The sequence below is a fragment of the Dermacentor andersoni genome, chromosome 5, assembly GCF_023375885.2.
Source record: "Dermacentor andersoni chromosome 5, qqDerAnde1_hic_scaffold, whole genome shotgun sequence".
NCBI classification, from domain to species: Eukaryota; Metazoa; Arthropoda; class Arachnida; order Ixodida; family Ixodidae; genus Dermacentor; species Dermacentor andersoni.
The window spans coordinates 164621552-164682499 of record NC_092818.1 but is presented as its reverse complement, the minus strand read 5'-3'; the positions used below and the strand labels follow the sequence as shown (position 1 = coordinate 164682499).

Sequence of the window (60948 nt, the reverse complement as noted above, 5' to 3'; positions counted from 1 at the left end):
CGGTTGTCGCTGTGTGCAGAAACTTCTGCCACAAGTGTCTGTCGAACATCGTTGCATTTTCCTTCTTGGCCTCCAGTGCTAAGTGCTGCGTGCTGCACCTGAGAAACGAGGCGTCGAAAAGACGTATTTAGCCACGTTTACCCTTTTGCATTGCGAATGGCAGGATTTATCCATATTTCGACCGTGTACTTCTCTCGTGCATTCGGAAGGCCACAAAAGCGCTGCCACGATTCCTGAAGACAAGCGGACCGAGTGACCATCTGCGGCACCGCGCTCGGCGATACTATTGCACACGAACTCCCGACTTTCTCTCCTTCTCTTAATCTTTTCGTCCCCTTCCCCCAGTGCAGGGTGGCCAGCCGGGCTCAGCCCTGGCTGAGCTCCCGCAGTTCCTTTCCTCTCTCTGTACTTTTTCTGTGCATTTCATGCGATTCATGTACAGTGCTCAGCGATTAAAACGCGGTACTCGGAGCCGATACTCGAAGGAGGACACCCAGCCGATGCACTGTAGTATACGACCAAAGCGAGAGCCTTTGTCAGGCATTGTGACTGCATTCTAACTCTCAGCAACCTTCAAGCGGCCCTGCGCAGAAAACGCAGGGCCGCCATGCGGTCGGATGCTCGCGTCTCAATCGCTGAACACTTTACATTACGCGAACTATCCCGTAGCGCACCCTGCGGTAAATGTTGATAAATAATGAAGAAAACAAAAAAAACCCAAAACGTAATGACGAAAAGAGCAGCTTTAGCGAAAATGATGCAGTGTTCATCTTTTGGCAGAAAGGAAGAATATATGGCAAATTGCTCCGCACAAGTAGATTGGCAAAAATATCTCCCGACTTTTTTTTTATTGAAGTTTATAGTGCGCGTGTGTCACGCGACGCTATACGTCACGGTTTCTTCCGTCGCCTTTCTCGGAAAACGAAGGTGGGGACATCGTCCTCTCGCTAGGCAGAGTCCCAAGATTAAAAAAAAAAAAAGCATTTCGCCGTCAAAACAGCGCGGCTCGTGCAGCCCTCAGCGCGTCCGTACTGACTCAAGGGGTGCGCGGCGGCCTTGTTCATCTGTGTTCTCAGTCATTGTGTTCGTAATGGATGACCAGCGAGCCACCGTGACCGGCCCTAGTCGTCGGGCGCGCTCGGAGATCCCACGTACGCGGATTGCGACCTTGCACGAGGATCTGTAGCTGCACGATGTCGGTACGCGCTCCCTGTGTGCCGCGCCGTGTATTGCGTTGCGGAGGTTACTGCACGCTGCGGTGTGATGTGGCTGGTGAAAACAACTCCGAAAAGGGCCCGCAGCGTTCGAGAAAGTGGGAGTAGCATAGGCTGCAAGTCTGCGACGTTATGTATCACTGACACGAACGCGTTGCAGTCACATAGAGAAACATCCCGGTGGTTGCAACGGTTCCTTATACAGAAGCTTGTTATGACTGAGTTAAGACGTTAACCCGTGATGAGCAAAGCGCGGTCTAAAGGCGGCCAAACATTTCTATTTGAATTCGCAGAAGGCTGAGGCCCCCTAGGGACATTGCGCAAGACTTTCCTGTGCACAACGGAAAGTCATTCAACGTTGAGAAACAGCTTCACCGTAAGCGTGCAGGGTGACGTTCTAGACGCGACAGAAACAGTTTGCCACGTTATGTATCGCTAGCACGAACATCTCTAGCGTCGTATAATGAGAAGCTTGCGGGCTGTCGCAAGATATATGTTTAGCTTGTCTCGTGTTACGGCAGGAATTTGCGGTACTTCGTCGCGATACTCCAAACGTGACTCGAGGTTGTCATTTCCGATTGTCGAGTGCCGTATAGGTAAGATGTGATTTACCTTAAGCAAAACTTCTTAAAGCAACTTTTTCTGGGCAGATAAAGCACCGTTCCAGTTTGTGAGCCGTACAGGTTGGTGGGTGACGTTTCTGTGCTATGGAATGCAAAACCGTTGCATTTAATTACCAGTCGCAGTCCTGGACGCACCGTAATGTTACATACAAAGCTTGCACCGCGCAGAAAAGCCGTAATTTTTCAGCGAAGGAGCTGACTGGCAGCGTTTTCGCAAGGTTCTAACGTGACACTGCAGTAACCCGGAATTAACCTGAAACTTTGAGTAGAAAAGGGATAGAGTCCCCGCCCCCCATTGCCCCCCCCCAAAAAAAGAATAAAGAACAAAGAAAGAAAGAAAAAGAGAAGAAACGGTGTGAAAAAGAAGAAAGCTTACCGCGCGCAGACTGACACACTATATTCTAAAGTTCGAGGGTTCGAGTGTCAGTTAAGTGTCAGTTCGAGCGTCGAGTAATTTCTGCTTCCGTTATCTTTACACTACGGTGTGCATAACTGATTGATCTGCAATGAAAATAAAATGTACGCTTCATGTTATTTGTTGCATCAGTATGGTAGTATGTGAACGCAGTGAGTGACCTCCATATTATCGCATATGGAGCTCTATTTCTGCATTAGAAGTATCGCATTTTTTATATGATTTTACAGTCCCGAATGGAAACCAGCACTACTGCAAATAAATAAATAAATAAATAAATAAATAAATAAATAAATAAATAAATAAATAAATAAATAAATAAGTAAATAAATAAATGGAGACGATAATGCACGCGCTAACGTTTACGCTGTATTTCTTTTCATAAGGCTTTAAGGGACACCAACGGATGGATGTGCTGGTGAATCGTTTTTTTATTTCCACACGTCCTGATGGTACAGGCAGTGGAGCCTCGGAGCTTACATATAATGCTGTTTGGCAGCGGCTAATCTTGCTGCGAATATAGAGTTTTGACCACGTCCATGAAGTATGTGTTAAAGTTCTAGCGTGCGGAACTTTTTTTTCTCGCATGTTACACTTGTGATAACGTGGCTGCTATGACAGGGGATGGGCGGGCAGCAGTGCAGCTTCTCGGGCTTTTATCTTCCCCCAGTGTACGCTATAGTGACAAGGACACTTTTCTGCTTGACACCCCTGCCTTCTCTCCTTTTCTCTCTCTGGTGATAGATGCAAAAATAAATTTACAGCAGTGGGCAACCACTAGAAGCCTCAGCATCGAGCCAACGTCTCGACAAGGGACTTGCCTTGGCCGCGACATAAAGACACGTCCTCTTGTCAAAACGTGGCTCCGGGCAGACACATTTCGCCCACTGTTCCGTACTTCAAGCTTCCATCTTCCACGCAGCCACATGTCATGCCGAAATAAACGAACCATCGTTGCCTCTGAATCCGACGTTTCAACAGGTTGTCTTTCTTTCTTTTATTGCCTTCGACCTTGTTTCGCCGCCCTACCTTGCGTACAAGCTCGTCTGTATATTTTGCGCTCGCATATTGTATGCAATTAGGCTGACCTTTCCCTCGTCATTGATTAACTTACACATCAACTAATGGCGCGCGGGAGAAAGCGCACCATCACGAACTCGCCCGAGCGCGCGCTTCGACTGCGGCCTCCCCGACTACGTGCTCACGGGCGGCAAGTTCGGTAGCGGGCAGCGGTCGCCTCTTCTCGCCTGGCCTCCGGCTCCGCTGGCTACCAGCGGCAGGCCCGCCGTCGCCGCCGAGTCGATCTTGGGAAACGCGTGCGGGACGAGATTTATGGAGACGCGCTTGAAACCCGACTGACCCACGACCCGCGTCTCCCAGCGCCGAGGCCGGTTCACAGGGGGCAGCGGCGGTAGCGGAGTGGGAACGGCTACGGCCACTGTAGCCGAGGATCGCTTGCTGCTTTGCCGACGCTGCTGCTGCTGCTGCGTTTTCTTCGTACGTCGCGGCCGTATCATGGAAGAGGCGGTTGCTTTCGGCGTGTTGTCGGCGGGCCACCGTTGGTCCTGGCTGACGCATCTGCGTGACTTGTCTTTTGCAAGAGGGACAGGTAACGAGAAGAATACGGAGCGATTATTTTGACAGCGTATTTTGCAAGAGGAAGTGCGAGAGAGCGAAACAATAAAAGGATATGAAAACTGAGTTTAGATTTTGAGCGATTGACTTTCGCTTAGCAGGTGTTATTTACGGACCTGACTGAGTTTGAAGTGACCGTAACTTACATACACGACGGTGCAAAACAAACGCTTTGCAAAAAACGCTTACGGCATAGCGTGATGAAGGTTCTTTTGAATATTTTGACTCCATTCGGTGCATAACGACTACATGTCGTGTGCTGGGCATTGAAGCAACGCAAATCGTTTATTTTCTTGTGCGAAAGTTAAGCTTTCTGCTGTGGGAATAAAGTATTGCGCTTATCTAGTACCTTCGGCACCTCGGCAGCCGTATTTTTGACGGTGCATTGAGACAAACCTACCTCCGCTAGGGCACCGTAACAGCAAGACACGATAAAAGAAAGTGGATAGCCTTTGAAGAAGTTGTGCCTCATAGCGCTTTCTGACAGGCTCAGCGAACCCCGCACAAGCCACGTAAGCGCGGCAGTTGAGAAAATGCCGTCTGCAGACCAGCTACAGTGTGTTTCGAAAACAAGTCTCGCCGTGTGTCATGCTGCAGTTTTTACCTCTCGCGACACTAATGCCACGCCGGTGAGTTACGGTCGCTTTCACCTTCCTTCCGCAATAGAGGACGAAACAATGCTGGGGCAACGAACATGGCGGCCTCGATGCTCACGCGAAACATTTCTGCGTAACCTCTATGTGGACGGAAAACGAGGGGCGAACGTATTTTTGGCGAGTTTTTTTTTTTTTATTTTAGCATTGCCGCTCCGATGAAGAGCAGGCACTCAAAGCACCATCATCTGGATAAGAAAAAACTGCGTGCTTTGAGTTGTGATGCCACATGCGAAGGAAGTCAGAGAGCCAATGCATTACTACGCGCAAAAAAGCTAACACTTAAAGCGGTAACGCCCTCTTCCTGTTTCAATGTATAAGGGAGGACTCCTAATAAATTTTGTCCGCTTCAATATTGAATAGGTTAAGTGCGGTCTACTGTTAAACAAAACACTTTAATTGGCAGCGCTCACTTTACTGGTGCTCAGGCTGTATGTGCCATTTGAGGTTATATTCAAGCACTGCACAGGTGGCAGCACCACCATCCACGACTCATGTGTTGCGAAGCTAGGTGATTGTACAGTTGCAAAAGGGAAAATTTTGCAGATGCTTTGAAAATAATGTGTTCCCTTTAATGGGAGAGGTTCTGCACACGGTTGCCATCGTTCTGCGATTTTCGTGGCCAGGGAACGAACCCTCGAACTTGTGCTCAGCAGCAGAAAGAGCAGTAGCCGATGAGACACCGCAGCAGGTGGACTCACTTTGACATTGCAAAACAACCAAACAATATTAGTGCAGCTTTACCAGGACTTCAGCACAGCTCGAGGGATTTCAATTGGTCGAAGTAAATTCGGTGTACACTACTGTGGCTCCCCCCTTAACCATATCGGCATTGCACATGCAACGGTGATAGTTTAAAAAATAAAGGTCAATTGTGGTGCGCAGTCATTCGTTGCCCTAATTTCACTGCCCGAATTTCATTTCATGCTCAGCATAATGCTTGAACATTTCAGCCACCAAGACTTGTATTAACGCCGCTTGTCTGGCCGTAATGTGGGATCTATAGTCAGCATCGGCTGCAACAGTATATGCCCTCGTTGCCTGAAGTCCTCATCTCTTTCGCTGGGAAAGCGGAAACATCCATCGACCCGACGCTCCTCGTCTACTCCTCCGACCGGAGGTCTGCGCCGTGGTTGGCGTGAAATGCGCTCCGCCAGCACACTTCCAACGTCTACGCGAATACACTCGAGTAAAGGAGCGTCTCCCAAGCCACTCCTCATGGACGAATAGCGCTGCTGAGTTACAGCGATTACAGTATTGTCAAAGGGCGTGGCTGCCCTCTTCTCGGCGGAGGGGAGACGTCAAGGGGTGGCGTGGTTGCGAGTATACGGGGAGCAGGGTACAAGTACCGACTTCCCAGAAGTACACGGCTGTGCTGTTGCGAAGATGCTACTCACATCGGAAGCGCGCGTATTCGCTGGCCAAGGCTACGAGCGCCAAGCAGTAGCCGGCGATCAGTATTGTGCCGTGACTGAACACATCCGAGAGCTCGATGGCCTTGAAGTGGTTCTGCTTCATCTTGGGTCGTACGGGCTGATCTTCGCGTTCCCACTTGAGAAAGTGACCAGACTCAACAAGCCGCCTTGAGCTGTATGACAGTACGAAGAAATGTCATGAGTACATGCTAAGATCCAGACCCAGGGCGTCAGTTCAGTTGCATTCAAACGAACCCGCATGCAAATATAAATTTACGTAAATTTTTCATGAAGCAACGTTCGAGCGCGTGAACCAACAGAAAATTGACGTGGTACTCGTACACTCTGCCTTTATTTTAACAGAAGCTGCAAATAGAGCCCTTGGAATGACGAAATAAGAGAGCAAGATTTGGGTAACAAGTAGCAACGTATTTCGCACCTTGAAGTATAGTGCAAAGCATGAAATGCATTCTTATTCCTAGTCGCTTTCTTCGTCTACCGCGGCGGAACAATCGGCCACCACTGTCGCCCTATCTTTGTTCGTGCAGCATATACGGTTATTGCATTAGAAGCCGACGGTGTTTCATTATGAAATACCACTGGATACCACCTCTTGTTAGTACCGCTGCTAATTAAAACTTCATATGCTCTCATAAACGAAGCAACACCACACAGAAAGAACACACTATTATTCCCTCGAAAGATTGTGTCTACACTTCTAGTACAGGCCGAGATAAAACTTCACATCGGCAACTAGCGAAACTTACATTTGAGATGTGATGTATGCCTCTTAAGGCGCTTCTAATTAGGCTTTTGCTACAAAACTGTTTGTTACTTACCCAGTGTAATAAAAAAAAAACGATATGAAAAATGAACGTTTGTGTGCGGGCAGTTGACGCCAACGTGTGGCCATGTGACGGGTTCTCTTACTTCGGGGTTTTTGACAGGTATGGTTCTTATTAGGCGAACTTATGAAACGAATGGTTGTTCCTGAATTATACTGAATATGAAATGGTGCACCCTGCTCCTTGGGCTGAGATAATTTAGGCGCTCAGATGTGGAACTTACATTTGTGGACACATTGTACCTATCGCCAGATAATTACAAATTGTCTTCCATGTTTGTGCTGCCTATTTTTAGTGATGCTAAGTATGCAAAGAATTTGGTAAACTGGATTTTCAAAAAGCACAATTAATTCGTATTTTAAATCAAACTCAGAAAGTATCAATGCACTCTACATCCGGAGTGCTCAAAACGAGTCGTGATGATTCTGGGCTTCTTGCGAAAAGCAAAGAAGTCTGCAGCGCGGAACACATTTAATCTAACCGTGCTAGTGCTACACAATGGAAAGCCAAGGCAGCATTGAAGTGTTCAACCCCTCCTTAATCAAGAAAGGGGCTGACAGATGGACTAGCACACTGTGGTATAAAGTTTGTACACAGGGATAAGGTGCCTCAGAAAGGCTGGCCGGCAGGCCAGCCTTTCCCTGTTTACAAACCTCAACCCCTCCTTGTACGCGTGCAGCAGCTACACATCGCACTCCCACAAACAGTAGGCATGGCTTAGATGGAGGTTACCATTCTCGCATTTCTGCGCGACTCTGCGGTCTGGTACTGCGTGATATGCGTTCCGAAGTGCCTAAGAGAAGCACTCGGTCGAGCAAGGTGGCCTAAATATACTTCCAGCTCGACAATTCCTGTGGCAGGCAGTGTCACACACTTACACAGTAGAGAAGGCGTCCCGGTAGAAACAGGTCTTGTGCATGGCCAGTGACATTATGGTGGTGCCGACGTGACCCGTGGAGACCTCGATACTCGTGGCCTGCCGGTCGTGCAGCGCCGCGCGCAGCCCGCGCTGCGTGTCGATGTAGGCGTAGTTCTCGCGCATGGCCTTGTCCAGGCCCTCCTGCTTGTCCGGTACCAGGCGGTCCGGGTAGCGCACCATGCAGGCACGAACGGTGGCTAGCGGGCCTTCGCTGGACTCCTGCGGAGGGACTCAGGAAAGCGTTGGTTCGGGCTAATTTGTAGCTCACGGTAACATATTAGCAGCGCAAGCAAAAGGCAGGGACAAAGAAAGTGACAGGACGAGCGCGCACTTCCAAATGTTATATATATATATATATATATATATATATATATATATATATATATATATATATTTCAGAATCATGGTACGTATGGCTAAAAAATAAGCACGAAACACCAGACACAGATAGCACATGTAATTATACAAGCAGAACAAACAAGCAGGCAATGAAACAAGCAAACAAACAAAATGAGATCGTTGCCTACGTTACATGACTTTCACGTTCCAGCGTTTCCTCAGTTATATATATATATATATATATATATATATATATATATATATATATAACTGAGGAAACGCTGGAACGTGAAAGTCATGTAACGTAGGCAACGATCTCATTTTGTTTGTTTGCTTGTTTCATTGCCTGCTTGTTTGTTCTGCTTGTATAATTACATGTGCTATCTGTGTCTGGTGTTTCGTGCTTATTTTTTAGCCATACGTACCATGATTCTGAAATATATATATATATATATATATATATATATTTCAGAATCTATTCAGAATATTCAGAAATATATATATTTCAGAATATATATATATATATATATATATATATATATATATATATATATATATATATATATATATACATATATATATATATATATATATATATATATTTCAGAATCATGGTACGTATGGCTAAAAAATAAGCACGAAACACCAGACACAGATAGCACATGTAATTATACAAGCAGAACAAACAAGCAGGCAATGAAACAAGCAAACAAACAAAATGAGATCGTTGCCTACGTTACATGACTTTCACGTTCCAGCGTTTCCTCAGTTTCTTTACCAACAAAGGCATCAGCGCCACTTTTGCTCGAGAAGCGTCTACGGAGTGGCGAGGAGCGCATGTTGGCGCCGTTGCTTGCTCGAGCGGTGTAGGCGGCGCCACGGTCGAGGAGGAGGCGCGAAAGAGAGGAGAAACGAGGAGGAGGGAAGGCGGAGGAGGAGAGCGTCGTTACTTTACGAAGTTTAAGGGGCGTTAGAAACAGCCCCGATCAGATTTTTGACGCTCGCTCTGAAAAAAGTGACCACCAGGTTGATCGCTGCGAAGGCGGCCACTCTGTGCACTTCGATGGGCTTGTTTCAGGCTTTTCAAAAAGGGAATGATTGGCATATATATTAAAAGCGAAGCTTTTCTTTGCGAACCTCAGCGGGTTTCGTGACCGTGCCTGTGGCCTGGCTGTTCCTTTGCCAAATAGGCCAACCAGTCACAGTGGAGCACGCGCGCCGTGCGTGCCGTTAAGTTTCTTGCAGCACCACCAGATGGCATGCGCATCCGCGGCAGCGCCGGCCGCGCGGGGGAAAGAGAAAGGAAGGAACCAGAGAGCTCTCCTTCGTGCTTCCGCGGCTGCACACTAATGAGGGAGCAAACTCTTCTTGCGAATAGAATTTATTCGAATTGCGCTACATACGTATGCACATGCTGCCTATGAAACCAGGATGCGTTCAAGGCGTCCGTCGTACTCGCTAGTAGTCAGCAACTCCGCTTAACGAAAGGCTCGGTATCATTTGTGTGCGCCCGCGCTTGTTTGCGTGTGTGTGCTTACTTGCGTACGTGCGTGCGTGTACTTCTGTTTCGGTGCTTTATGCACCCACAAAGCTTCCCTGTACGTACATTTCAACTCGTTGGATCTACTGCATTTTTTTTTCTTTCTGCCTTTGCTGTAATAAGCTTACAGAGGTTTATCAAATAGCAAGGTAATCGCCCTCCAAGAAATTTTATGCTGATGGATAAAACTTCATTTTATCAATATTATGGCCCTCACGTTTTCGCTTAACGTCTCTGAACTGCGGTCTGCGTTGTCGTGGCATGCAGTCATTTCTTCCGTGTTTAAAACACGAATGACATGCTTGTGTGAGCGAGCACTCAGGTATGGATATTATTCCCAGTAGCGTACCATGATGAGTGTATACTGTGCGGTGCCGTTAGATGTCCCCGCCGTGTACTTCCCGGCCAGGATGGCCTCTTGCAACCGCTCGGACGTGTCGACGCGCGGCGAGAAGGCCGGTACGCTCATAAAGGACAGCAGCAGGCAGCTGTATGAGTTGGACGCCACCACCGACAATATGAGCCATGCCGTGAGCAGGCAGCGGAAGCTCAGCGTCCGGAACTCGCTGCCCCAGTCACCTGTGTGTGTATAGGTTTTCGTTTACCCATTGCTTTAATGACAGAGAAAGCAAGACAGACAGATAGAGAGAAAATACAAATGGCAAGGGAAACGCGAAGAGTTTAACCAGATGGATCCTGGTTGTCTACCATACACTGGCTATCCCACACATTTGCGGCTACCCCACACACGGTACCTCGCAACGCTGCGCCCATTAAACCCGAACTACAAGGAACAGATTTCTGACGAATTCGCATCGTCGTCTAGAACGACTGCAACGTCGGGTCACGTTCGATCGGCGCCGAAGTCTGCCATACCACCTACACCAACGTTGTAAGAGGCTCGCGAAGCAAGGGACAAGCTAATTGCATGGACCATGATCTCCGAGAAGATGCAGTGCGCAGGTACAGCTGTCGCGATTTCAGACGTGGAGTAAGCTGATCTCACTGTACATTCTCTTCGTATTCGTGGCCCAGAGAAGCCCCGTCCTACCGGCTCGCAATTTCTTAGACGCTCCCGCCGACCGGAGAATGCCCGCTATGGGCTAAGGTCAGCACCCAGCTTGCGGAAAAGGAAGTGCGCAAACGCAGCAGCGTACTAAGGTATAACAAATGTGGAGATGATCTTTGCTGTTTCTGTGAATGCCGGCCGCGATTAAATATGTCGAGCTTGAAGCCGATGAGCAAAGCGTCCCGCACCGACAGAAAACCGTCGGCGATATGGCCGAGTGCTTATACGAGGTTGCTTACCCTTTCGCATTACCCTTTGCCGCCAAGCCAAAAGAGACAGAGAGAGAGAATGTGCGTGTGTGCGTGCGTATGCCTGCGTGTGCTCTTGTGTGGATGGGACTATGAGACAAGCTTCCGAAGGGTGTGGCGACGTTCTGAGATAGGGTCTGAGAGGAAAAGAAGGGCCACTTGATCGGATGATGCTTAGACGGTGTGTTCCTTAAGTTAGGATTCCAGGGGGTGCTCGGAAAGCCTTAACCACACAACTTTTTCTACATAAATCGAAAGCCAGGATTAAAAATAAAACTTGTTTCTGAATCAACATGTCTTATTTAGCTTATTCAACTATTTAAAGTGCAGGAAATGGTTAATTTTATCTTATGGCATGTATCTTTTGTCATAAAATGTGGTAAAAGTGCTAGTCGCGCCAGCAGTGATGAGTAATTAAAAAATTGCTCAATTGAGTAAGGCTTTGCCATTTATGTAGCTAAGTTGGTAAATGTGCAGTGAACTCGGGTAAATAAAATATGATAAATATCAAGAAAGTAATGTCTTAAAAACTAAGCAAAGTGAAAAAATTACCACTTTAAACAAATTTATTTGCAGAATGAACTGTAAATGCAAAGATATTGCATCAATTTCCTCTGTTCTTGTTCGTTGCACACATCGCTATGTGAGGAACGAGTGTGCAAAATTTCATATCAAAATATTCATTTAAAAAGTTATCAAACTTTGCGTGACGTCATGGGGAGCAAGATCTTTTGAGAAAAACGTAAACAAATCTTCAAACTATGTGAAAGGTGTCAGAAACTACACAGAGGCGTAAATGCACCAGAGTCTCAGCTGGAGCCCCCATGAGATGCACTAGAGTCTCCTTTTGTTCCTGTGGCTGCTCGGCAGCAAACTAAAATGAAAAAGGTAGTTTGGATAAGATTTATATGAAAGAAGTAGTACTGATTGTCTGCTTCTCAATACGAGGGTATGGGTTGGAAAACTCACTTTAACTCGCGAACTAATAATGATAGAAAGATAATTTTTCGCAACGTGCTGCTGAATGTTTGGGCATAGATAAAATGTAAAAAACAAAAAAAAATCAATTTTGTGAAAAATAGTTGACTTTTGAATGTGGCCTACCACCTTAACAATGCGATCCGGGATCCGCTATAAAGCTATGATTCCTTCTTGTCTAACTTGCTTCCATGCACTTATACAGATAAACAAACCTATACCCTTTGCATGCATATTTCACCCCTGGCTCTTTCCCGATCTGCATGGTTCTACGGTGCATCGAGGACCGGCCTCGCGAACCAATGATTTCGATCATAACACTGCGCGTGATCTCAGACGCCAATTCAGATGAAGGCCGAACATCTTACTGCACTCAGAACTTTTAAAAATAAAAGTGGATTTTATGCGATGCTGCTTTAGTTTCATGCGGCGGCATTACATCAACGGTTCAATAAGTCGCGCTTGTTTGAAGTATGGCGCCCGGTGACCAGAAAGACGAGCGTTCCCAAGACGCAAGAAAAGAGAGGTTGCTCACTTTGGCGAATGAGCGTGGCCAGCAGGAGCCAAATATCAGGTGCGTCGCCGACGAGCTTTTCCCGCGGTGTCCAGCGGCGCAGTACGACCACGCCTGCCCAAGCCACGAGCAATGAGGCGAAGAGCGCCATCCATACCTGCGCATTTGTGCAGACCGCAGTAGTTCAACGGTTCAGCCGCATATTTGTTGTCGTCCTTTTTAAGACTGCCAGCATATGAAATTGCTATTTAGAATGATAAAGCTTCCACTGCTTGCAGTTCTCACTGTACAATGTTAACGGGCGCTTCTGTGGGAGGCAGCTTTTTCCTAGATGGGCTAAGGCTGGGGGGGCTAGCTGGTTGTGCATATTGAAGGAGAAACTCGCTAGTGAGCCACAAGAACGAACAGAGAAAGGACACACACGACACCTAGACAAGAGCAAAGTTACAACTGTTTCTTCAACTCCCATCAGCAGGTACATAAATGCAATACTATCAGCATGTCAAAACAAAACACGTGAGATAACACACGTACGCTACACAAAAATGAAATGACTAAAACCTGATGAACCGAAATGACTAGTACCCAAGTGCCAAGTCAAGAAAGGATTTATTTATCCTACCCACTGAACCTGCTGGTAAAACCCCCATATTACCCATAACTTCCATATCCGATAATATATAACACGGGATTTTTTTTATTGGATCCTGTATATTAGATATCGGGTTGTCGGATGCCAGAGCTATGGGGCACACGCTTTTTTTTTCAATAGAGCTACGTTCCACGAAGCCCCATATCGTGTTCATCCCCAAGGTTAAACGCTACCTCATCTTCAGAGAAGCAATCGATATTGCACTGGCGCATCGTAAAACAGCACCAATATGCTGCCTGACAATGGCTTCAATGATTTCTCTTCCCTTGATCCTTCGTGGGTGAAGAAAAACCATACAGCCCGCTAAATCAGGCGGAAGCCTGACTCCGCCGATTACACTGCTCGCGCACCGTCAGCGTGCTGGGCCACTTTTGTGACCCGACCATTGTGGCGCGTAGTAGTGCGCTACAGGGCCCTCCTTCTAGCGAGGAAGCCGTGAGCTGGACGAATGGCGAAGCGTGGACGGCGGTGGTACGAAACACACGCGGTGAATAGGACCGACCTGGTCGGGAGGGAATGTGACAGCAGAAGTGGCTAAAGCGTCCGAGTCCAATATGATGAGCAATAGAAAGTTTTTAGGTGCACGTTTGAGTACCTTGAAAGGACCATCATAAGGGGGGCCGTAAGGGAAAACGCACAGCGTCGTGGCGCACAAAGACGTGCGTGCAGTTCTGAATGCCAGGGTTGACGTATACACACCGGGAAGGATGTCGTTGTCGGGGGGTGGGGAGGCCAGGGGGGAGGCGACGACGACAATACGCATAGCGCTGCGTACACGGTAGGCGTAGTCGGAAGAGTCAGCAGGTATGGTGGGCGAGTCATCGAAGAATTTGCCAGGGACTCGTAGAGTGGTGCCAAACGCAAGCTCGGCGGCGCTGGTAGAAGATTCGCTGCGGAGAGTGCGCGGATACCAAGCCTAACGAAAGGAGGGCGCTCGATCCATGATGGAAGAAAAGTCAAAGCCATGAGTGAAGCCTTCAGTTGGCAGTGAAAACGTTCGACGATCCCATTGGATATCGGGTGGTAAGAGGTAGTCTTGACGTGATTGACGCCGAGTAGCCGAGATAGATTGGCGAACAATGTTGAATTCAATTGACGACTACGGTCAGTCGTAATGGTGGAAGGGACACCATAGTGGCTAATCCAGAGTGTGATGAGTGCTCGAGCTATCGACTCTGCCGTTATGTCCAGGAGGGACATCGCCTCAGCCCATCTGGTGAACCTCTCAATGCAGGTTAACAGGTAGCGGTGATTCCTGCAGGGAGGAAGGGGGCCAACAATATCGACGTGCAGACGGCTGAAGCGGGTGTCCGGGGACAGGAATGTGCCAAGAGGAGTCGCAGTGTGTCGGTGCACTTTAAACTGTTGGCAGCTGAGGCACGCGCGTGACCAGCGACGAACGTCTACGTTGATACTGGACCACGCATAACGAGAAGTGATGAGTCGCTGTGTTGCGCGAATGCCAGGATGAGCCAAAGAATAGCAGGCATCAGGCGGTATGGGTGAGACACGTAAGGACGAAGATGTCCGGTCGATGTATCACAAACGAGGGGCAGGTCGCAATGAGGAAGCACTTCAATGACGTCGTCGAACATGGTCAACTGCGAATTGAAATGGTGGAGACGGAACAAGGATTCCGTGCTATTGAACCAAAGTTACGAGTCCGACGACCAGCACTCTGGGAGCTTGAGAGCGGAGACCTCGGGATCGCGGGGTAGTGGCGCTGACGGCAGTACTTGATCGAGAGAATCCGAGGCCATGGCCGACTGGTTACAAGGCAGACTGCGAAGACAGCGAGGCTCGAGCACCTTGTGGCGGTAGGCCCAGCGAAGCGGCTGAGGCACCCGGAGCTGAGAGCGATGACGCGAAGTCCGTAGTCACGAATTTGTGGGTGAAGAAAAACCAGGCAGACGCTGGTGCCTGGTGCCCACAAATTATATTTAAGCCCAGCCCGATCAATCAGGCGGAAGCCTGATTCCGTCGACTTGTCTTGTCTCCCAAACACTGGTGCATACCCACTATGTGGGATTGGCCAAGAAGCAGGCGGTTTCCCGTATGTTTAGAATTAAAGCAAAACTAGATTTTAATAGTATAGCGTGCGACTAAAGAAATGTAATTTGGAAGTTTAATGAAACTGTTGTTAAAAAGTTTGATAAAGCAAGTTAACATAAAAAAATGAAATAATAGAAACAATTGATGATTCTAAAGATTTAGCAAGTTACGCTTTTTGTCTCTTTAATAAAATTGTAAACTGCAAGAATAGCATTCTTGTGGCTGAATCCCGGCGAAGTCGCCACAAAAGAAACAATGGTTGGCGAGGATAGCGATAGCCCAAGTTTGCTAAATGAGTTTTCTAAGCGTTTTCTTTGTCTAGAAAATCTGCGGCACGAGAGAAAGTAATGATCGATAGATTAAAGTGCATTGGAAGAAGAACGTAGAGGGGACATAGCGAGACCAGACCTGTGTGAGTAACAATTTAGAGGTGGTATATGACATTTCAATTTCGTGAAGGAAACTTCCAATTGCCTTGAAAGACACCAATTATTATTCCATGGGAAGCCAGGATGGTGGAATTCAGAAGACGGTATTAGCATGGATATTGCAGAATTTTGCGATGTAGAGAAATTTCTGTACCTAGCCGCGGTGACATAAGCTGATGTTGGTAAAACAGATATGATAGGGCCTCGTGCGAGTGAATCAGTCATTTCGTTCAAGTGCAACCCACGATGCCTCGGTACCCAAAGCAAACATACTTTCCGTAAGCACGGAGGTACCATCGAACAAAATGTTGGTTGAATTCTTGAATTTGAAGATGCAGTAAGTGCTGTGCGTACAAATGGCGAGTCGGTCACGATAACAGCTAATGGGTCATTTTGGGGAAGCTTTCGTAATGCTAATATAATCGTTAATAACTCTGCCTGAAATATGAATTTGAAGTCGGCAATGGGAAGGGATTAAAGACCATTGAAAAGATTCAGCGAAGATCCCCACTCCAGCCTTCTCATTGCACACAGAAGGGTCAGTAGCTATTTCATTGTCAGTGGCTAGCTGGTGTAGGTGGTCGTGTAAGACATTAATTAAATGTCTGCTTGGTAATAGTATAGCATGATTAGGAAATATGTCCCCGAACTGAATTTTGAGGACTGGTAAGGCATCATTTGAATGACAAACTTGGTGTATAGACACGTCCAATTTTTGTAACTGTGCTTGCACAGATATTATCTGAGGGCTGTGTAATCTCTACTACGATAATTAAAGAAACTCAGACGGTTCAGTGATAAATGCATATTGGTTACGTCTTTTTAAAAAGCTCTAATTTTTTTTAATGTCTGAACTGTAAGCATGCGGAATCTACAATCTAGGGTCGGTATACCAGCTTCCTGATACAAAACAGTGTTGGCAACAAATCTAACAGCAACAAGCCAAGCAACATCAAGCCCGAGCTTCCCTTTCTAAAAGTATGAGAAGTTTAATTTTGTAGGCGGTACCACCCGAAAATATTACGCGGCCGAATTCTAATATTGGCCGAACATACATCTTACATATATCATCAGCAAGGTATCCCTGCGTAGTGCAGAGTGACGTGGCTACACCGACTCCACTGCTCGCGCACCGTCAGCGTGCTGGGCGTGCCGTCGCCGTCTTTTGTGACCGGACCATTGTGGCTCGTAGTAGTGCGCTACACCCTTTTCGTTCGTTCTTGTGGCTCACGTTTCGCTTCAACACGTATATTCCGCCCGTTGTGCTAGCCCTGAACGCGAATAATTTATTAGAACTTATAACACCGAAGGATCAAACGATTGCAAAAAGAAGCAGTAGACGTGGCATAACAATGATCCGTGACGCCGCCTTTTATCTGGTTATTGTAGCTGGCGCGATCTTATTAGGCGAGAAGGCAATACTTATAAGAAAAAGTGTTTACTTGTAAATATGTAGTTTGGTTATATGCAATGGATAAAAGTATTAAGTGTTGTCGTAATCAAAAGCTATCTTACTTGCACGGAAGGAATTGCGCGAACAGAGCAGGGTTGTGTACCTTAGTAGCATGATTTGTCTAAAGGCATGCGCTGTCTCTTGCCTGTTGCTGGAAAGGGTAGATGATGGCTTGCGTGAGCGGGATCGGTGTGGGCGCCTTGGAAACGAAAGCAAACACGTCCGTTATGTACGGGTAGACGAAGTCGATGAACAGGAACCGGAAGTAGAAAACGCTGAGTCCGCCCAGTGCGATATCCACGTCCTGTGTGTGGCAGAGACAGATAGGCAGGTTCAGCTGGCAGAAACTATGCTAGACAATTAGACATGTACTGTGCCTCATAGAATAAGCTCTTGGCTCCAATTGACTGCATACTTGCGCAGTCAAAGAAAATGACTTCCTATAACAATACGTGCACTAGAAACATGAGCATGCGTTTGTCTTCTACATATGCGTTGTGTGTGGACACACGCAGCCTATTGCCTAAGTAAGATAAGCACATGAAGACAATACGGACATACCTATGTTTGTTTACTCTACAAAAAGATTAGCTAAGAAATCAACGAGACTGGCAGCCTTGCTATGGGAAGTAACCTCAATTTTTACCAAAAGTAGATGACGCAACTATGGGACGCTGCTGCTGCTGCTGCTTCTATATCTACTTTAGGACTACTCTCATGACGAGTTGCACAGTTTGTAACTTACTGGTAACTGTTACCAACCGAGAGCAATTAACATTCAAGGTGCCATCTCCTAATGAACATCCAACAGCCTTGTGTTAAAAGAACACTTGTCTGGTGGTCCCTTCTTAAAGCATTCATTTCAGGAAACTACTCATGGCTATTGGTATGGCCGCTCGTAGTTTCGTAAATGTTTTTTTCATGCAGTGTCGCAAAATACAAAGCACTTGAGCCCTGCACTGGGAATGAGTGATTTTATGTTATAGCAATATGGCGTCCTATCATGCGATGATTATCCGTTGAATTCTACATGAAATTCCTCCTATGGGTATTCATGTAGTATCGCGACCTTATGCTCTACTGATGTTGCCTGTAAGCCGCTTACTACCTTTGTCTTCTGACGCCGCCTACCTACTGCTCACGACCTTATGATCTACTAATTCTATTTACTTGTGATGCATCATCTATATATGTCAATACCACAGTGGTTATTACGCACCACACTCACAAGCTCACCAGTAACACAACAATGCAACGACTGCAGTTGGACGCATGATTTTCCTGATTGAACGTCAGCTTTATTTTATTTTGCCGTTGTTGGTAATTGTGTCGCCCCGGAATCGTTGCGAGGACAAGTATGACGACCTGATACGATTACACTCCGGGGTCGGCCCGTTGAGAATTTTGTGTTGGTGTCACTAACGAAGGCCCAGTGACTGTCCTGCAGAATGCTGTCGCATTAAATAGCGTACAGAGGAGCCTCGTTTGGTTGCATCATCCGTAGATATAATTCTAGGTCATAGAGATAGAAAAAACAGCTTGCTCAGTATTGCGTGCCGCACACTCTCGTCATGTGCCTGTTCGCATACGTTATGACTTTCCGCGTGAAATACGTGGTCTCCTGCATATTACGCAGTTTTGTGTAAATCAACTTTATTCTCCATGCAGTGCTGGCGGGTACATCACCTGCGTTTGTTTTTGTTGAGTGGAAGAAGAACTTGATCGAATTTCGGCTCTCGTTGCCAGCTCCACATTTTATTCGAATTCCCGAGTGGCAGCAAAGTGGACATTAACATGCATAACATTTCTATCTCATTCAAACTACTCTGCACACTATGCTTGTGTGAACATTGCAGCATGGTGAAGAGTGCTTTCAGCGTACTTCATGAGCCATACGGAACAGGGGTGGTGTGGTGAGAGGATATTTTTATTGAGGGCGTCTTTTCGAGATCGGTCACATTAGTCGCTAGGAGTACTCACGAAATCTTGAGTGGGCATGGGGAAGATCATTGCTGCTAAACTTATGCTAGCGAAATTTCAGGAAATGCCTAACTTCAATCAAGTTAGTCGCAGCGAATTGTAGAGGAAGAAACAGCCGAGGAATCAATTCATGTAAATGCATTCGACGACAACGAATCACTGACTCAAGAATAAGCTACGATGATTAACGCAGTCATGTAAACGATTTGCGAGTTGCGTTTTAGCCAATAAAGTAAGTTTTTTTTGAACTTGCTGTTTTTATCACTCATTCGACTTACGTTCAAAGGAACCCTGCGCCCTCTATTTTTTTGACATTCGGATTTCTTGGTGATGCCTTAGATTTGAGGCCGGCGTTTCAGGCGAGACTGAAATTCTGCCACTTCTTTTTGCAACAATAAGCACTAGAAACTTGTAAAGTTCAGAATAATACGTATGGACATGTTCGTTCTCTGCAAGATGCAGCTCGATCAGCACACGAACCTTCATCTTCAGCACATGTATTAAGTCGCTTACTGAACGGGGTTCTCATTTAATAGGTAAACGTCTTCTTTTTTGAGCCCATTTTTCTTTCGAAACATTGTACAAAGACATTACAACTGCACTCTCTCAAAAAACGCCAGAATATATATATATATATATATATATATATATATATATATATCATAAGAAGCCAACAAACACTGACACCAAGGACAACATAGGGGAAATTACTTGTGCTTGATAAATGAAATAAAGAAATGATACGGACACCCCCTTTCCCTTTCTTCTCGTTTATATATATATATATCCAAGAAGCACGCTGCACCTGCGTGGCTCACCCTTTAAAGCGCCCGGTACAATGATAACAGTTCTAGAGAAGCGACAAAGCTTGAAAAAGATATAGTCTGACCTTGACACATTGGGCACAAGTACCACAGTCGAGCACACGCAGAGGATTGCGATATTACATTAACATGTCGAGAATGCGCGACTAGCGACGTAATTGAGGCGTCACGCAATTGAGGCAGGTTTAGGCCTGATGCTCAGCGGGGTGGCTTGAGTGGTCATTTCTCATGCTTCTGCCCTCGCGCGTGCGCATGAAAGCCAAGTAACCACGTCGGGGGCAGTAAGCCTTCTTTGTGTACATTAATAACCGCACCTGTTGCTACCTGACGGGAGCCGCGAAATTTTGTTGTGGAATTTCTCGATCTCTTTTTACCGCCCTCGCTGTTGAAAAGCCTGTTGAACCGGTCCTTGAGCTTCGAAACATTTCTTGGGTACTGAACGAGACGGCCTACTTGATGTACGATCTTTGATGAAGGCTGCTGTTGCCTTTTTCGTAACGTTCTTTCACGTTGCACAACTTTTTCGCCAGGGTCATAGCTTGACTGTTGATCTCATCTTGATTTACCAACTCAGAGATATGAATGGACATCAGGTGAAAATTTTTCGCTTTAGCGGTTAAATGACACACCCCACAACTCGTCCAGCAAAGTTAACCGTGTGCAGAAATACTGGGCGTGAACACCGATCGCCTAAAGCGAGCTGAAAACAACCGCTGCAACGCGATTTCTTGCGAATGTCTAATCACAGAGGCAACGAACCGGGTTGTACAGCCAACCAAGTAAATTCTACACTTGTGGTTTCGCCTCATACGTTCAGCGGTATTGCCCTTTCATAGATCGACAAAGCGCTGATGCGCTTTTTGAAGGCAACTGGGCTATACTAACGCTAGTGGCTATACAAGAGTGAACTTTCGTCTGCGGGTGCTCGCGCACTAACTCTCCTTGTACCTTCGTATCTCTCTTTCCCCCTTTCCCCTTTCCCATGTGTTGTGCAGCCAACCAGGAACGACCATACTTAAACTCTGCTAATTTCAAATTATTTATTTCTCTCTCTTCCACAATCGCACTTTTGAAAGCATAATCGAAAAACCTAGCGAAGATGTACTAACGTATAGACCATTTTGCACGCCGAGAATCGCCGCCTCCAGAATGCCAGCAATACGTGCAGTTGACATGGTACTCGACTGCCACCTTTCTCACTATGAAGAATGCGCAGGAACGTTGAAATTTTTCGCGCGTGCACAAATGTCAGTAATGGTGTACATTGCCTTGCGATGCACTTGACCGATCATGCCGCTCCATTTGTCACCGTCCAGTCCGCCAAACTTGCTTTCGGCGTCCGGAACGACGTTATACCTGGAATAGTTTTGGTGACATTAACTGTGCTTTCGCTTTCAGCATATATGAGAGCTTGGTACAAAAAACTACGTAAACATGCCATTGATGCTCACATTTTCCCTTGTCATTCTTGTAGTTTCTCGCATCAATATGTGCAATAGTAACAACGTTACTTGTTTTTCAGAATAGTTGACGGGTGGGCCAGTTGGTGGAGTGTGTTTTACTTTTGAGCGATGAAAAAGGACCGGGAGAAACGATGTGGCAATCCAATAAGCCCAGCTGTGCACATACCTGCTGAAATGTTCCGGACGCAATCCAATAAGCCCATATGTGCATATCCCTACTGAAATGTTCCGAACGCAGTCCAATAACCACATATGTGCATATCCCTACTGACATGTTCCGAACGCAGTCCAATAGCCCATATGTGCATATCCCCACTAACATGTTCCGGACGCAATCCAAGAAGCCCAGCTGTCCACATCCCTACTGAAATTTTCTGGACGCAATCCAATAAGCCCATATGCGCATATCCCTACTGAAATGTTCCGAACGCAGACCAATAAGCACATATGTGCATATCCCTAATGAGATGTTCCGAACGCAGTCCAATAGCCCATATGTGCATATCCCCACTAACATGTTCCGGACGCAATCCAGTAAGCCCAGCTGTGCACATCCCTACTGAAATGTTCCGGACGCAATCCAATAAGCCCATATGAGCATATCCCTACTGAAATGTTCCGAACGCAGTCCAATAATCACATATGTGCATATCCCTACTGACATGTTCCGAACGCAGTCCAATTGCCCATATGTACATATCCCTACTAACATGTTCCGAACGCAGTCCAAAAAGTCCATTTGTGCATATCCCTACTGAAATGTTCCGGACGCAGTCCAATAAGCCCATATGTGAATATTCCTACTGAAATGTTCCGGACGCAGTCCAATAAGCCCAGATGTGCACATCCCTACTGAAATGTTCCGGACGCAATCCAATAGCCCATATGTACATATCCCTACTAACATGTACCGGACGCAGTCCAATAGCCCAGATGTGCATATCCCTACTGAAATGTTCCGAACGCAGTCCAAAAAGGCCATATGTGCATATCCCTACTGAAATGTTCCGAACGCAGTCCAATAAGCCCATATGTGTATATCCCTTCTGAAATGTTCCGAACGCAGTCCATTAAGCACATATGTGCATATCCCTACTGAAATGTTCCGAACGCAGTCCAATAAGCCCATATGTGCATATCCGTTCTGAAATGTTCCGAACGCAGTCCAGTAAGCCCATATGTGCATATCCCTACTGAAATGTTCCGAACGCAGTCCAATAAGCCCATATGTGCATATCCCTACTGAAATGTTCCGAACGCAGTCCAATAAGCCCATATGTGTATATCCCTTCTGAAATGTTCCGAACGCAGTCCAGTAAGCCCATATGTGCATATCCCTACTGAAATGTTCCGAACGCAGTCCAATAAGCCCATATGTGCATATCCCTACTGAAATGTTCCGAACGCAGTCCAATAAGCCCATATGTGTATATCCCTTCTGAAATGTTCCGAACGCAGTCCAGTAAGCCCATATGTGCATATCCCTACTGAAATGTTCCGAACGCAGTCCAATAAGCCCATATGTGCATATTCCTTCTGAAATGTTCCGAACGCAGTCCAGTAAGCCCATATGTGCGTATCCCTACTGAAATGTTCCGAACGCAGTCCAATAAGCCCATATGTGCATATCCCTACTGAAATGTTCCGAACGCAGTCCAATAAGCCCATATGTGTATATCCCTTCTGAAATGTTCCGAACGCAGTCCAGTAAGCCCATATGTGCATATCCCTACTGAAATGTTCCGAACGCAGTCCAATAAGCCCATATGTGCATATCCCTTCTGAAATTGTTCCGAACGCAGACCAATAAGCACATATGTGCATATCCCTAATGAGATGTTCCGAACGCAGTCCAATAGCCCATATGTGCATATCCCCACTAACATGTTCCGGACGCAATCCAGTAAGCCCAGCTGTGCACATCCCTACTGAAATGTTCCAAAGGCAGTCCAATAATCCCATATGTGCATATCCCTACTGAAATGTTCCGAACGCAGTCCAATAAGCCCATATGTGTATATCCCTTCTGAAATGTTCCGAACGCAGTCCAGTAAGGCCATATGTGCATATCCCTACTGAAATTTTCTGGACGCAATCCAATAAGCCCATATGCGCATATCCCTACTGAAATGTTCCGAACGCAGACCAATAAGCACATATGTGCATATCCCTAATGAGATGTTCCGAACGCAGTCCAATAGCCCATATGTGCATATCCCCACTAACATGTTCCGGACGCAATCCAGTAAGCCCAGCTGTGCACATCCCTACTGAAATGTTCCGGACGCAATCCAATAAGCCCATATGAGCATATCCCTACTGAAATGTTCCGAACGCAGTCCAGTAAGCCCATATGTGCATATCCCTACTGAAATGTTCCGAACGCACTCCAATAAGCCCATATGTGCATATCCCTACTGAAATGTTCCGAACGCAGTCCAATAAGCCCATATGTGTATATCCCTTCTGAAATGTTCCGAACGCAGTCCAGTAAGCCCACATGTGCATATCCCTACTGAAATGTTCCGAACGCAGTCCAATAAGCCCATATGTGCATATCCCTTCTGAAATGTTCCGAACGCAGTCCAGTAAGCCCATATGTGCATATCCCTACTGAAATGTTCCGAACGCAGTCCAATAAGCCCATATGTGCATATCCCTACTGAAATGTTCCGAACGCAGTCCAATAAGCCCATATGTGTATATCCCTTCTGAAATGTTCCGAACGCAGTCCAGTAAGCCCATATGTGCATATCCCTACTGAAATGTTCCGAACGCAGTCCAATAAGCCCATATGTGCATATCCCTTCTGAAATGTTCCGAACGCAGTCCAGTAAGCCCATATGTGCATATCCCTACTGAAATGTTCCGAACGCAGTCCAATAAGCCCATATGTGCATATCCCTTCTGAAATGTTCCGAACGCAGTCCAGTAAGCCCATATGTGCATATCCCTACTGAAATGTTCCGAACGCAGTCCAATAAGCCCATATGTGCATATCCCTACTGAAATGTTCCGAACGCAGTCCAATAAGCCCATATGTGTATATCCCTTCTGAAATGTTCCGAACGCAGTCCAGTAAGCCCATATGTGCATATCCCTACTGAAATGTTCCGAACGCAGTCCAATAAGCCCATATGTGCATATTCCTTCTGAAATGTTCCGAACGCAGTCCAGTAAGCCCATATGTGCGTATCCCTAGTGAAATGTTCCGAACGCAGTCCAATAAGCCCATATGTGCATATCCCTTCTGAAATGTTCCGAACGCAGTCCAGTAAGCCCATATGTGCATATCCCTACTGAAATGTTCCGAACGCAGTCCAATAAGCCCATATGTGCATATCCCTACTGAAATGTTCCGAACGCAGTCCAATAAGCCCATATGTGTATATCCCTTCTGAAATGTTCCGAACGCAGTCCAGTAAGCCCATATGTGCATATCCCTACTGAAATGTTCCGAACGCAGTCCAATAAGCCCATATGTGCATATCCCTTCTGAAATTGTTCCGAACGCAGTCCAGTAAGCCCATATGTGCATATCCCTACTGAAATTTTCTGGACGCAATCCAATAAGCCCATATGCGCATATCCCTACTGAAATGTTCCGAACGCAGACCAATAAGCACATATGTGCATATCCCTAATGAGATGTTCCGAACGCAGTCCAATAGCCCATATGTGCATATCCCCACTAACATGTTCCGGACGCAATCCAGTAAGCCCAGCTGTGCACATCCCTACTGAAATGTTCCGGACGCAATCCAAGAATCCCATATGAGCATATCCCTACTGAAATGTTCCGAACGCAGTCCAGTAAGCCGATATGTGCATATCCCTACTGAAATGTTCCGAACGCAGTCCAATAAGCCCATATGTGCATATCCCTACTGAAATGTTCCGAACGCAGTCCAATAAGCCCATATGTGTATATCCCTTCTGAAATGTTCCGAACGCAGTCCAGTAAGCCCACATGTGCATATCCCTACTGAAATGTTCCGAACGCAGTCCAATAAGCCCATATGTGCATATCCCTTCTGAAATGTTCCGAACGCAGTCCAGTAAGCCCATATGTGCATATCCCTACTGAAATGTTCCGAACGCAGTCCAATAAGCCCATATGTGCATATCCCTACTGAAATGTTCCGAACGCAGTCCAATAAGCCCATATGTGTATATCCCTTCTGAAATGTTCCGAACGCAGTCCAGTAAGCCCATATGTGCATATCCCTACTGAAATGTTCCGAACGCAGTCCAATAAGCCCATATGTGCATATCCCTTCTGAAATGTTCCGAACGCAGTCCAGTAAGCCCATATGTGCATATCCCTACTGAAATGTTCCGAACGCAGTCCAATAAGCCCATATGTGCATATCCCTTCTGAAATGTTCCGAACGCAGTCCAGTAAGCCCATATGTGCATATCCCTACTGAAATGTTCCGAACGCAGTCCAATAAGCCCATATGTGCATATCCCTACTGAAATGTTCCGAACGCAGTCCAATAAGCCCATATGTGTATATCCCTTCTGAAATGTTCCGAACGCAGTCCAGTAAGCCCACATGTGCATATCCCTACTGAAATGTTCCGAACGCAGTCCAATAAGCCCATATGTGCATATCCCTTCTGAAATGTTCCGAACGCAGTCCAGTAAGCCCATATGTGCATATCCCTACTGAAATGTTCCAAACGCAGTCCAATAAGCCCATATGTGCATATCCCTACTGAAATGTTCCGAACGCAGTCCAATAAGCCCATATGTGTATATCCCTTCTGAAATGTTCCGAACGCAGTCCAGTAAGCCCATATGTGCATATCCCTACTGAAATGTTCCGAACGCAGTCCAATAAGCCCATATGTGCATATCCCTTCTGAAATGTTCCGAACGCAGTCCAGTAAGCCTATATGTGCATATCCCTACTGAAATGTTCCGAACGCAGTCCAATAAGCCCATATGTGCATATCCCTTCTGAAATGTTCCGAACGCAGTCCAGTAAGCCCATATGTGCATATCCCTACTGAAATGTTCCGAACGCAGTCCAATAAGCCCATATGTGCATATCCCTACTGAAATGTTCCGAACGCAGTCCAATAAGCCCATATGTGTATATCCCTTCTGAAATGTTCCGAACGCAGTCCAGTAAGCCCATAAGTACTTTCCATGCTGTCTTTGCGAAAACGAATTCTTACTAGAATACATCGCTTCTAGGCTGTCTAATGAACATTCACGGTGTAAACAAGATGCGGGAAAAAAGCGAAGGAACGTCTCATGTCATTAACAACCACAACGACGATGACGACGACGACGCCAATGAAAACAACCTATATTGCGCTCGTACTGTCCCGTTCTGTGTTCTCCATTTTTGCTCCCCCCCCCTCCCATGCATACCATAGATGTATTGATACAGAAGTCTTGTTATTGCCTCAGATAGAAAACGGAAAATTCATGGAAGTATTGAATTGCAACGGAGGCTTTCAGTGCGAATTTGGCTTCTCAATGGCAACTGCTTACGAGTTCAAGTCGCATCCTCGCTATGACACGTCCGTGTCAATATACTATATTGTAAAAAAATATCACGAAAGGACTCGTGTAACTTACTAACATGAAGGACCTCTTCTCGAGAAAGGGGGAGGAGGGATGCGGGCATTGTGATGATAATTGTGCAACAATATCAAAGTTCTGCGGCGCAAAATCGATTCAACAAAGTGCTTGCAGCTGTTTCCGGTTGGGAGACTTATGTTAGTGTTTTGGACGACTGGAGTTCTTTTTTTTATTTAGTGGCGAGACGTCCCATATCTTCTATATATTCAAGATCTGATACTCGCAAGATTTACTTTTTGTTTTTTTGCTAGCGTTGAATGTGGTCCTCTACAAGAACTGTTCGTCGAATTGGTGTCCGAGTTTTTGTCCAGCGTGTTTTATTTTGCGTGGTCTTCTGACAGCTGGCACGCGCTGCCAAATTCTTAAGCGGTAATGCGGTAGAAATATTTTAAACGGGCGTTTGTAGAAGTTTTGTTGATTAGATCAAGTGTTATTACGTACGTGAAGTTGAAGTAGTGGGACAAGGCGATGACGTAGGCCTGCTCTATCCCACCTAGGCTGTCGTTGCCGTATCGTTTTGGAATATTACGGAGCCTCCAGTGGGGTGTGTTCTGTCGGGGTGAGGCAACGAAGATTAACGGCAGGTGGAACACCACTTCACTTATATAACTGAGCCATCAGAAAAGAAGCAACCGGCAGCGCCGATAGTGCCAATTAACTTCGTCTCGGATATTCACTTAAAGAGAGTAATAAATAATAAACATATCTATGGAACACATTGTATGGTGTATCCGAAGCACGTTCCCTGGTGGCTTGACTTTACAATATAAACGACTTTGTGCCAAAAGGTAGCACGTTTACTGCTTTTTTTTGTTGTTGCGTCGCCTTTTTTATTATAGCACACATGCATGACAAAAGTTCACAGTAAAAGTAATGTAGTCCTGCTACCACTAATTTCGTGATATTGTCGCTTGTGCCGCCAGAGAGCTTGCCTAGGCGTAGTATTTTAATCGGAATGCTTGCAGACAAAAAATACATCATGAGCCATTTCACTCTGTGAAGTTCGATGACCAGCGAAGCTGTTTAGCACACGATACAGAGGTGACAGAATTTTGTACAAAGGTACGAACATATTTATTGTCCTTATCGGTGGCAACGTGACGATAGGTATGTACACGCATTCTCGTATCACTTCAGTTATTAAATGCATCCGTCACGTAAAAGAAGGAATGGCTCATACGCCCTTCAGCGATGGTTCATAGCACCACGAATTAAAAAAATAATAATAATAACGCGCCCTCCCCATTACGACGACAGAAAAGAAATGAAGTTCTACGCTGGAATGATGAGCGTCAACGGAGCCAGATGTGGGGAGCTGACGACTACGACGATCGTGCGCATTCGAGTGGTTGCGCCGATGGGCGCAAGCGAGCCAGCTGTGGAAGAAGACAATGCTCGAGCGATTTCTGATGATGATAGTTGTTGTTGATGATGATGATAGTTTCATCTTACTAATGAATGGCTCATACCATAGAGTTTCATACAATAATGGCTCATACCCTCTTAAGCAATGAGCGGCAGTGGAGCCAGCTGCAGAAGGAGACGACGGCGACGACTAACGCACGAGCAGGCACGAGCGCGTTCGCGCGGTTGCACCGAGGACGCCTACGAGCTAGTTCGCGGGTTGTTCGCGGACGACGGACGACGGAAATGCCCTAGCCATACACAGCTTCGCTGTAAGAAGACGCAGTCTGTGGCTTGACTGCATGAAGCCGATCGAAGTGCTTGTTTTAGCATCGTTGGAGGCCGTAATTTTGGCACACGGTTCTTAGCGACTGCTGTGTTGCTGGGCGTTTCAGCTGTTAAATGCAAAAAAGTACGCTTATAAAGGAATTTAAAGCTAGAAGAAGCTGGCGTCTTGGTGTCTACGAGAAGCGACGCGCTTTGCTGCATTTCACTCTAGCAGTGCGGCAGAGAAAAGCTTATATGTAGTTGGATGCTGCTGTGCCAGTAAGTGGCGCCATCATGCGGTTTCTCTGTCCTCGGCGATGCGCTGGGGGTCATACCGAGAGAAACATTGCGCAGGCGGAGTCTGACAAGGCCAGAGAACGGTGGAGGGAGGAGTGAATGGGAAAAAGCGCTCATTTCAATTCAGGTCAATATTGTCACACGGAAACATTAAATAAGTATAAATAAACGTGACGCTCCCTTTTTGCCCTGAGAACGGACGTAAGCATGCTGTTAGAGTCGTCGCTTTCGCTGCCCTGCGTTTCACGCGACTACAGAACATGACTGAAATACGAGAGCAGAAAAAATTTGGAGGACGCTTAAGCTTCGCCTTTAAGAGTGGAACGCGACAGCGTTCAAAGACCCCTGACTGCTTTTCATGCTTCCCGGCAACTGCAGTTTATGTAACCTTAACCTTTAGCGGGAAACGCTGGCTGCGAAGGCTGTGCGCGAAGGCAAGCTTCCTGGTAGAAACGCGGCCTCTTGCGTGGGTAGATCTCCTTTGAATGTTTCGCACTTTTAATATTTAAATTTGAGAAGCACTAACATAAAAGATATGCGCTGTCGGTGTTTTTTCTTCCATTACATTTGTTTGTGGGCTACCGTTCTCAAAATTCCGAGGAATAACATTGTAAAATATGAAAGGCGAGGTATGAGCAATTTTGGCTGTAGAGCAGTCTTGGATATGCGTGCTTCGGAATTTGATTTCTAAATTTTTTTTTTTTGCCGTAACGACGTCCAACGCCGACGCGGGACGCCGATGCCGATGCCGACGCCGGATTTTCTGCGACACGGGCTCCTTAATGCTATCGCGTGAATACGAATGTGCTGCTTCTGTTTCGCCCCTCTGGCGCCCCTGTGTGTAAGCCCGCAAGGGGGCCCAGTACGCATTTTTTTAAATTTATAGATGCGCGGACAAGGGCTTAGATTGCAAGAGCTGCGTCAGATAAAGCTCTCCAGGCTTGCCAGTACACTTTTTAGACGTCTCAGTGATCGTACTGTAGTCGAACATGATGTGTGCATGCTTGTATAGTTAAGGAATGCGTACTGAACTAGGCATCATACAGCCCTTATTCGGAGCAGCGGAGCGTAGAAAAGCAAAAAATAAAAGATAAAAGAAAAGAAAACCGTGTAGGAGTAGGGGAAAAACTTGTGGTGATTTGTTGGCCGAATTGATCTACTAGCCACTGTAAGTAGTGCCAATCTGATATGTGCGCAAAAGCGAACGTGCCTGGTTCTACCTTTCCGTTTAGTATACTTCACTGCAATGTTATGTGTCCGCTTTACCGCATTACATGTTTGTACTGCAGTGAAGCTTAATAAAGCACAATTTTTGCAGCAAAGCTGTATATGGCTAGCCGATTCGTCCGTCCGTCCGTCGCCTGCACGCCGAAAACTCCTCCGGCACAACCCCATGTGCATGCGCGAAGAAAAGAAAGGGAAAGAGAGGTGTGTGAGTGGCTGCCCCAGTAGTAAAGTCGTTGCTCACCGTCGCAGCCGCGCGCGCGCGCAGCAGTTTCTCTCCGGCTCTGAAATAGGTAGTCCACACGTCATACGTATTCCTGAGGAGCAGGCAGCTTTCGATCAGCAACGCCGCGAGCAGAACCGGGAACGAGCTTGTCTATGTCGTGCCGATGCTGCAGCCGTGACACAAGAACAGGCTCGTTGAGCCGAGTGCAATCAGCTACTGCGGACCGAAAATCCGGCAGCCTACCAAGCCGTCGTTTAATGAACCGTCGGGATTAACCCAATGATAAGCACGTTTCAGCTTTTCTGGTTAACCCTCTGTACATAGTGTTTGAGCGGTGATTTCTCTCTCTCTCTCTTTTTTTGTCATTGCGCGCATATAAGACCCTTGCCACGATCTGCCGCTCATCTCACCGGCTCTTTGACGCCAATGATACTACTGCGGCATCGAGTATGAATCTAAATTACTAAATATTCGGTAAAATATGCGCCCTTTAATTTGTAGATAGCCGGGCTTGTGGTTCCTTCAGGAAATGAAGTAAATACATGATATCAAGCACAGTTCACTTAGGATACGTTTAGCTCCCCATATTTATAAGGTATATGGCGTTTGTCAATATAAAACAGAACCAGTTTGTGCAGCCTCGCGTCCAGAGGCCGCTTGAGGAGCAAGACAACTTTGCAGTAATCGTTATCAGTGCCGAAGAACACCATACAAGCGAGACAGCGTTCATTCTCCTCACATAACTTTGCTGGCCACCAGCAAACTGCCGCTGTGGGTTCGAGCCCGTTAAACTCTTAGTAGTGAAGTTTCAACAGCTGAGTGCCGTTAGCGTAAATACCAATGCAAATTGCTACTACATCGCTTTGCACAACTTGCATAAAAACGTTGTGAATGAGTGACCCGCGTATGCATATACTTCTGTCTAATCTGAGTGCATCGCGCAAAAATGCCTGTCACGTGCTACGGTCGCATCATAGCAGCCTTGTGACCGTCTTGCACTGTGCGCTAGACCACAATGGCTTTAAGTTTTGCGCTACTCAGCTTGTGTTACTGAACGTTACTTGCCACATTTGAAGTCTATATGTTCAATGTCTTGCGAAAGCTTTCAGAGGAATGATTATATTGCGAGGTTAACGTCATTGTTGTAGGGGTAAAATGGTTCAAGAGGTAATCCATTGTGTTTTAAGGCTGGTGCATGTGTGTCCGAAAGCAGTCGATGGCTCCTTACAGAAAAACCATGATCCATCCCACTCTGAAAGTGGATGACCAGCGAAGCTGTTAAGCACACGACAGAGAGGTGACACAGGATTTTGAAATATGTACGGACACATTTATAGTCCTGATCGGTGGTCATCGTGACGATAGGTACGCACACACATTCTCTTACTACCTCTGTTATTACATGCGTAAGCATTTCTAAGCCTACCAAACAAGAAATTTGTCCGTCACGTAAGACAATCAATGGCTCATACCCCCTTAAGCACTGACTCATACTCCTGTAAACAAGAAAAAAAAATCTACCTGAGAGCCTACTGATCTTGAATTTCATGGTGTCTAATCATAACTGATGTACTGAAAATGAATATCCAAGTGATGATACGTATAACTGTTTGCATAGAATGAAGCGATTTCGCATCAAATTCGGGAACTTAGTTTTTTTATACACAGATTTGTTGATGGACACGAAAAATGCGTGGAACCCCAGCCATAAACAGCTTCACTGTAATACACCTGTGCGTTCTGCTTTAGCAATAGGCGGCTTTGTTCAGTTGTGTGAAACTTGCTTGCATACCTGCGCAGTCTTTGATTCCTCCTATAATGAAGACACACTCATAGGTGCAGGCTTGAGACAATCTAGAGCCAGTGTACATGAGGCCATTGAGATACATAAGAACATAAAATATTTGAAAAGTATTCGCAGGATTACCTTATGTGTTTCGAGTGTCCATCATGCCAGCAAGAAACCGCGTACGAAATATAAATGAACCGGGCGTTTAACACTGTCAATTCATTTGACGCAGATAACTTTGCGTGCAACAGTACTGACAAATAACAGCGCGTTGGAACTTACGTGGACGGCTCCGACATTCAGGCGCAACCCAGTCAGCTTTGTGTACCACTCGAGGCCGTGGTGGTTCTGAATTATTCCGCACTGGCTGCAGATGGATGACTGGTTACCCATTGCCCACAGCCGGAAAACGTAGTCGCTTCCTTGTTCCTCGACTGCCTAAACGAGAGAAACTCTCAACAGTACACATTCGCAGTGGATAAACAGTGGCGTAGTCGCGGTGCGCAGAACACACACTCTGTTTAACGCACATCTTCTAAACAATCTGCTGTACTATGCTAACAAGTGGAACCATATTCACAAAGCTGTTCGTAATAGATCACAGTCCACAGAAATCTCTCTCTCCACTGTAATAGCGAACGAGAAGGTGAGTATAATAGTGCCGTGAAATGATCAGCATTTGTTGTTGACAAATCTGTAAGGACACCCGGGAAACTGAACGGAACTGAATGATATTTCTTTTCAGAATGCGAGATACAATTGCATACCACATCGTGGCGGTTCCCGACGGTGTCATCGTTGTCAATTACTAGCACGTTGCATCGGCTGAATTCCACGGGTGAGTAAACCGGGACCTCGATGTAACTAGTGGTCTTGAAACTCAGCTGGCAGGCCATGCTGATCTGAGAACTCAGGAGGCTCTATGTGTGATAGGAACACAAATATATATAAGCAAACGGGTGAGGTATTCATACGTCAGGTTGACAAAGAAGGTGACGACCCTGTACGCTAAGCCGTGAGGACAGCAGTAATATCAGAAACTGCCTATTGGTGTAAGAAAATGCGGAATTTAATACCGAGACCAGGATACCACTGAAATCTATGTAAAAAATTTTAAACTTCTCTTCAGTAAAGTACAGTGAACCATAAAGCGCCTTCACTGTATGCTCATAGATTATGTGATCACAATACCAGCATAGATTGTTCTATGAGTAAATATCGTATTTCCTGCCCAAGACTCTTGTAACCGAGGCCGGTAAAGCAGCAGAATTGAGTATCATGAAGGTTGGCCTAATGGAATAGTCCTTAATCTGCTGTACTGGGAATTTTGGTCGCAGCTGTCGTCACAGCTTGCTCGTTCGGATAGTTGGTGACGATCATCATCATGCACGCTTGTAAGTGCTTTTTCACTGCGCGGACGCGATATCTGAAGAGTAATCACTAACCGTCTGTTGCAGCATTTCCTGTAGTTTTTCGACGCTTTCCCATAGCAACAGGACTTTGTATCTCTTAACGGGATCCGGGAACAAGACCAGGTTCCAGGGCGGCCCTTCGTGCCTTTCTCTCAGGCTCTCTATATTTGCAGATGCTATCAGGCAGCCGCAAGAGTGAAACATCTCGACGAAGGTCGCTGCGAATAACACGTAGGCTAAACGTCACGCAGTTCTACGCGTATGGAGAATAGTTTCACAGCCGCGAGTCAAGCCCCATGCTTCGCAGGAATGTAAGTTATACACAAATTGCTCTATAACTGTATTTATGATCTGGCCAAGGTCCTAACATAACTACTTCAGTAAGCGGCTTGTGACTATCGCATTCCATATTGAAAACCTGATTTTGCACAAGTCATTGTGCCTTGTGTGTGTGCTATCTAGTTTATTGTGCAGTTACAGTTAATGTCATAGTCATCAATTAAATTATTACATTGTGAGTGTACAAAGTCAGTGTAGGAGGGAAAGGTCACAGTAATGGTTCACTTTGTGCGGAACTATGCTACAAGTATTTATTCAGGCGCTGCCGAAACGTTTACGTAGCGGTTAACGGATTTAGTTTGTATCTTGTGCTGTAAACCCAGCTGATTTAAATAAATCCGGGCACGTTGTTTTTAACCGCTGTGTCTGCGTTACTTGCCTGCTAATTTAGCAGTGAAGTATACAGCCTAATCCCGACTAAAATAGAACGCTAGGCTACTATGTGTTTCGGCATGTTCCTTTTTGCTTAGGTTAGTGCTGCAGATTTGCAGAAAGGTTAGCAAAAATGGTTTCTTCGATCTGCCTATAGCTCTGGCATTCATTGCATACAGGGACTCATGTGTGGTTGGATTAGTTGCTGTGGTTTGCGGTATAGCTCGGGACCATATGTGCTTAAATGACAGCAAACCAACATAGCGTCGTAATGTCCTTACCACGCGTCTCCTGCAAGGTGCTGTTGCTCGGTATCAAGGTTACCTCTTGCTTCCGGCAAAAGTCGCAAATGATCTCGCTCATGCTTGAGTAGGTAGCTGGTTGTGTGGCTTCATGTGTAACGTTGCACCTGACCACTGTAACGAGTAGACCAAGAGATGGGAACAGCATGGCGTCAAATAAAGCACGACATCAACAATTCAACTGATGCGTTCACTTAAGAAATAATAGAGCGTATAAGTAACTTCGGGACACACCTATACTGATGTCCGATACATGCGACACGTGTCCAGATGTTAAGAATGCTCGCATAGTTATGTTTATGACCGTCCTTTTGGAAGGTGTACATTTGAGTTTTATAAATGCAAGATTGCTGATCGTAATAAAACAGCACTGTTACTGCACTGTGCGAGAGCAGTTCACTGCCCATGTTCACAAGTACGGTTATTCATGGCCCCGATTGAACTGGGGCTCCATTTGTGTTATAAAATTCAAGGTGACTACTTTAAGTTACGAGAGAGACAAAGAGAGAAAAAAAAAGTTTCATTAAGAAATGCTGTTGTTGCTACTGTACGCCGGGATAAAAGGAAGGGGAGAGAAATAAGGTTACGAGTGATGACGACGGGGACAGACCGATGTGAATCAGTGGTCTGTCAGAATACTTTCACAGCCGCGAGTCAAGCCCCATGCTGCACAGGAATTCTGGTAATACACAAGTTGATCTATAACTGGATTTGTGATCTTGCCAAGGTCCTAGCATTGCTCATTCAATAAGCGGCATATTGCCGCTTTCGGACGGAGAATCAGCCAGCGTATTCCGTTCATGCGCGTACAATATACTCAGGTGAAATATGTATCTTGGAGGTCACTTACGCTCAATGAACATGAGGTAACACAGAGCCTTTTCGAGCAACATACTTTCGGTTACTTTTCAACAGAGCTTCTACGAGGTGACGTAGCCCGTCTAACGCAGAAGTCTGTACTTCCCTCGGTACCACGTTGTATCCTTAGCGCAACCCCAGGGTTGTCGAGCAGTGCAGAGCCGTTCAAGTCGACTGGGGTCGACAAGGCTATTCTACGCGAAAAATGCGACTCCAAAAATAACATTGTCAACGAACTTGGTAGCAAGGCGGGAGACATACTTACTTTCTGAACCAGCTAGGAGATGCAAGAGTCTCTCATTGGCTATCGATTCTGTCAGCATCTTCAGCATGCAATCGGAAATGTCCGCACTCCGGAAAGGACCCTTCCCTCGCGAAGTTGCAGAAAAATGATTGCACAAAATAAGCAGGTGCACTACCGAAGGCGTCGCGTAATGAGAGACGTGCACGTTTCGCATCGGGCTTTTGGGTCCCGAGAAGGCGTGTAAGTTGTTCCCGGCTATACGAAATGTGCGGTGCTGGTGCATAATACGCGTTGTCCCGTAGACGGTGCCCATTTGCGCGCCCATTCGCTTCGAAGCTTTTCTCGGTGTAAGTGCTTTCTGCACGCGAATGCGTCTCGCTTGAATTAAAGTAGTGCCTTGTAAGGCGAAACAAAATTTTTCGAAGCGTGGAAGTGCTTTTGAGTGCTTGGGTGATTGACACATCTGGGAACCATTGTTAGGCCACCAGTTCTTTTTTTTTTTACTTCTCAAAGCTTTGTTGAAAAAAAAGTTCAATATAAGAACAGCTATGGGCAGTCCAACGGGCCCGCGAAGCGCCTGAAAGACTTTGCCTTTTGGTCCCAACGTGGGAGCGGCCCGCTAGGAAACTAGCACGACCTAATGGACCGCAATAAAGTTTTCCATCCATCCAACCATTCATCCATCGGCTAGAGTGCTGTAGTTGGCTTAAAGAGCAACTCCGGCGATTTTACGATGTCCGAATTTTGAATACACGTTGGAATAAACCGCGCAACGGTTTCTGCAATAATAAAGTTCCTCCTCCTCCTCCTCCTCCTCTCTTTTTTCGCTCTGATTATCTGTGCTAAACTATACGACTGCAAGTAATTTAGTTTTCCTGAAAATGAATTTTAAAGATTGGTTGAGTTCTTGACTCATGACTTTCTACTGGCCATCCTGTGTTTGTTACGTCAGAGAATACACCACCAGTCTCGCTGAAATCGTCGCTTAAATAGCCGCTGTCTAGTTCGGAAACTCTGTAAAAGCTCCCTGTGTCGCCAGAAGACATCATCAGCTTCACCTCTTTGGCGCTAGCGCCACGCGTGCTGCATGATTAGCACACACTCTGCATGATTACATTATGGTAGTGTAGGATCTCACGTCATTGACTCATCGTAACGTCACACGAAGAAGCTACCCGTTTCGGTTTCGGCATCTCGTTTATTGGTTATCTAAGCTATTGGTGAATTTCTAAGCAAATTAAACCATCATACCTGTGACAAGAATGTCAACGCCATTTGAAATTGACAATATCCCAATATTGTTAAAAAAACGCCGGAGTTGCCCTTCAATGCTTCGGAAACTGTAAAAAAGAAAATGCTAAATACGTTCTCTAGCGTCTCTCAAGTTTGCCGAGCCATGGCGTTACTTATCAAAAACGTTCCAGTTACTGCGGCTTTCGAGTTGGCGCGCCTTACTTGTTCTCCAGTTGTGAAGCACCTAGTGTTTTAAACCGACGTCTCCTCGTCTACATAGACGTCGCTACCTTGATTTCTCACACTGGTGAGAAATCATTTGGTGTTTGCATTTCGGCATAGTGGGTATGTGCATAAAGATTGCGTGGCATTCAAGTTGTGACCTCTTTGGTTCGTAAACGTAAAAATTGCACGTGCCCGCACGATGTATAGTATGAAAGTAAGCACAATAATTCTGCATCTGCGAAGCTTCTCTTTACATGACGCAACATGTGCGCTGAATCGGCATTATGTTTTTAAAAGTAGGCTATACATATGTACATGGCCTCTCGCTGTTAGTTCTTAATGTGGATTAGCATAGAAATAACATGGCAACACAACGGAATCTCCGACCGTAGCAGGGATAACCGTCTAAAGGCGAAACCGCCACCACTTGAATGTTAGAAAAACCGCTCTGAACTCGCGTAAGACGTAATACTGCGGATATATCAGCTGTTGCCCGAGACTGCAGTGTTCGCTGTATGGGATTGCGGGTTTTCTTATCAGAAAAATAACGCTCGAAAATGAATAATTAAGCTTGCACATACTTTTTTCTGAATAAGTTCACGTTCTCCTTTCGATGCTCTACTTGCGCATAAATAAGCTTGTGAATGCACTCATCTCAGTCCATTTGGTCCGAATACACAATCTCAACACGCACGTGGCCATGATTTGGAAGGCAGACGTGCTTGGGAAGAATAAATAAATAAATAAATAAATACATAAATAAATAAATAAATATTTTTTGTATAACCTAAGGAAGCACACTGAAAAGAACATTTAGCTTTGTTAGACAGCTCAAAACACACAAGCGGGAAAAGAAGAACGAACAACCAAGGTTGCCTCGTACGATATACCGCTTAGTTTATTTCTTGCCAAACATCCCGTATTAGTCCTGCAGCCAACACACTGTCCTAGTGCACCGTGCTACGAGTGGCGGGTGCCACGGTCACCAGAACGTGCACTTTCTGGCCGGATTCATCGGCGACGATGGCTTGCATTTGAAGGCGTCCGCGAATGCCTTCATGTTCCTCAAAGGCGCGTTGCACCGTTCGCGAGACGCAGCGAACGCCCCACTAGCCACAACTGGTCCACTAGTCTGCGTCGCGGGCCTCCTTCCCGCCGCCGCCGCCAGGCTACAGAACTTGAAGCAGGACACGGAGAAAAAGGCCTGCTTTTCGGTCATGTTGGTGAACGGCAAAGTACGGCGCTGCATTCGCGCGGAAAACGTCTCGTAGGCGACGTGTAGGCCTACGAGATCAGCGACGCCGCTGATTCCTGTCGTCCAATCTGCGTTGGCTACGCCGTCAGCGTCTGGAGCCGAGGACAAGGGCTCGTTGATCTGTGAGTGCTGGACACACTCCAGGTGCGCCTTGTAGCGTTCCAGGACCGAAGTGCTATTCTTGCTGGCGCTCACCAGTCCGTTATGGAGCTTGCGGAGCATGCTATGTGCTAGAACGTGTCCGAGGCCGCCGAAGTTGGTCGAAACCAGGCCGTCTCTGGAGAATAGCGGAAGCAGCAGGGCAGGAGCCGTCAGCAGTATCTTGTTTGACGTGGCGGCGGCGAGAGTGAGTGCGTTGGGCGTCGACAGGGCGCCGAGGTCGAGCCCACTTGCATTCCTCTGCGTTTCGTCGGCCAGGTGGCAGACCTTGAGCCACGTGTCGAGGAAGCTGTCGTCTTCGCGAGCGTAAGGATAAGCTTCGTAGAAGGCGTCTAGTTGTTCCTTCGATCGAACACCCGAAGCAAAGAACAGCGGTGTCGCTTGTAGCTCCTGGAACTCGGAGAGGACGGACTTGGGCACGGAGTGCCAAATGAAGGCATCGTTGCTGAAGAGAGCGTTGTACGTGGCTCGCAGCTCCTTCGTCATCTTGAGAATCTCTTCCGTCGTGTTGGGAACCAGCTTGTCGAGCAGGTACGCGGTGACAGCAGGAACCTACAGGTAGAAAATGAAGGCAGATGTGTAGTATAGTAAGGGCACTTTAATACGTGTGTGCCCTTCAGTAAAGTTGAATAAGATACTTAATGATGCTGCTTAAGAACAAGCTACTGCAGTTTGTAGGCAAAACCACGATAAGCTTTCATTATACTTTTTTTTTGGCTTTGATTGATTAAAGCCTAGCCGCTGTAATAAGTGGAGCTCTTGAATTCCACAATTTAAAGGAGAGCATAACCACCACTTCAGCGTTCCAGGAAGGGTTCACGTTGCATTGGAGGGTGAGCTGCATCGTCTGCCGAGGGCGGCGCTGGTGCAAGGCAACATTGCGTCTATTGCTTCTAGTGCGTATACGCTTTCCATGGGTACAGGGCGCCGTTTGTTGCGCGGCTCGCTTTTAACGCGATAGCGTTAAATGCCCCGTGTCGCGAAAAGTCTGTTGTCTGGCGCCGACCGTCTTGTGAGCGAAAAATCGTTCCAAACCCCGCATAGCGAACAACGCAGACCCTCCGCGTGGCGGGGAGGCGTTACTGAACTAACGGAGCTTCTCAACGTAAAATGCGTAAAAGAATCGTAAAGTACGACTTACCCACAACCTACAGACATGATAGGGTCGGTTTGTAATTTGAATATACGAGAAAACAATTCTGTTATGCGGAAACTCAAACACGAACGCCTTTTTTCAGCGTTTCTACCATTCATAGAGCGGTGCGCCCCGCTCGTTTTCTTGCAGCATCATCCAGATAGCGCTCGCCTCCGCGTATCCGCGGCCCACGCAAGAGGACTCGCTTCTACCAGAAAGCTCGCCTTCGTGCATAGCGTTAGCCGCCACTGTTTTTCGGCAAACGTTGCGGTTACATAAACTGCAGTTGCCGGGAAGCGTGAGAAGCAGTCAGGGATCTTTGTGTGCTATCGCGTTCCACTCTTAAAGGCAGAGCTTAAGCGTCCTCCAATTTTTTACCAACTTGCATAGCTCCCGATTAGCAGTGACGAAATGCACAAAGCCACAACAATGTCAGCAATCGCCAGGCAGTCGAGCGAAATCTTATCGCAATCAATGGCCTCTTAGCGCGCCTGTCTTTTATGTCAGACATAAGCTACTTTTAGTACTTGAACATTAACAAATACAGTCAGATAAGGTGGTGACAAAGGTTGGTAGGTAATGAAGGAAGTCAGGTAGGTAGTGAGTCAATGAAAAAATTGAAATTCCTCATGAATACACTAAAAATATATCTGCACAAGTATACTGGCCGCAGCTTCCCCGAGTGTAAATACATTGGTTGAGTTGAAACTGGCTCCCGGGTTGGCAGAATGTGCGTGGCCATGGGCGCTACTTCAAATTTGACTTACAATTTTAGAGCATCGTAGACATGCATATGCTTTCTAACGCGAGAGCGTTAAGCGTCCTATGTCGCCGAATATCCGGCGTCGGACATCGCTTCGGCTAAAAAAATTTCGAACCAAATTCCGAACTACTCATACCCAACCACTCTTTTACCACCAAAGTTGCTCATACCTTGTCTTTCATTCCTTACAAAGTTATTCCTCGGAATTTTGAGAACGGCAGCCCAAAAACAAATGTAATAAAAAACAAAACTAAACACCGACAGTGCACATCCTTTATGTTAGCTCTTCTCAAACTGAAATATTAAAAGGGCGAAACAATGATACGAGATCGACCTACGCGAGAGACCGCGTTTCTACCAGAAAGCTCGCCTTCGTGCATAGCGTTCGCCGCCAGCGTTTCCCGGCAAACATTATGGTTACATAAGCTGAAGTTGCCGGGAAGCATTAAATGCAGCCAGGGGTCGTTGAATAATATCGCGTTCCACTCTTAAAGACGAAGCTCAAGCGTCCTCCAATTTTTTTGCCCATTTGTCTGCCTCGCTATCCACATTTATTTATGCTCTTTCCCTTCCTAGCATCGAATATGTACTAGGTAGATGATTATACTTCTGAATGTTCTTTGTTCGCATGCTATATTAATCATCTGGTAGGCCACCGGTGAATATTCGCGTCACAACTCTACTCCATTCTCTTCAATAAGTAAATAACAAATTCAATATATTAGAGATCGCGCTTTGTACGTTCAGTGCATCAGGGATCGCTATTTGTAAGTGCGTTTCGTTGTTCCCTTTGTACGCATGTTCCAATTTTCACTGATGTGAAGTGGTGTTCACGCTTTGTGGCCTTGAGGCGTGGTTAGGTTAGGCTAGCACAGCAGAGCGTAACTTTCACAATGCGCGGTCTCTGACCACGTAAGTGCGAGGTTCTAAAAACCTGACCCCGAGGCTGCGCTGGATGAGTCTCCAGCAGCGGGTGAAGCGTGTGCCTCCCTCTGCGGGCACAGTGGCCGGGGAAACGAGGGGCGCCATGGTGCGCACCGCGTCCCACGAGACCAGCTGGTGGAGCGTCTCGGAGGTCAGCGACGACCGCAGGCTCGACAGGAGCACCCTCACGGCGCCATTGCCGTAGTAGCGGACATCCTTCTCTTCCTGGCGAGAGGGAGGGCAGAGTGTTATTAAAAAAAAAGAGATAACAAGGGCGAAAAAAGATGTCATATTTCGTTTAACGTCTAACGCGACTCGCGGTTTATGAGACGCCGCGTGGGAGCACCGGGCTAATTTCGCTAGAATAGCAGCTTGGGCTTGTTGGTATTGCATCCTGGTGTTAACAGCGCAAAACTTAGACGGGACACGAGATGATTGTGGTGCGCTTGTGGTGTCGTCTTTTCGTCTCGTGTCCCGTCTACGCTTTGCGCTGTTAACAGCGGGTTAATATGACACTCGAACTATTACTGAGCGCCAAATGAAGACGAAGGCAGATGTGGGAGCACGTAGACAAAACGGAAGAACGTTTGTCTTGCCTGCCCTCTCTTCGCCTTCATTTCGAGCTCATTGATCTTCTGAATAGATATGCATGAACCGATTAGTCCTGCATGGAGAAATCTTAATTTAGTACATTATGGGTTGGGGAAATTGCATAGTGTTATGAGGAACGCCAGTGTGTTATGCGAAAGGCACCCGATTAATTTGACCACCTGTGTTTTCTTTTTTCTTAGCGTGCACCCAAATCTAAGCACACGAGCATTTTATAATATCGCCCCCATCTAAAGGCAGCCTTCGCAAGGGCTAATGAAACCGTGACCTCGAGATTAGCAAGAGAACGCCGCAGCGGCTGAGACGGTACTGGAGGCCCGGTTTAATTTCGGCCACCTGTTTCTTCTTTTTCTTTTTGTTGCCGTCTGCAATAAGAACGGTACATGAGCGTTTTATTTTCTTTCTTTTCCTATTTTTTCATATATTCGTTTTTAGTGGAGTGCGGCCGTGCCACGGTCGGGAGTCGCACGCACGATCTCGTGTTGAGCATGTAGAACGTCATAGTCACTGCGCCACAGCGGTTGGTTAAAAAAGTGCTTTTGGAGAAAGCGCAGGGAAAAGCGAGAATATTCGTACCCTGGTTGCTCGAGTATATGTTACAGAAGTACCTTAACTATCAATAAAGTGTGTTAGTTTGGCCCCGCCCCTGCGTTAGCCGTACTGTGGTACGGTCATTCTCTGCCGTGCATCTGCTCGGTTTAGTCGGCCGGACAGGTTTACTCCAGCGCAACGTGCTTACCTGTACGTTACTATAAGGCACGACTGAAGCTTCCTATTACCAGCGAACACGTGCGAAATTGAAGGCCATAATTCTGTGCAACCAAAGCTGCAGTCGGCCAAGTGACCATATTCGCCCGACGAGCATGACGTAGTCGAGAGTCTGACGAAATCTCGTCTGGGCGGGAGTAGTTGGACAGAAAACGAATCTAACGCCCAACAAGGTTAAGAATTTACTAAAAACACGTTGCAATCTACGCGGCCCAATGAACATCATTGTGAACGCGACCATATAAAGCCAGCAGACTATGAAGGCAAGGAAAGCATAGGGGAAATTAGCTGTGGTGTAAACTGAAACGTTGAATATAGTGAAAAAAAAGGAAAATGACAATGGACCGAAAGATAACTTGCTGAAGGTGGGATCCAAACCATCAAGAAGGCTATCGCGTAAGGGCAAAATGTTTAATCTTGAATAATTCTTCATTTTGGTGTGGGCGTCAGTTCTGTTTTATTGCGATAGCAATTATATGGACACTCCAGGCACATTTGTGCCGTCGCCATCACCACTGTCGTGATGCTCCGTATGAGTGAAAGCTTGTGAGTGTGAGCCGGCGAACGCCGTTCAATCTCGCGTGCGCGAGCGACGAACGCTGGCCAGAAGCGTGCCCTCTCCTGTGGCGCGCGAGGCGGGAAATCAGGTGAGGGAGGAGGGGCGTTTTTCTCCGGAGGCTGCTAGGGCGCTAGGGTGCCTCGATATCCTCCTCGCTCACCGCTCCCTACAAAGTGGAGACAACCGCGGCGTCTACTACGGCGTCAGCCGCGCGAATCGTGGACGCCGTAGTAGACGCTTTTGGCGGACGCCGTAGGGAGGCGTTGCCGGCGCTCGTGTGTCTTAAAAGCGATCTGCAACGTGGCCAAAGTGCGCGCCCGCGCGGGCGTCACCTTCAAAGTGATCGGCGATGCTTGCAGAGTGCGCGTAGTGTCAGTAGCTTCGTATGCGCTGTGCTTTCGACGTTTCGTTCGTGCTGACGCGACAGATGCACGGATGTCAATTGGCTCGCGGCTGCTGCCGCGATTCCTGACTCCAGTGTTCTCACAGACAGTTTCCGCTGTCATCGAGCGAGATGTGTTCATGTTTCCCTGTGCGCGCGTGACACCGTGCTGGTTAACTTATTTAAAACACGTTGACGGGCTAGTTGGTTTGAATCCATGATATAATGTGTCAGCGCGACTGAGCAAGGACGTAGAAAGGAGTAGACACACAATGACATTGCTCTCTGTGTGTGTGTTTCTCCGTATTCGATGAGTCACGCTTACGCATTCTATCATTGTTAATTTAGTTAGTAAGCGAATTTTTGCAAGTTTATACGGCCGGTAAAACTACTATCCTTATTTCGTACAGCCATCTACTAATTTGCTATCGCAATCGGTGCTTCTCCTTTCGCGTGGAACTGCGAATTTTTCTTCATGACGTTGTGCCGAATCACGCCGCGCTGAAGGATTTCGCGGACAAACTGATAGCGGAGCAATTCCTTTGAGTTCGGCCACGTTACGCTTGTCTGCTGACATGAATAAACGATCCGGCCCACCGTGCGGCCCACCGTGCGGCCCACCATGCGGCCCACCATGCACCCCCTTCGATTTAGAGAATCGAAGGGGGTGCAATTACGTTGGGAGCTCTCCATTATCGCGTCTCACATGTCTCACAATAGAGGCTACCCCACTTCTGTTTCTACCCCTGCTGTAATCTTAACTCCGGCTACTACGGCTGTTAAGATACCAATAGCGTCACGACTCAGCTAGGGAAGTTATTTTTGGCTTCGCGTGTGTGGCGTGCGTGCAGCCCGCAAGTAGTTGCGGGAAACGGTGGTAAACGTGTATGTTGCGGTATCTTTAATCAGTCTTACAGCAAAATGCTGTAGTAAGCCAGCGTTCTTACCAGAATCAGTTCGAGCGCCGCTGCCTTCTGTTTCATCGCGGCATCCACTAGGCGGCGCACGACGTTTTCCGTGTCGCTTATTCGCTGGACGACTTGGTCCGCATTCTCCACCTTGCCGTAGACGTCCAGCAACACGCGGTAGCTGAAGGAGACGTTCTCGGGCCTCCCGGCCAACCACAACACGTAGCGCTCGTTGACCGATGCTCTGAAGGTAACACATCAGGCCTGTTAAAGCCTATACGCGCGTTATAATTAGCCTCTCCACACTTAGACTACGAAATGATTGCACATTTTGAGGTTTTGCGCCACAACAATAGTCATCATCTCTCGGGCGTGCCTTTCCTTTCTTTAACGCTGCGCACCCGGTGCTTTCAGATGACAAACGACGTACGGCGTACGCAACCTTATATCTTCCCTCGTGCGAAGGGGAGATAGTCGCTTTGATGCGCTTGCCACGTGCGTGCATGTCGCATATCAACATTTTGCTTACAACAGTGAAAGCGGGCCAGTTTCCTCCACTGTTCTCTCGTGGAAGCTACCAGTTTCAGACGCAATGTGACACCATACATCGCCTTCGGGATCGGGCTAGACCGGTGGCTGGAAGGACGCGCTCGGCGTTGCGCGCTGTGCTACTGTACACGACAAACGCGAGACGCACGTTTACGACGAACAAGTTCACGCACAGACGCGCGTGTCGCTGTCATAGAGAAAGAAAATGCTGTGATGTCCGCGCTGCACGGCGAGCTACAGCCGCGCAGAACAATGACACAAACTGGAAGATGTAAGAAAAGCAAGCGCAGCACGGTACGAAACAGTGTATGTTTCGCTTGCTGTGACAATAATCATTGATGGTTTCTGCATAAATTTGTGGTATCATTCATTCAATAGTTTCTGCAAAACAGTTTTTGATTGAATCTTGTTGGGAATTGTAGTGAACGGACGGGACGGACACGCTCAGCCCCATTCCCTAGTCATAACCGGTCGTCGCAGTTAAAAAAAAAAAAAAAAAACAGATTCTGAAGTAAGGAAACATGGTGGTACACGGTTGAAGGGGCCTTTCAATAAATTCGTTAACATAGTTGTAGTTGTTAATAGCATAGGTGGCGTTGCGTTCTGTTGTATACCTCAGCAACAAACCGCGAGGCTGAGACTTCACGGCGAGTAAGCGTGCAGTGAGGACAGACTGCACGTCGTACAGGTACGAGAGCCGCAGCATGGTCATCAAGCCGCCGGTCGCTGTGACGTTCCCGGAAAATCCGAGCCCCTGGCTGTCGACGAAGGCCTTCAGTGGGGCAGTGGAGTCGTTGGCGGGAGGCCGGAGGCAGGAAGCGAACAGAGCCCGAATCTTGTGCAGGGTGGAATGATCCGCGGGCGGGGGCGTGGTTGTCACAGAATCAACTGCGACCACACAGATCACACATGTTGCAAAAGCTTGTGGCAGTAGCGTGAATCGGACTGAAGCGTGTCGCGAAGAAAGGTTGGTATAAAGTTACCTGTCGGACTCCTTTGAACGCGAGCCAGTCGGGCGGAGTTAGCGCCGTTAGTTAGTTAATGTCGGGTGGGTCGGCCCGCTTTTTCAGGGGTATACAGATTGATTCAGCCTAAGACTTTTGGCAAGGCGCCTCTTATAAACGTCATCGTGTTGTGTTGGTGGTTCGTAGCTTCCAAATCGCACGCTTGAAGCTATGTTTTTAAGTACTGTTTGGCTTGGACAAAAGCGTATTTCACGAACGCAGGAACTCAGCTCGTGGAAAACGAGTTCTTGTTAGCGCTCTCCCTACCTGTAGTCACCTGTAGGCAAGCCCTACAGGTGACTCGACCAGCTGATGTTGGGTTCATGTAAACAAACCTGTAGGGAAGTGTGTGTATGGAGGGGGGGGGGGGGGGGTAGGGTGTTGCTTTAGCTAATCGTGACGTCACGGCGCATCATTTAGAGGCATTAGGTGCGCATGCGTCGATGATTCGGCCTGCGCGAGCTGCCTTCGCTGCAGCGCATTTCACCGTGTTAGAACAAGTGAAGCATAGTTCATTACTCAGTCGTCAATATTTCTGGCACATAAGAACAATTATCATTGCGATGGAAATACTCTGCATATTAATGGTACATTTTACTGTGCGTGAAGATATGTGGGTTACCTTTAACCTTAACACTCGCATTATTACCTTCGGTTTTTAACTGCTTCTTTATGAAGACTAGCTCTGTTTGGTAAAACGACCATTACGATTCCACGCGCATGTGTCTGGCTGCTGGATATGTATCTCAACCTGTTTAATACATCTAAATTTAGCAATAGGTTCAAGGCGCAAAATGGAAAATGCCAGAATATTATACATCATCTGTATATATAGGCTAACAGCTCCAACCATACGGCAAGCGGCTTCTACTCCTCCAAAAGCAGGCCATATCAAGTGTTTCCTGCTCAGTATACGTACAGGTCAGGTCAACGCCTGTGACGACCTTGTCTTTGACGAGCCTCCACAGTTCGGCCTCCATGTCGCTGAAGACGGTGCCGGTAGAATGCATACCGGTGAACCGTCCGCACACGAATGCGTGGAAGTCGTCGCAGGGGTCCGACTCCGGCTGCAGACTGGAGATGAGTGCCCCCGCGAGTCGGTCGCACGCCGTGCTGGCACACAGAGCGCGGCGGGATCCTGTAGCCTCTGCGAGCTTGCGGTGTTTGAATAGGAGCACGACAATGACAAAGAACAGTGCGCTTGCTACAGCAATGCCGAAAATCTGGAGAAGGAATAGGCCGAACGTCTTCTCTTTGACGACCGGCGGGGGCGCAACAGAAGCTTGTAGCTGAGCCTGCGGCTGATCCTTCTGTTGTTCCCGCTCCTGATCCTGTAAATGAGCCTTCTGCTGATCCTGATGCTGATTCTGTGGCGGGGCCTGGGACTTTTTTTCTTGCGGCTGAACCTCTGGCGCGGACTGCTGCGTACCCTGCGGCTCAGCTATCGGCTGCGAATGTGGCTCTGCCTGCTGCTGCGCCTGCTGCTGCTGATCATCATGTGGCTGATCTTGTGGCTGAGACTGCGACAAATCCTGGGTTTGAGACTGCTGTTGATCCTGCGCCTGCTCATGTGGTTGAGTCTGTGGCTGGGTCTGGGACTCAACTGTCGACTTATCGTGGAAGGTGGCCTGCGTACAAAATATCGCCTAGTACAGCAAGGTCAAGTGTGATAAGCAGCACCATTGATGTTGTCCGCACACTATGGTATGAAACTAGCCAAGGATAACGGGGCCGACAAAGCTACTTTGACTGAGATGCGTCCGCGTATGGAGAATTCAGCCCGCATTATCGAGATACCTTGACTACATTCAATGCGACTAATACTATGAGAGCAAACGACTTTACTAATTAATTGGGCTTCTCCACACATCATATTTTACTGAGCTCATCGTGGAACTGGTCATAGCTCATCGCTAAATGAAGACGAATAAAAAACGGCCCATGTTAGCACTGAGCATTTGCATGTATGGTATCGCAGGAGTGATACTGAACTCTCTCATCGCGTAAGACACACTAGCTCTGCACCTACTATTTAACCTGAAGAGCGTCTATACTGCCATTGAAAGTCTACCTGTCTTGAAACCATGTTTAGGAAATGCAAAATGCGTCATCATATAAAAACCGACAGAAGGACAAGCAGATAGGAGAAAATAAACGAGAAAATAAAAAAACTAAAACAAAGTACAGACGAAACAAAACAGTAGGACTCAATGCGGCAGTAAACGACAAAACATAGGACAAGGCTCGATAACAGAAAACAGGATAAAAAATGCAATACGTTAACACATTAGAGAACGCCCAGTTGTTTGACATATATCTCCTTTTCTTGTTTCATTCGAATGCCCCCACTGAAAGTCCTGCCGAATAAAACGAATACGAAAGAAAACTACAAGAATGCACGAAAAAGAGAGAGACGTGTTAACAAGATAATGAAACATAAAATAATCGAGAAAAGCGCGCAGTGGACCAGTAGAATGCGTCAAAAAACGTCAGCGATCCAGTATGAGGGATATACTTGCATGGAAGAGACAGCTCGAATAGCGACGGTAAAATCATGTGAAAGAGGAGAGGAGGCTAAGTGAGGGCAGGCACTGGGGGGGGGGGCTGACACTACAGGCTGTTATAGACTGTGACCGCGTAACGAAACGGTGGAGAGTTTGCTGAAGAGCCTTATGGACCTTATTGTTTAGAGTGGACGAAATTTTTAGCGGTAGCTCTCGTCAGCTAAATGTTGTGCACACATCACTACTCGTGGCATACGAGCTTACAAAATTGGCAGCTTCGCGCGACGGGCGAAGCAGTGATAGGGATACAAAGGTTTGGCGTCGCGCCAAAGTTCCTCGGCAGGTGTTCTACCTTAAGCGAGAGCGACATGTTAGCGAGACGCAGCACGCGAGGCAACTGCTGCTGCGTGGCGGAAACAGCGCCCTGCAGATACAAGGTGTCTCACAACGCTTGCGCAACGAGGAGCGCCGCCAGCGCCATGGCGGGCGCCGCACCTCGATGGTGGACGAGACGAGACCGAAGAAAAAAGCGTCGGCATTCCTGGGAGGAGATGGCGCGAACATCTCGCGTTTTGAACGTTGGCTTTGCCTCCTACGTCACCGAGTAGGCGGTGTTTCATTGGCGCTTCTGCCTCGTCACGCTGGCAACCTCTGACGAAAGCGCGGCGCGCCGGCAAATCACGAGCGCGCAAGCGAACGTTCGGAAAGCGAGACGATTACACGATCTCGCCGAGAACCTTATACTGCTTATGCTGTCCGTTCAATATATGCACCGCGGTGCGGTATACATACGCACACAGCTGCTCAGCGGGAATGCGCGTGTTTGTGCCCACAGCGCTCACGCAAGCAGCTGAGCGTAGAACACACTGCCTTGGCACCGCTGCATAGCCGATTAAGCTGAACGTGACGCGGTGCACCCGCTTGGTTTCGTCGTTTTTGCAGCCAAATGCCCGGTGCTTCTCGGCGCGTCACTGGAGACCTTTAAAATCTCCACGCTGGAGCCACGCATGCGCCGTCGATACCCCGACAGCACGACGGCGGTAACGGTAACGACGGCGCGAGCGCCCCTCGAGTACCCGCATAATTGCTGTCACAATAAAAAAACACTTTGACCTCCACTTACTTCTGGTGCACTTCCTGAGGCCATCACGATTGGCGTGACTCGATGGTTGTAGATGGAGCAGCACAAGAACCTCGAAAGGAGGGAGGGGACAGAACGTGCGTCTTCCTTTTCCTTGTGATTCGGTGCCGCTGTTGGCGATGGTGATGACAATCTATGTTTGATTTAAAGCATGCGGCGCCTTGCCGTGTATTACTACGCAGGAGCTCTGGACGTCGCCAACGAGGATTTATCTTTTATCAACCCCTTCGCCGCTCACACTTGTCCCGCAATTGAGAGGTCAGAACTTTTTGAGGCTGCAGCTGAGAAAAAAATGATTTCGAGTTTCACCCAACATGTTGACATGTTGACAGATTGAAATGACATGTTGAAAGATTGAAATGCTCTCGCTTTTTCCGCACAGTTTCATGCTAGAAATGCTTGTGAGAAATCATGTACCGCAGTCCTTGAGCGACTGCAATTATTCAACGACTGTGGGAACCATGGCCAGTATACCCACATTACTTTTTCAGGGACTTGACGATGCGACGTTAATACATCGTATAGTAACTACGTAAGAGGTAAAAAACGAAATCAGAAAAGGAACAATTTCTGATAACGCAAAGGGAAGCTGTTTACTTTTCGAAGCAAGATCAGGATGCCTTAGAACGCACAGTTATAAAGCCAGGTACACGAAGGAAGAAGAAACTTCTGCTCGCTGCGGTAAAGCTAGGGAAGCGATGGAACATCTTCTACCTGCCCGGCTGTCGGCTTAGGCTCCGCTGGCTTTTTTGAAGCTCTTGGGTTCAGGGATAGCAGTGAGAAAGTAAACATGTCTGCAACAGGGAGCTTAGTAAAAGGCGATTGGAGATTTGGTGGCAGAAAAGTAGGGAGACCACAAGCAACAGAGGCGTACAAATACTGAGTTCCCAATAATGGTTCAGCAATTTTGATGCTGGGAATTTCTTGTCTGTAATATATATATATATATATATGTATATATATATATATATATATATATATATATATATGTGCGTGCGGCGCCAATAGGGCTGCGCATCTATCCTTTTCATTATATATGAGGACCGAACCTAGGTTTCGATATACTTTCTGCAAGTGAAGCGAAAAAAGCGAGGACAGGAGGAGGGCAGAACACATGCGCTTCTCTCTAGACTTTATCCTCCTGGTTTCAAACATCCTTGACTTTTTCCTCCGAAATTTTTGTACGGCAGTGGTTTTCATCTATTACCCTTACACAAGACTTCTTTCGGATTATCAATAACAAAATAAACTTTTCAATATGCAAACCATTTTTGCGGAATGTGGCTGTTCAAGTCATATCTATACTTAGCGACACATACGTTCGAAAACGATGCCATTAATTTCTGTACAAGAAGTTACTTCTTAAATTGACTTTTTTTTGTCATGGTCAAAGACACAGCAGCTCTAAAGAAACAGCGACGACTCGGATGGGGAGTTGTTTTAAGATCCGGTTTTCCTTTTCCCTCTCTTACTCTCCCGAAAGAAACGGTCAGAAAATATCACACAACTATAGTGTGGCCACAAGAACAATAAAATAAGCCGTAATATATAAAAGCCGGTTTCTTTTCCATTGCCGCCATCCGGGAGATTGTCCCAGCCTCTCTGACTTTGCGTTTACCGTTCTTTGTTGCGATGTCGCTTGCTATACCAGTCACATACTTCATAGCTTCATAGTTCTTTTCCTCCACTGTGAGTCAATACTTTTCCAGCACAAAAATATTTAAACACTCTCGCCACACAATTACTCTCTTTCATATTACGGGGTCGCTTATAAATCAATTTTACTTTGAGCTTCCTTCACTTCAAAATTTGCCCAGACCATATCAACCTGTCCGACTTCATTTGAAACATTCCCGTGAGTGCCCGATGTGAGGCGTCCCACTGACCTTTTGCTGCTATCGAGTACTGATTGTACCTCTGACTTCAGACAAACAACCGCATTTCGAAATGTAAGTGCTGGAACCTTTACACTTTTCCACATACTTTGGAGCACCTCGTACCTATTGTATCCCCATAGCGCTCTGTGTTTCGTTATGGCTGCATGTTTCTTGCCCTTTGTTGTTATTCTCTTCTACTGTGTTTCCAGATGCCTATTGCTCTCTTATTTCCATACACGGATGTATTGGTAATCTTTTTGCCTGAGGGACCTACTGGCCCTGTACTGACACTGGCTGTTTATTTTTAAAGCGAAGCTGTCAGCCTCCAGTTGGTCGGGATTTTTCGTGTCAGTGTCTGTCAGCAAAAATGGGGACCGATCCCGGAGGTTGTGCAATACCGGACCGAACCGCGGCGGAGGTGAAGCAGGCTTCAAGCGCTCAGCAAAGTGAAACGGAAAGTGTATACATTCTTTGGAATCACGCATAAAACATACAGAACATTGATTTCAATTAAAAATAAACAAGCACAAAACAAGCATGCGAACCGCATAACTGATGATAAGGCGCTCCCGATAACAATACAAAGCACGTAGCGTTCCCTGCATACGTTTCCCGGTAAAGATTACTGTTGCGCACGCTGCCGCGGGGAGTGACGTCACTAGTCTTTCCTATACAACAGAACCAGCCAGGCGATTGATTTCATTGTTGTTGCAGCACCGCTCTGGGTAGGCAACGCATTGCTAGGACTCCCGAAGAGGAGCGTGAATACCAGGAGCGGCAAAGGGAAAAGAAACGGCAGTATGACCAGCGGTGGCGTGCTGTCAAAATTACCTTTACTATACCATTACGCTAAGCACTAAAGCACTAAAGCACTAAAGCGAGGGCGCGAGATTCGATCCCGTGCCCTCGGGCTTAGTAGCGCAACGCCATAGTCATTACGTCACCACGGCGGGTGTATTTTTCCCCCGTTTGTGCAACGACAACAAAAAAAGATTAGCGTGGACATATCCCGGAGATAGTGCAAAACTGAGCCGACTCCCGGTAGAGGTGAAGCAGGCTTCAGTCGCTCGGCCTCTAACAATAGCAGTAATAAATAATAATAACTTAAATAAATAAATCAAGACGCACTGTTTCAAGTCGACGGGTTTATTAGAATAGTTTCTGAACAGCACATGGAATCTCGAGCAGGAGGCCTTGCTATACAGGGTGTTTCAGGTAACTTTAGCCAAAGTTTAATAATACGCCGATGCACTCTAAGATGACGCGACCAAATGCGTGTTCACTTTTGTATGTAGTGTGTCACGCTCGTTTTGGTATTTTGCTTATCTAAGTAATTAGCCAAGTTTAACTAACCGACTTCTGAAGCAACGAAGTTAAGCAAGAAATTCCTATTAGGAAGTTGTAGAGCGCTTTGGAAAACGTTCGAATAAACAGTTTCTGTCTTTCTGTCTATTAAATTAGTGTTTTTCAGCTTATATACTGCGGATGCCCGCGAAATAAATAAAAAATACCACGTGACATACCCGCTTGAGCGCCGTGATTGAAGCGCTCCCCAACTATCTGCGTACAAACGAACATAGCGTGCTGCCGCTTAAAAGGCGACCGGGCAGTGACGAAGGCGTTCGCTGTGCGATTTATGCCAGCGATGCGCTTCCCTCGCGGCGGTTGATGATAGCGATAAGCAGACGCAGCGGCAGCCCACCCGACTAAATGCTATGTTCGTTTGGGCGCGGAACGCGTGGAAGCAGTGCAATCACGACGCGCAAGCGGGCATGTCCTGTGGTGTTTCTCTTTTTTTGGTATTTCCCGAGCATCCTCAGTAAGCTGAAAAACACTAATATTTAATAGACAGAAAGACAGAAACTGTTTATTCGAACGTTTTGCAAAGCGCTCTACAACATTACAATCGGAATTTTTTGCCTAACTTCGTTACTTCAGAAGTTGGTTAATTAATCTTGGCTAATTATCTAATTAAGCAAAATACAAGATATAGCGTGACGCACTGCATACAAAAGCGAGCCACATGCGTTTGGTCGCGTCGTCTTAGAGGGCATCGGCATAGTTTTAAGCTTTGGCTAAAGTTAGCTGAAAGACCCTGTATATGCAGAGGACAAAATGTATGTACAACCATACGCCCTTGACTCCTAGTAGTACAATATCACTGACTGTGGGGATGTTTGTGCCGCACAAACGTGAGAGGGAATTGTGCTATTCACTGTGTATATATCTTCAGGCACACCCAAGTGTGATACCGAGAAGTTCATGACCACGCACTTTGCATAGATTAGCCCTGATGACGCTACCCGTGTGATAATCGCTGGAGATTTCAATGCGGACATTTCAAAATCAGGCAAAGGGGTTCGCTCAGTTTCTGCTCGAAGAATTTGGCTTGAAGTGCCACACCAGTCCAAGTTACTCATCTACTCAACAACCGTCGTGCATCGATTTAACTTGGGCCTAAATCCTGTCTAAGGTTGTAACCGAACCAGTCAGTGTTTATCGCAATAATCGCAAAGCTGTGGTCACGACCATTACCAAATGGCGAAAATAAATACATGTACCCTCGCTTAATCTTGTGAGATGTGCTACAGCTTCACTGGTCATCGACCTTCACAGAGTGGTATGGCTCCTAATTTTTTTTTATTTGACAATTCGGCCCTGTTCTATGGTAATTGTACAGATATATAATAATTGTTTTGTTAGTAGACATGTAAAGGTGTCCCTTGGCGTTTCAGAGCTGTAGAGAAAAAAATGTAATAATAAGCACGTGAACAGTTCTTTTGTGGGAAATCGTGCAGTATGCATTGAAATTGTCATGGCTAAAAATGTATTGTTGATTAGACACGCAACTACTTCACTACCTGCATTTTTACTATCGGGCGTATAATTTTCAACCTAAAATGAAAGGCTGCGCTAAATTTGCCTCCTATGTTAAGCAGCTGCCCTTGTTGGCCGTAGGCATGGAAACGACGATCTCACGCTCAGCACGAGAACGCCGTAGATCAATGAGGCCATTGCTGAGAGGTCGCTGCGCAAAGCGAAAATAAAATAATATTTAAATAACGTTCTATGAAAAAATTAGCAAGCAAACAAAATTAAGTCTACTATCGGCCAGACCAACGAGAAGGCAGCAGGCAGCGGGGTCAGATGTATTAAACTTTAGTGAAGAAAAGTATGAAGAAAGAAGTGAACTATATTTGAAAGTGTTAATTGTGATTTGGTGCTTTCTTGCGGTTGCAAAATCTTCGCTCCTGAGATTTTATCGTCCTAAATCTTTTGTTATGTCTTTCGCCGAGTCATTCAGTGTGCAGGCAAAACATCTTCCTATTAACTCCATTTCCTTCGTCTTCTGCCTTTCTATTGCGCTGCTAGCAAAGACAGGAAGCGGGCGTTTTAGGACACCGACGTACGGAAAAAACTCAAGTGGCTGACTTCATGCAGAGATCGAAAGGTTTGGAATGCGAATGCATTTAATGGACGGCAAAGCCGTGTCACTATAGCAGTCTGAAGCAATCCGCCGCAGTAGCCGAGTGACTGTGAGGTTTCGCTGCTGAGTTCCAGGTCGGGGGTTCGATCACGGCCGCAGCATATGCATTTCGATGACGGTCGAAGTGCAAATACGCTCGTGTACTTAGATTTAGAAGGGAGGATGTGGGAAGAAAGAGACAAGGCTGGATGTTAACCAGAAGTGCATTTAGTTGGCCACCTTACACTGGGGGTCGGTAAACGGGTAAGAAAAAGATGAGATAGAGCGAGAAGGGGGGGGGGGGGGGAAGGAAAGACGCAGTGAGTTCGCGCACGCTCGCGGAGCTAGGGCCTCACCAAGTCAAAGGCGTTCACACAGGCCAGTCGCCTTTGAGAAAGACAAAAGTGCCTTCACAGCTATGTGGGCCGCCGACGAGCGATGGTGACGGTCTTCAAGTATCGGCTGCACAAACAACCGCCGATCGTCCAGCATTCAGGCCCAAGCTCTTAAGATATGCCTTGGAGTACCACGCGGAGCGTCCATTAGATGCACGTTTAAAAAAAAAAAACACCTGAGCAAAACCATGAGCCCCCGGCTAAGGCGTTTCTCTTAATCAGATCGGGGTTCTGGCACGCAAAGGCCTAGAATTTAATTTCAGTTTTCGGACACAAACGGTGCCGCAGGGGCAGGCGACGTGTGCAGAGAGCTCGAAACACGTTGCGATGCTCGCTCGTGAGTTGCAAGTCATGCTCGCGGCGGGAGCCGACCGCGAATGCGAAGGCGGCCACGGAAACGCGAAAGTTCCGTCGGCGGGTTATATATCGATAAAACTACGGCGACAGTGCTAACGCCATTGCTGTCTAAGAACACGGTGGAAGCATGTGGAAGCTTCTAGAACATTCCGAGTTCCGCAACTGCATGCCGACTACGATTTCTTTTCCTTTTATTGTTATTTTTGTTTTGTTTAACCATCACCACTCGCGTCGATCGCGATGATAACAGCGGCGCGGCGGCTAGCGAGCCAGTGACGTAGTTGGACATTAGACGAATGCGAAAAAAGAAACGGGCGCGTCAATGCATGCGCAAAAGAGCTTATCATCGCGGTCTTCATGGGAGTATATCGAGCATCCGGAGGCTTGGGCCGTCATTTTGCGTTTTCTGTCTAGTTCGGTGTGCCTCGTGGCGGCTGGCATCTGCTTTGCACCACATCCTACGGACCTGCTGGTCTTAATTATGCGCTAATAGTGGCAGCGCTTGTCGACGTTGCTCCCTACGCGCGTTCCCGCCTTAGGCCGACTCTGGAAGAACTGCTTCATGCCCCCGGCCTGCATAATGTGAGGCACGCTTCGAGAGAGTTGGTGCCCGGCTCGCCTGCCATCTCCATCTCGGCTATTCCTCGCCCTCCCGGAGTGTGACTGCCAGCCGGCACTTCACCCTTCGGGGCGTATGCTAAATTACTATATGCCAACGACACTCCGCTCGAGCCGGCGCAGCGTATAAGTCGCAGGTCGTGCCTGCCTAGTACTCGTATTTTCTTTTTTTTTTTTGTTTGTGCGCGTTCCCACTCGTCGGCGACGCGACGCCTGGACTATGAACTGTGGATGAGGAACTCTGACCGCGGCTGTTAATCGAGGACCTGCGCAGCCAACCCCTCATCACAGCGAGCGTCGTCACAGCGACCTTCCACGCGTCGAACGTCGTAAACGCTCACCAAGTAGGTGCCCAAGCTGGCGAGGGTGGCGCATGCTTAGAAAAGTTAACTGTTTGTTCAGTTCCACTAATTAGCGCTTGCTACGATTGTTATCTACATTAGCTGTAAGCCCGAGGTTTCGTGGGCATAGCTTGCGGCTACATGGGTCTTCTCCGTGCCGGAACCGAAGAGGACGGGCCACATGTGCGGGGTGGCGGCGCATATAGCTTCAGACTTGGTGAATTGCGGGCAGGCTAGCTGACAGCCGTCCTCTTTCGACTGTGTCAGGGACATGGACCCTTCCGGAGTGCCTTGCGACCCGACCCCACTATTTCGTGACAAGGTAGCCCGGGCGCGTCAGTGCTATCGAGCGAAATGTGGAATCACGGAAGCAAATTGCATTCGGAAATTGACTCGCCAGCTTTACTAATCCTGTTAATGCAGCCCTCGACGCCGGATGTCGCCTGCGGTGTTCATAGGAGCACGGCCGGGCAGAAGCTACAGTAAGCGTCCCGTTTAGTTGCTGTTGTTGCTGTTGGTTTTTCAGTGTGTTCTTACTGTCCGCGCTATCTTCCAGAGAATCACTCGTACCGCGGCCTACCGTGTTTCCGTGTTGGTATGGTCTTGTGGCCCGGCACTGCTACGGGTATATACCACGTAGAGATGAATAGTGGTACTAAATCTATGTCTTCGAGTGGTTAAAAAAAGCCTTGTCGTTTCAGGGTCCCGAGGTCCGCTTTCGAGATTGCGCACCACGAGTAGTACCACGAGTGTTACTGTCCTTGCTACGTTCCAGAGTACAACTCGTACCGTGGCCTCGTGTTCCCTCGCCGCTGGGGTCTCGCTGGTAGGCGAGACCTTGGTCATCTCCATGCACTACTACGTGTAAGTACCCGGTACTGGCCTCTTGCACTATAAGGATATGTCCTGGAGTTAAAAACCTTGTTGTCGTTTCAGGATTTTGACATCTGCTTTCGATGGTGGCCTACGAGTGGAAAGGATATCCAGCGTGCTGCTTTACATTTGCCATCCTCCCAACGTCCCCCACAGGAGATGACCTTGAGCACCACTCGTATACTGTGGCTGACCGCGTTGGCTCCATTGAAATTCCACACCCATGATGTCCTGCTGGCAGCCGCGACTTCGTTTGGAGCCTTGCAACTACTGGTAAATATCCCATACACATGATTCCTACTACGAATATGTCCTGTATCTTTATTCACAACGCTACCGCTCTCGATCGAGAGCATGGCTGGTGGGCAGTCCGCATGCATAATTTCGCTCAGTATGAGCTATAGCGCGCGGCTGCTTTCCGCGCGCTTTCGTGCTGTATCTCATATTGAACGTGATAGTACATAGTAAAATTAAAATCAATACAAATATACGGATCCCGCGCACTGTGGGGATCGATGTAAGCGAAGCCTTCTGTGCTGTTGGCCTTACTTGACGATTGAGCCTTCAGTGGAATACTCGAGTGGCGAGTTAGGGTTTAACGCTACCTTGCGTAGAGCAAGTGTAATAATGGTTGAATTCTTAGTACAGAAGCCACACAGCAAGATGTGCTCGCTTAGGCATTGTTCTGCCCTATATTTATAGCTGGCGAGAAGATCGGTACTGTCAGGGCCTCGCACGACGAATCACCTCTTTGTAGAAGTGCTAAACATTAAGGATAGGGCTTTACGTGTCAGACCCACAATCTTATTATGAGGCACTGGGTAACGGGGTCTCCTGATTAGTTTTCACCATCTGGGATTCTTTAACTCGCACTTTTACTGGATGGTAAATGGGCACGTTCCTAGAACGGTGATTGCCCAAGAAGTGAGAGGTGCATATCGTGCTAACGCCAGCAAGCCCTTTGCCACGACTGCCGCGTGTTTATTTCAACGCTGTGGTACACACCCTCAACGGGAACTCGTGCTGAAGTGGCTGGTACACTTAAACAAGAATGAACACAAGCCCGTGTAAGATTTGTCACATACTGCAGTGCAGTTACGCGAGAGAACATGCGTGCGCTTTTTCTTTCCGCCAGATGCGCCGGAATGAACCGTTTCAAGAAAGCTTCGCTTCGCAGAGATTCAAACATGCCCGTTGGACCTGCATAATTTGTCTGCGATGGCACTCTATCGTTTTGATCGCACCAGACGTATGACCGATTGCTTATACATTATCTTTCTTGCGTTTTCTTTGTCTCAAGTTTTTCTGACCTTTCGTGCAAAGTGTTCCCCTATTAAACCAGTTCGTATTCACTTTTCTTCAAAATTTTTCTTTCGCCAATTTAGGCGCCTAAATGTAAGACATCCTTGGCTGGTTTATTCGCTTGCTTAAATGCTGGATTCGTACAATACTTAACGTTCCCTGGCCAAGCGCGTCCTGATTGAATGTTCAACCGTAATGGCGTAGAGAGCTCGTGCAACGCTCCTGCCACTTGGCTGCAACTCGAGCTATAGGCTGGAACGGCTCGGCTGCTCTGTACCTGACCCGATGTGGCTTCACGCTATCAACAAACGTCACAGCAAGCGCATTTCTTAGTAGCTTCGTCGTTTCATCTTCCACCTCGGGATGCCATAGAATCAAATTGGATCTCCTAATGTATTTTTCCCGGTGGTCGATTCTTTTTCTGAGTGTTCGTCATGACATTCACACTAACCCTGATTTGATAAGCATCAATGTTTCTTTGCACTATCGTTAACGAGCTTAGTTTGGTTCCTATATCAACCGGTCACTTTTGCTTAATGTCCTTGATGTCAACAGGAGTCCCTCTATGTTCCTCAGCAGTCTGCGTAAGTTGTAGTCCTGGGCTGGTTTCAATGTCCCCTCCAAGCAGAAGTAGGCTTCTTATATACAAAGCCGTGTCGATCACAAAGGGATATGTCCGTGGCCGTGCCAGAACAAGCAAAAACTAAGTACTCCTGCGAATGCACGTGAGTTTTTCAGCCTGCACAATGTTAATTTGCGATCTGAGTGCTGGTAGCACTGCCACGTGACCACGGCGTTGCCCGTGCAGCCTTTTAGGGTTCGCAACTATCGTTGCGCTGTCTCTATATGTGCAGAGGGGTCCACACATGTAGCTGTTCGGAGTTGCGCTAGATAACCGAATGAAAGGTGTTGCAAAAAACAGCTTGTGTTGTGCTCTTGAACAACCCGTCTCATCGAACCGCTCCACTTGTCCCACGTGCGCAGGCCGAACCGACGCGAACAGTAGCTGCAGAATGTCGGATAACGGTTTAATCGCCATCTCATTGCTGGTAACGCTGCCATGCCCACGCCTTGACACAGGATCTTCACCTCTACTTTCGATTGCGGCCCACGAGTATAAGGATATCTATTGCGCTGCTCCACGTTTGCCATCCTCCCAACGTCTCACAGGATATGGCCTTGGGCACCACTCGTATCGTGACCGACCGTGCTCCTTCGCTGGTATGGCCTCGCTGGCAGACTTTGCTCACCGACCTGCTTTGCTACGGGTAAGTACCGCGTACATACCACTCGTGCTGCGCTGTGTCCTCGAGTGGTTAAAAAAAATAAGCTTTGTTGTCGTTTCAGGATCCCGATGTCTGCTTTCGATTGCGGCCCACGAGTTGAAAGAATATCCACTGCGCTATTCCACGTTTTTCATCCTCCCAACGTCCCAGGCAACGTCCTGTGGGCAGACGGGAACGTGCTCTTCGCCCGCCACTGCTGGTGAATATCGCGTACCGACGACTCTGACTTTGTCTCTGTCCTCGAGTAGGTAACAATAAGCTATCTGTCGTTTCGGATTTCCAGATGTCCATTTTCGCTGGCGAAGCATGAGGACGTTACAGCCAGTGTTTCCAAAGGTGGGAAATTCTGAGCATTGCCTAAAGAAACCTGAGCAGGCTTGCCAAATTTAGCGCTGAGTTAAACTCCAAGTATAAAAAAAACTCATGTTCCTCACCTCAAGGATAATTCAGCATGGAAGTCCCGCGACATATGTACGTTGAAGCATGAATGTACCGTCGAACCAAGAATGTCGAGAAACTGAGGCCTTTGAACTGTGTTTCTTTTCTTTCGTTATCATTTCATTGTCGGCTGTGCTTTGTACTACATGTTTGCCCAGCTACATCGTGAAACGAGAGCAGTGCCTTCTACTGAAAAGAAGATTGAGCAGTCCAAGCTATTTAAGTTCCATGTCTACAGCATTACTTCAGTGGCAAGTTTCTTTGTTTCCTTCCAAAAGGACACAGG

The 60948-nt window shown here is 47.1% G+C and overlaps 2 protein-coding genes and 1 long non-coding RNA gene across 7 annotated transcripts in view; 1 reads left to right on the top strand and 2 right to left on the bottom strand.

The window, feature by feature from the left end:
* Positions 1 to 525: 525 nt before the first annotated feature.
* On the bottom strand, positions 526 to 32960 carry LOC129384913 (glutamate receptor-like). The gene is made up of 8 exons (XM_055070557.2): positions 32832 to 32960; positions 32347 to 32502; positions 17138 to 17296; positions 12429 to 12564; positions 9948 to 10177; positions 7679 to 7938; positions 5938 to 6128; positions 526 to 3843 (listed from the first exon to the last, which is right to left on the bottom strand). The coding sequence occupies exons 1-8, from the start codon at positions 32958 to 32960 to the stop codon at positions 3446 to 3448; spliced, it is 1659 nt and encodes a 552-aa protein (XP_054926532.2). The 3' UTR covers positions 526 to 3445.
* Positions 32961 to 37929: 4969 nt separating this feature from the next.
* Positions 37930 to 44825, bottom strand: LOC126532174 (endothelin-converting enzyme 1-like). 2 transcript variants are annotated; one of them, XM_055071251.2, is made up of 3 exons: positions 44551 to 44825; positions 41301 to 41510; positions 37930 to 39015 (listed from the first exon to the last, which is right to left on the bottom strand). In XM_055071251.2, the coding sequence occupies exons 1-3, from the start codon at positions 44584 to 44586 to the stop codon at positions 38032 to 38034; spliced, it is 1230 nt and encodes a 409-aa protein (XP_054927226.1). In that variant the 5' UTR covers positions 44587 to 44825; the 3' UTR covers positions 37930 to 38031. The 2 variants fall into 2 exon arrangements, with proteins under 2 accessions (XP_054927226.1, XP_072144226.1); XM_072288125.1 differs by lacking the exon at positions 44551 to 44825 and having other exon boundaries at positions 41301 to 42671.
* A 10557-nt stretch (positions 44826 to 55382) lies between these two features.
* LOC140218626 (uncharacterized) overlaps positions 55383 to 60948 on the top strand; it is a 7075-nt gene continuing 1509 nt past the window's right edge. The window contains exons 1-6 of one of the 4 annotated variants that reach the window (XR_011894838.1): positions 55383 to 56766; positions 57465 to 57627; positions 57700 to 57909; positions 60019 to 60206; positions 60286 to 60423; positions 60508 to 60948. The exon at positions 60508 to 60948 is cut by the window's right edge and continues 1509 nt beyond it. This is a non-coding gene — a long non-coding RNA (uncharacterized lncRNA). Of the gene's footprint in view, positions 56767 to 57464; positions 57628 to 57699; positions 57910 to 60018; positions 60207 to 60285 lie in introns of all 4 variants that reach the window. The other 3 variants (XR_011894837.1, XR_011894836.1, XR_011894835.1) reach the window with 3 other exon arrangements.

What these genes read in the sequence shown, in the direction of transcription:
- LOC129384913 (XM_055070557.2), bottom strand. Translation starts at nt 32,960, where the DNA reads ATGGCCTGCCAGCTGAGTTTCAAGACCACTAGTTACATCGAGGTCCCG. An exon ending in TCGGGAACCGCCACGATGTG is followed by an intron (nt 32,503 to 32,831) that starts GTATGCAATTGT and finishes TCTCTCGTTTAG; the next exon opens with GCAGTCGAGGAACAAGGAAG. An exon ending in TCTACCCTTTCCAGCAACAG is followed by an intron (nt 12,565 to 17,137) that starts GCAAGAGACAGC and finishes ACAAATGCGCAG; the next exon opens with GTATGGATGGCGCTCTTCGC.
- LOC126532174 (XM_072288125.1), bottom strand. Translation starts at nt 41,678, where the DNA reads ATGCAATACCAACAAGCCCAAGCTGCTATTCTAGCGAAATTAGCCCGG. An exon ending in TCATCCAGCGCAGCCTCGGG is followed by an intron (nt 39,016 to 41,300) that starts GTCAGGTTTTTA and finishes TTCTACCTGTAG; the next exon opens with GTTCCTGCTGTCACCGCGTA.